This window comes from Cynocephalus volans, chromosome 10 (assembly GCF_027409185.1).
Source record: "Cynocephalus volans isolate mCynVol1 chromosome 10, mCynVol1.pri, whole genome shotgun sequence".
Lineage (NCBI taxonomy): Eukaryota > Metazoa > Chordata > Mammalia > Dermoptera > Cynocephalidae > Cynocephalus > Cynocephalus volans.
In genome coordinates this window covers 96,097,179-96,167,074 of record NC_084469.1, presented here as the reverse complement: position 1 = coordinate 96,167,074, position 69,896 = coordinate 96,097,179, and the positions used below count along the sequence as shown (strand labels likewise).

The following is a 69,896-nucleotide window of genomic DNA, read 5'->3' as shown; positions in this document are numbered from 1 at the left end:
CTCTAGCTGGGGGGGCCAATAAACTTCCCATAAAGGGCCCCTCATCACCAGGGGTCAGCTCCCGCCCCTCCCCCATCATCAGGGGTCAGCTCCCACCCCTTCCCCATCACCAGGGGTCAGTTCCCGCCCCTCCCCATCAGGGGTCAGCTCCCGCCGCTCCCCCATCATCAGGGGTCAGCTCCCGCCCCTCCCCCGCCTCCTCCCCATCATCAGGGGTCAGCTCCCGCCCCTCCCCCATCATCAGGGCTCAGCTCCCGCCCCCCGTCCAGCATCAGGGGTCAGTTCCCGCCCCTCCCCCATCAGGGGTCAGCTCGCGCCCCTCCCCCGCCTCCTCCCCATCATCAGGGGTCAGCTCGCGCCCCTCCCCCGCCCGGCCGGGCGCCCTCCCGTCTGTCTCCTGTCCCTGCTTCAGCTGGCGCCGGAGCCTCCTCGGGGCGGTCCCCTCAGGGACTGACTTCCACCCGCACGGTTCGGGCTCCATTCCCCCCACAGGCCCGGCGCCCGCTCCCACGTCAGGAGCCCCTTCTTGCCCCCCGTGACAGACACGAGTGCGCTCTGCGGCCATCGGAGCCGGTTCGCACAAGACGCCGCCCCGCCGGCTCCTCGCGGCGCGGCTCGGGGCGGAAGGAGGGCCGGGCCGGGCGCGGGCGGCGCTGCGGGGCCTTTACCTGAGTTAAGACCCGGCGCCCGCGCGAAGCTAAAATAACCGCCGGCCGCCATCTTCGCGAGTCCCCCGAGCGCCGCCGGCCCGTGACGTCACGGACACTCCCGGAGCTGCAGGCCCCGCCCCTTACCCGGAGTCCCTCCTCCTTCCCCAGTCAGACGCCCGCTCTCTCTTCAAGCCCCGCCCACGCCACAAGCTCCGCCCCGACTCGGAGACGGGACCTTCCTTTCAATGACTCTGCCTCCGGGGTCTCTGCCTCCCGCCCCGCCCTGCGTCGTGGCCCCGCCCCTTCCTCAGCCCGTCTTCCCGTTGACCTCTCGGAGGTGGGGTCGCTGCACCCCAGGCCGGCGGTGAAGGCGGTCTTTGAGGCTCCCCTCTCGGGAGCTGGTCCTTCGGTCCTGTGGGCTCACCTGCCCGTCCCCTTCTGCCTGCGGCCCCTCTTGGTAGAGGGTGGCTTTACCTTTTGCCCCGGTCGGGTGGGTTTGGGAGCCCTGCTCACCACCTCCTGGCTGGGTGAGGTTTTGCTGACACAGCCAAGGCCTGCATGTCCCTGCGGCGTCCCCCTGGGGGCCAGCCTTTACGTGGCGACTTCTAAAGTCCCACGCAGCACCCCAAATTCAAAACCTTGGTACCTCTAAATGGATGTTTCACAGCCATGGGCAATTTGCCCCCAGAGGACACTAGGCAATGTCGGGCGACATCTGTAGTTGTCAGGACCGACGAGGAGGGTGCTCCTGGCATGGAGTAGGTGGAGGCCAGGGACGCTGCTCAGCACGTGCAGGACAGCCAAACCACAGAGCGTGATCCAGCCACAAGGTCCGCAGTGCCAAGGGGGAGAGACCCTGGTATAAAAGTAGCTCGTTTTGAGAGATTTAATGAGCCACCTACTATGGGCTCGGCCTTTGGAGGATGCGGTACTGAGTAAAACTCACATTATACCAGACCTCCAGGAACTTAGAATCAGACAGACAGATCCTAACCAAACGTTTCATTGCAATTATGGTGCTTTTAAAATTAATAACAGCTTCCTGGAGCGATAGTTCATATACCATACAATTCACTCACTGAAAGCATGAAATTCAGTGGGTTTTAGTGGTTTTATATACACAGGGTTGTATAACCATCACCACTATCAGATTCCAGAACATCTTCATCACCCTACAAAGAAATCCCACATCCATTAAAAGTCACTCTCCCATCCCCTCCCCCAGCCCCTGGCAACCACGAACCCACTTTCGGTCTCGTGGACTGGCGCGTTCATATAAATGGAATCCTACACTGTGTGGCCTTTTGTGTCTGGCGTCTTTCACTGAGCGTGATGTGTTCAAGGTTTGCCCACGTGGTAGCGTGTGTCAGAGCCTTGATCCTTTTCATGGGTGGGTCATATTCCAGTGTGTCGATGCACCATATTTTATTTATTCATTCATCAACTGACAAGCATATGATATGTTTTTGGAAGTTGGGAACCTATAGAGTGCCAAGAGAGTATAAACCCACCAGGGCCCCAAACCAGATCAGCGGTATCATGGAAGGTGTTTAAGCTGAGAGTTACATAGGAGTTACGGAGGCTGGGGGCTTCTCGGCCCAGCCAGACATTTTAACTTGTAAGACTGCCATGGGTCACATTTGTCACCTGTGACCTTGGAAGACACCAGATATTTTTCTTCAGTGGGAAGCGGTCTCTGTACAGCCACTGAGGTGACAGATTAGGTGCCAAAAGTCAAGTCCAGTTACATTACAACTGGACACTTACATTCCAAGTCCGGTTATGGCAAGCCTGATCAGGGGGACCCTTAGCTGCAGGTGAGGCCATCGGTTCCCTTAGTGCCAGGCCAGGCCAACCCAGGCAGCAATAGGGGCAGGCCAAATAAGGGTCCCTTTGTCAAGTTTTATAATTTATACTTGGTCAGGAAGTTAACTTTTACTTTCAAATATCAAATTTATTTATGAAATGTTTATTTCTTAGGTATCCTTATTTTCATAGTTTCCTTGGGATCTGTAGGCACATCATTTTTTTTCACTCCCACATTTGTGTATTTTTATTTGAATCAAATTTATTTAATAAAAATAAACACTGACAGTGAGGGCATGTTTTTTGATGGATCTTTATGATTCAAATAACAAGCTTTCAGATTTATTAATCTGTCAATTCTACCATTTTCTCCTGATAATCTGATTTTTTTTTTTTATGTTTAGTATATCCATTCTCCTGTGAATCTTTGGTTTCTTATTATTTTCTTAATTTCTTATGATGAATAAATAGTTTTAGAATATTTTAATTTTTTTTGTTTAGTAATGACATATAAGGGAATGAATTTGCTTTAGAGAAGAAATTTGACTTTATCTAATTCCTTTTAGCAATTTAACTATAATGGACTTTAGTATGATTTTCTCCTCCTTTCTTTTTTAATCCTAGTTGGGGTTTGCCAATCTACTTGGAGTTTCTTGAGTCTGTGGATTGACGTATTGCACCCATTTCGGAAAATCCTCAGGCATTACACCTTCAGGGATGGCTTCTGCCGCCTTCTCTCTCCGCTCTCTCTACACACACGCACTTGTAATGAGGCTCGTCCAGCTCTGCTTCTTCTGTCTTCCTCAGGGAAGGCCCATCAGAGACTCGGATGGAAAGTCTAGTGGGTAGCTCTAGTCAAGCATGAAAGACTGTGGCAAATCCACTCGTGACCTTTGGAGGCTTCGGCTTGCTGCTTTAGCCCCCATGCCCTGCAGCTTTAAAATGATACCCGACACTGGGTAATTTATAAAGAACAGAGGTTTATTTGGCTTACGATTTTGGGACAGCTGCATCTGGCATGGGCCTCAGGCTGCTTCTACTCGTGGCGGAAAGTGGCGGCAGCTGACGAGCACAAGCAGATCACATGGTGAGAGGAAGCAAGAGAGAGAGGGGAGGTGCCAGGGTCCTTTAAACAATCAGCTCTCGCGAGAACTCATAGAGCGAGAACTCACGCATTAATCCCCCTCCCCCAGGGAGAGCATGAATCCATTCATGAGGGATCCGCTCTCATGACTCAATCACTTTCCACACTGCCACATTGGAGATGAGATTTCCACATGCGCTTTGGAGGGGACGACACATCCAAAGTCCATCAGGGACCAATCAGCAGCCCTGTCCCTCTGGGGAAACATTCTGTCCCAGGCACTTTGAGACTCAGGCAGATTTTACGCTGACTTGTAGGAACCCTTGGCGTGTCTCCTCATGCTCCATGTTCTTCTCCACAACACACAGAATGTCTTGTGGAAAACACCAGCCACACCGGGAGACAGGAGGTGCTCAGTTTCCCTGGGTCCGGGTTTCCAGACGTGCCTCTGGGTTTCCAACCACTCCCCAAAGTCTCAGGCCCCTCCTCAAGGCCTTCCCCGACAGGAAAGCTACTGCTGCCAGCTACACCTATTTTCAGCTCCCGGGATCAGTGAAGACCCCCTTGAGGAAGGGGGCGAGTGGAGAAGCATCTGGAGGACTGGACGGGGGTCTTTGGAGGCGGTTTCTGGGATGAGAAAGTCTGGGGCAGAGCTGTGAGGAGTCTGGAAAGGGACTGTGAAGTGACACACTTTTCCCTGCTGTCCATTCCTCGCCCACCTCCTGAGCCCTGGGTCCTGAGGCCCCAGGTCAGGGGTTGAACGGGAACAGGAGGGTCCAGGGCGGGGGCTGGAGAACGGCCTCTCTGCTCTGCCAGGTGCCTCAGATTCTGTGACGGCCACCGTGAAGGGTCACACAGAAGCTGCATGGGCACCGAGTGACAGCCCCGCCCCTTTCCCCCAGGGGCCCCTCCCTGGGGTGGGCGGGGCCGGCTTTCATTGTGACCCCACCCTTCCCTGGGTTCTGGCCACGCCCCCATTCCGTCCATCTTTCTCATCCACCAATGGGCTGTGAGCATTGAGGCCACGCCCACCTACCTGTTGCCTAGCACCGGCCGCTCCCAGCTGCTCTGGCTCAGTCGCTGGTCCGTGCCTTAGCTGGAGGGAGTGACTGTCCAGTGCTTAGCCATGATAAGGCGGAAGTACCCCTTTCCTTTTCCCTGCCCCGAAATGTCGGAGGAAATCCGACAGGAGAAATTGGCGAGGGCCAAGAAGAAGGTATAACATGCTGGGTCGCATCGCCAGAGCCAGCCCGAGGCCCCTCCTATGGTGGGACAGGGGCAGGACTCGGTGTCACTTCTGAGGCACACGGGGATTGCCCCTCTGTGCCTCTTGACTCCCCCCACCAAAGTCTTCTCAGCCATCCCTGCCCCCTCAGCTGCCCAGACCCTGCCCTTGCCGGCTGTCCCCGGGTGACTTTGGCCAGTAAGGTTACTTCCAGGGCTCCCCACCTGGACTCAGCCCTGGCCTCCTGCTACCCCAAACCAGACCTTCCTGGGCTCCCTGGGTCCCCTGCGTTCCCGTCTCCAAGGACCTCGGTCCTGGCTCTGTGCTCCACTTCCCCACAGTGTTGCAGTGACTCTGACATTGGTAGGAAGGAGTGGAATGTTGTCACCTCACAATCCCATTCCAAACTGTCCCAATCCCCCTGGGAGGTGTCACAATCCCTCGGGAACTGTCAGTACTGCCTGGGAGGTTTCTGGTTCCCCTTCCCCCCTTTACTTAGACGTTGCCTACCTAAAAAGCCTGCACTTCACCAGTGAGCTCAAAATGTTGACAGTATCTCTGGGTGACCATTGGGAGAACGGGTTCGGTTTGGTTTTTTCCTGGGTTTCTATTCTCTAGAGACACTTAACAATTGATTTCTGAGTCTGGATCTCACCTTAGAATTCCCTAGGATTCTGGGACCAGAGCACCTTTCAGTCACTACTCTCTGGAGGGAGATGTGCTTATCTTCTGTGGGATAAATCCTGGGCAACTGAACTTCACAGCTTGAATCTTGCCCAGATCCTGTCAATCTGGGGTGCCACAGGACTCAGGGGGCCTCTTTCTGAAGCATCAGATTTGCTTGATTCTTTTGAAAGAGAAAAATCCTCTTAATGTACTTAGGGGTGACATTCACCTGGATTTGTAAGCTCATAATGGATTTCTCTGAAATGATGCTTGGGTTGTCCTCTTTTTGTGAGGTCCCCAGATCCCTAGGGGTGTGCCCTCATGACTTCTGCCATTAGGGTACATTGACATAAACGTTTGAGAAGTACTGGGGTGCAGCTCTCAAAGCTCTGTGAGGGAGGGCCCCGATGTCTGATTTGTATTTGGCCCGCCAGCAGCTGCTGATTCATGACAAAGCCCCAGAAGACTGAAGTTCAATTCCATTATTGCCTTTTTCTAATCATGCTATCGGTCCATTTCTTCAGCCATTTGGTGATCATGACAACACCTTATAGGGTTGCTGGTGGCATTAAATCAGATGGTACAAGTAAGAATACTTTGTAAAAACTGTAAAGTAGGTGACAAACATAGGGGCTTCCACATCTCCTGAATATTACGGCTTTTCCTTTTCACAGTTAAGAGAGTTCCAACAAAAAAGGGGCCTAACTGGCAGTAGGCCCCAGCCCAGCACTTGTGGGAGGTGCCAGTCACCTCAGGAGGTGAGTGTTGGCTGGTCAGGCTCCTGGGAACGGGGGCCTCAAGGGGCAGTAGGGGGTAATGGTAACGACCATGGAAGAAGTGTCAGGGACTGGGTAAGAAGTCTGGGTTTGAATCCTATGTCTCCCTCTGCTCGGGATATGACATAGGACTCTTCTCTGAGCTTCTCCCTTGAAGCTGTGCACACAGATGGAGCACGAGCGTGGCTGTCTCATTGGATCCTGCTGCAGGAAGCACAGGATGATGTTGACAACACCAAGGCCCAGGGCTCAATCCCTGTACTGGCCTCCACCAAAAAAAAAAAAAAGTGCAGGATAAGAGCTGCTTGGGAGGGGAGGGATGATTGGGAAGTGAGACCTTGAGAAGTGGGCACAGAGGGGCTACAGGAAGAGGGCTGGTCAAGGTTAGGAAGAAAGGACAGCAGAGGGCTTAGCCATTGAGGGGCAGAGCATCTCCATGTGTGCTCTCATCTCTTCCAGCCCCCATCATCCATCACTGGGGAGGCCTTGAGGACTTCAACTGACATTAAGGAGCTGGAGGTAAGTGCCCTCAAGGCCAGCCCCCAACCACCTCCCATGCTGGGGGCTGGGGACCCCCTTGCCAACTGAGACAGCCGACACCCAGTGTTGACAACACCAAGGCCCAGGGCTCAATCCCTGTACTGGCCACCACCAAAAAAAAAAAAAGTGCAGGATGAGAGGTGCTCGGGAGCGGAGGGACGATGAGGAAGTGAGACCTTGAGAAGTGGGCACAGAGGGGCTACAGGAGGAGGGCCTGGTCCAGGTTAGGAAGAAAGGACAGCAGAGGGCTTAGCCATTGAGGGGCAGAGCATCTCCATGTGTGCTCTCATCTCTTCCAGCCCCCATCATCCATCACTGGGGAGGCCTTGAGGACTTCAACTTACATCAAGGAGCTGGAGGTAAGTGCCCTCCAGGCCAGCCCCCCGACCACCTCCCATGCTGGGGGCTGGGGGCCACGCTGCCAGCTGAAACAGCCAACACCCCCACCCCTAATGATCGCTCTCTCTACCTCTCTCCCAACCCTCCTCCAACTCCTCCTCTCTCCATGTGCCACAGAGCCGGTGCCTAGTTCTGCAGGCAGTCCTGGACTCCACCTATGCAGTAAAGAAATATATAGAGAGTGTGGTGCAGGAACTGGTAAGAGTCCGGTGGCGTCCCCTGGTTCCACGCTGCCAATCCTGGGCTCCAATTTCCCCTTGGGGCTTTGAAGAAAAGGGGCTGGGGGTTCCCGTGCCAAGGGAGAATGGGGTGCTCGGTGGCCTAGTTCTCAGCAGGAGGGACCCCAGACCATGCAGCATGGCTCTTCCTGTTGCTGACCTGCCTGCCCACTCTCTTTTCTCCAGACACCCCTGCTTGAGTCCTTGCCGCATGGGCTCTGGGCTGTTGCCCTGTTGGAAACACTAGGCTGACAGTTGTCAGGAGCCCTGTGTTCCCACCCTAACTTAGTTCCTGCTTTGCTTGGTCTTTGGTTTTGGACAAGCCACCTCTCCTGCCTGGGCTTGAGTGTCCTGAGATAGAATTAGAGGGTGTCAAAGGTCCCTTGCAGCTCTAAGAATGAAAGATTTCTAGGCACACACGAGACATCAGGGAGACAGGGATCTTGCCTGCCCTTTTCATTCCTGGATCCCTGCTATTAAGATCAGTCCCTGTCCTTAGTGTGTGGTTCATGGTGAATACATGCACCCTTGTGAATCACAAGCTGGGAGAAGGGTAGTCTTTCCTTTCTCAGCCTCCATTTCTAGAGGTTTCTGTGGTTGTCATGTAAAGAGAATCAGGATTCAGATGTTCAGCTCTGAATCCAACAAAGACCCCAATTCTCTTTCCTTGGGAGTTCAAGGACAGTTTGTCCATTTGCGTCCCCATAGGGTCTGAGAGCTTTTCCTTGAAAATCCATTCCTGGCCCCACCACTTCCCAGTCTGGGGAATGAACCTGAGGGGACAACCTCAGTCACCTTCCCGTGACTCTCCACATGGAAAACCTGGCACCAGGAAACTGGATGAAGTGGAAAGAGGGACATGATTTCTTTGTTCGCTCCTTCCATGTCTGACGGGTTTGGGGACAGACTGAGATGGAGAGGCTGCAGGCTCGTCCTGCCCACTCCCAACCTGGAGAAGGCTCCCCCCTGCACCCCACCCTCAGCACCACGGGGTCCCCGAGGATCTGGTCTCCCTGGTGGGCCTGTCCTGGGCCATTGGTGGCATTCCTGGGGCCCGTCCCTTGCTGTTCCATCTCTGCCTCCCTGGTAAGAGATGTTTCTTTCCTCTTCCTACAGAAGGAGAGTCCGTGTCAGCAGCTGGACTCCCTGCGGGAACAACTGCAGGTGAGTGGACTCTATGGCATCCCTCATGTGCCCTAGAGAACCTTCCTGTCCCTCTCTCACCACCTGTTTGGCTTTTGTCCCAAAGGCTCAGATTCGGACCAATGCCATCTTAAAGTCCGAAAAGGAAGAGATGGAGAGAGCCCTGGCCGATGCTCGTCAGGAAGCCCGGCAGAAAGCAGGTGTGGATCTGGGCAGCCTTCCTCCCTCAACCTGGTGCCTTGGCAGGCCTTCAGGGGAGTCCTTTGGGTTCCATCTTGACCTCTGTCATTCCAGGAGAATGTCAACATCTGCGGACCTGCCTGGACTCCCGGGAAAAAGAGATCCAACAGCTGCAGGGGAGTCTGACCGCCTTCTCCACAGGGCAGGAGGACGCCGAGAGGGTGAGTCCAGCCACCTGCCCTCACGCTTGCGCCTCCACCCCCAGGGGGAAAAATGGGCTTAGAGAATTAGATAGACCTGGATGTTCACATCCCGGCTGTACGTGATCTTAGCACTTAACCTCTAATACCTTGCATTTCATCTACAAAATGGAGCTAACGATAGTAACTCCCTCCTGTGGTGGTTGTGAGGATTCGATGGATTGTTAGCACGATGCCTGGTGCCGCACGCAATACAGAGTCAGACCATGGTGATGACAGTCCTAACAATGGCAACGTGACAGGCTATCCCTGGGCCTCCGTCGGCCAGCTGTCAATCAGATCTCTTTCCCTGCCTCTTCCACCCTTACTGAGGTCTTGGGAAAAGCAACTGAGAACATGGGCTTGGAAATGCCTTGAAAAAGGTGTCAAGTGTGATTCAGGGGGAGGAAAGGTCACCGCTGAACGGTTGCTGTAGGTGTCGGTGTTCGTGTGCCCCGACTCCATCTTCTCCCTGCCGAATCCTGACTTTGCCTTTCTGTATTTGCAGTCCTACCGCAACCTCAAGAGCGAGCGAGATGCCCTCTTCCTTCAGCTGGAGGACAACAAGTAGGAGGGGGACGGTGGGTGGCAGGTCTGGGGGGTCCTCGGCACGGGTGATGTGGTGGGAGGTGGGAGGGTAGAGGTGAGCACGATGAGGGGGACGCACAGCTTTGGACACGTGCAGAGCCTAGCTGTGGCCCCAGCTGTGCCAGTGACTCGTGTGTGGCCTCAGGCAATTCATGTCCTCTCTGTGGACAGGCACTTGAGAGTCCAGGTGTCCCCTTCCCATGCCATAGTCCTCTGGTTGTGTGGCAAAGTCAGTGCATTGATGGCAAAAGTCGTCCTTTCTGTTCCTCGTTCTTTACATTCTCCACCACCTCTGGCCACAGGAACAACTATGAAGTCCTCAAGGCCCAGCAGGCCCAGCTGAAGGGCAAGATTCGCGTCCTTGAAATGGAGAAGGCGGCCTTACAGGTCCAGGCGAAAACGCTCGCAACATCCAAGCTCCTGCCAAACCAAGTGAGTGGCTGCAGCCCAGGGGGTTGGTTTTATGGTTGTGGGGTAGAGAGGAAGGTGGCAGCCTGACCCTCCTGCAGCCACTCCTTACACGGCTTATGCCCCTGTGCTCTGGGCAGGTGCACACTTCAAGCTGAGCTGCAGGCTCGCGTCATCGGGCTGGCGTGTCACCCATTCTGCCTGCGTGTCCTCCGCACTCACCCCCTGGGCCTTTGTTCCCCCACCTCTAAAATGGGGTGCTGGAGACCTCACACGAAATGGTACAGGGAGGGCCCCCTGTGTGCCTGTGCCGTGCCCCTTCCCTGTGCCGTGGGTCTCCGGCTGCATCAGGTGGCCACCGACTGCTTCTCTCCATCCAGACCAATTAGAACATGGAGGTCCCCAGTGCACTGCATTCAGGGCAGCACGTGAAGATGGAGCTGGCTGAGAAGTTGGGCCAGCTTCGTGAGAAGCTGGGAGACCTAAAGGAGATGGGAATCGCTGCCCCATTCAGGAAGGGCTAGGAGACAGGCACCAGCCTCTGAGGGGGGTTCCAGAGCCAGCACAGAGGCAGCTCCAGCCGGGGGGACAGGTGACCCCAGTCATGCACTGCAGTCCTCTGACTATTCATTGCTCCCTTCCTTCTGACCACACAGCTGCCGCAGAACATACAGAAATGCCAGGAGAACCAAGGCTTCAGCAACAATCTCTGCTTTCCATTGTTTTATCGAGCAGAAAAGTATTGTGACAGTAACATCATGGACATCTGAGATGTGGGGCCCAGGGCTCTGCCCCCTCCCAGTTCCTGCTACCCTGTCCTTGCCACCATGTCTCTGCCACCCTCTTCCTTCCACCCTGTCCCTGCCACCCTGTCCCTGCCACTCCTTCCCAGTCACCCTTTTATCATGTTAAGACCCCTGTTCTTTAAAAAAAAAAACGAAAAATCCAAAAAAAACAAAAAAAGGAAAAAAGGAAAAAAAAAATTAAAAAAGGAAAAAAACAAAAAAAAGAAGACAGCACCCAGAAAACACTGAAAAGAAGAAGACAATGCCCTGAAAATACTCAAAAGAAGACAACATCCAGAGAACACCCAAAAAGAGACAACACCCGGAGAGCATCCTAAAGATGATAGCACCCAGAAAACCCCCAAAAGAAGAAAACACTGAGAAAACACCGAAAAGAAGAGAACACCCAAAAGACGATGACATGCAGAAAATACTCGAAAGAAGATATCCAGAAAACACCAAAAAGAAGAAAACACACAACCCAGAAAAAAAAACACACAGAAGAAAACACCCCCCAAAAAGGAAGAAAACCTTTACAAAAAGAATAAAACCCAAACATAAAGAAAAACTGCCCAAAAGAAGAAAAAAACAAAACCCAAAAGAAGACAACCCCAACAAAAAGAAGAGAACCCCAACAGAAAGAAGAAAAATCCCCCCAAAATAAGAAAACCCCAACAAAAAGCAGAAACCACCCCACATGAAGGAAACCCCAACAAAAATAAAACCCCACTGATAAGAAGATAACCTCTCAGAAAAGAAACCGCCCAAAAGAAAACTGGAAAAGTAGAACCCCCCCAGAAGAAGAAAACAGCAACAAAGCGAAAAAAACCCACAATAAAAGAAGAATCCCACAAGAAGAAAAACCCCAGTAAAAAGAAGAAAGTGCCAGCAATAGGAAGCCCCAAAGAAGAAATTCCCAATGAAAAGAACAAAACCCTAACAAAAAGAAGAAACACCCCCCACAAAAAAGAAAAGTCTCTACAAAGAAGAAAAACCTCTGAAAAGAAGAAAAACTTCCAGAAAAGAAAACCTCAACAAAAAGAAGAAACCATGCACCCCAAAAAGAGAACCCCCAAAGAAGGAAATCCTAACAAAAAGAAAAACCCCGTAAAAGAAAAAACACCCAAATAGAAAAAACTCCAATAGAAAGAAGAAAACCCCCCAGGAAAACAAGAAAACCCCCCAAAAAGCCCCAAAAGAAGAAACCCCCAAAGACGAAAACCCCAACAAAAGGAAAACTCCAAAAGAGAACCCCCCCAAAAAGAAAACCCCCCAAAAGAAGAAAACCAAAAACTCCCCGAGAAGTAAACTCCCACAAAAAGAAAAACCCTGCAAAAAAAAAATCCACACAGAAGAAAACCCCAACAATAAATAAATAAATAAATAAAAATCCAAAAGAAGAAACCCCCTAAAAAATGTACAAAAATGTACAGAAATATACAAAAATCAAAAAATGCAAAACAGACAAACAACAGCAACAACAACAACAAAAAAAAAAAAACAGGAAAAATACTAAAAGAGAGAAAAAGAAAGAAAAAAAAACCATAAAAGAAAAACCAAAAATAAATATGTAAGAAAACAAAAAGAAAAAAGAAAGAAAGAAAGAAAGCAGCAGGGTGCCCTCACCAGTAGTCCAGCGTCAGGGACCCATAGCGGAAGACCAGTAGAATTGGTCCCTTGGGCAGGCCAGTCAGGGGGCCCCTTAATGCTGGGGCAGGCCAAGGAAGCACTTGGGGCAGGCCTGGCAGGCCTTTAGCGGAAGGGGGCCCTTAGCAGTGGGGGGGTCCTGAATAGTAGGTCGGGCCATGGAGGCCCTGAGTGACAAGTAGGCTAGAACAGGGGCCCATAGTGCCAGGCCAGGGGGCCCCTAGGTGGCCAGACCAGGCCAAGGAAGCACTTGGGGCAGGCCTGGCAGGCTCTTAGCAGAAGGGGGCCGTTAGCACCAATCAAGCCAAGGGGGCCCTGAGGTAGGCCATTCGAGGGGAGTCCTTAGTGGAAAGGCAGTCCAGAGAGTTGGCTGGGGGGGCGGGGGAGGCACTTAGCAATGTTTTATCATTTATACTTGGCCAGAAAATTTTCTTTTTCATTCAAGTATCAAACTTATTCATAAAATATCTATTTTAATAATTATCCTTATTTTTGTAGTTTCTTCAGAATCTACTTTACGTTTTTCTCCACTCCCACATTTGTGTATTTTTATTTGAGTCATATTTATTTAATTAAAATAAAGACTGAAAGTGAATACATGGTTTTTGTTTGATTTTTATTTTTCAGATAAACAGCTTTCAGATTTATTAGTCTGTCAATTCTGTCATTTCCCCTCTCTGGATCATTTGATTTCATTTTTCTGTGTGTGTTCAGTATATCCATTCTCCTGTGAATCTTAGGTTTGTCGTGATTTTCTTATGATGAATAAGTAGTTCTAGAAGAGTTTGATATTTATTATGTAATCATGACATATACGGGTGGGAATTTGCTTTAGAAAAGAAATTTGACTTTATCTCCTTCGTTTTAGCAATTTAACTACGATGGACGTTAGTATGATTTTCTCTTTTCTTTTTTATTCCCAGTTGGGGTTTGGTTCTTCAATCTGTGGATTGACGTATTGTACCCATTTTGGAAACCCTCAGGCATCACACCTTCAGGGATGGCTTCTGCCCCTTCTCTCTCCCCTCTCTGTCCCCTACTGAGTCCAATTACACACACGCAGTTGTAATGAGGCTCGTCCATCTCTGCTTCTCCTGTCTTCCTCAGGGAAGGCCCATCAGGGATTTGGATGAACATTCCAGTAGGTCTCTGGTCAAGCATGAAAGACTGTGGCAAATCCACTCGTGACCTTTGGAGGTTTCAGCTTGCGGCTTCAGCGCCCACGCCCTGCAGCTTTCAAATGTGGCAAAAATCTTGAGGGACCAATCAGCAGGCCTGTCCCTATGGGGAAACATTATCTCCCAGGCGCTTTGAGACTCAGGCAGATTTTACTCTGACTTTTAAGAACCCTTTGCCCGGCTCCTCAATCCTCCATTCATCCCCAGAACACAGACGATGTCCTGTGGAAAACACCGACCGTGTCGGTGCTTCTCGATTTGTGTGATTTCTCAGCCCAGCACCAGTCCTGAGGGACCAATCAATACTTCCCCGGTTTCTCTGTCCCCTGCATGGGCCAAGTGTGATCATCTCTGTCCCCCACGTGGGCCAAGTGTGAACATCTCTGTCCCCCACTTGGGCCAAGTGTGATCATCTCTGTCCCCCACGTGGGCCAAGTGTGGTCATCAGTCCCTGCTGAGAATCAGCAAAAACCCTGCTCTAGGAGCGTCCCTTTATGAAATTCCAATTCATCTCTTTGTTGCTTCCACAAACTTGTCATGCCCTCAAAAGCAGGATTTTTGTAGTTTATCTGGCTCTTTCCTAGTCATTGTGTTGAGAGCTTCGAGCTGCCCCAACGACTATATCCTAATGAGAAGCTGAATTGTGGCACATTTGTTTTTTAGCAGTTTTATTGAGATATAATTTACATGCCATAAAATTGACCCATTTAAAGTGTGTGATTCGATGGACACATGCAAAAGAAATAAACCGGCCTCCTACCTCACATCATATGCAGAAATTACCTGCAAAGAATCCGAAGCCTAATGTAAGAATAAAACTACAAAACGCTGAGAAGAAAATTAGAGGTAAATTTTCATCACCTTCAGGGAGACAATAGTTTTTTAAATATGCCACCAAAAGCACAAACAAAAAAAGAAAAATAGGTGAATTGGACTTCACCCAAATAAGAAAAATAATGAAAAACAAAGCCTTGGAACGTCGAAGGACACCATCAAGAAAGCAAAGAGGCTATTGTGGCTTTGAAGACGGAGGACAGGGCCACGAGCCGAGGATCGTGGGGAGCCCCAGAAGCTGGAAAAGGAAGACAGGGTCCTCCCCTGGGGTCTCCAGGAAGGACCCCAGCTCTGCTCACACCCAGATTTGAGCACAGTGAGAACTCTAAGATAACAAACATGTTGTTTTAAGCTACTAAGTTTGTGGTCATTTGTTACAGCAACGAAAGGTAACTAACTCCTCAGGGAACGTGAGCTGTTCATTTGCTGATCTGACAGGTATTTACTGAGCACCTACTGTGCACAGGGCCCCACGCTGTACTGCTCTAGTCGTGCTTTCTCTCACCCCTTCTTAATTCCAGTGAGGTTTAAAAACAGACAAGTTATCCCCCCAAAATCACTGAAAGTTGGGTCTCAAAAAGACGTTTGTACACGTGTGTTCACAGCAGCATGATTCACGGCAGCCAAAAGGTGGAAACAGCCCAGTGTCCATCGATGGACGTATCAATGAACACGACGTGCTCCATCCACACAGTGGAATACGATTCAGCCTTAAAAAGGAAGGAAATCCTGGCACATGCTACAGTGTGGATGGACCCTGAGGACATTGTGCTCAGGGACATAAGCCAGTCACACAGCGACAAACACTGTGTGATCCACTCACAGGAGGTCCCTAGAGTTGTCAGATCCACAGAGACAGAAAGTAGAATGGGGGGTGCCAGGGGCTGGGGAGGGGCCGGGGGGGTGGGTGTTTAATGGGGGCAGAGTTTCAATTTGGGGAAATGAGAAAGTTCGGGAGATGATGGTGGTGACGGCTGCACGGCCACGTGAATGCGCTTCATGCCGCTGAGCTGTGCACTAAACATGGTTAAAATGGTGAATTTCATGGTGTGTATATTTTACTATAATTAAGAACAAAACAAAAGGAAAACAGACAGGGGTCCAAGCTTGGGTCGCGCACAGTAGCTCCTTGGCGGTGGCTGCAGCACCAGGGATGGCTCCCCAGGCCCCGTCACAGCAGGAGCAGCTGCCACCTGCACACGGCGGACCCCGGACCCAGGCAGGCCTGTCTGTCCAGGACGTCTTCTACTCCTCCTACACCCACCCAGCTCCTACTCACCCCCTGGGGCCTAACTCCTGCTCTCACGCCCCTGCCCCACACCAGGAAATCTTTCAAGGGCCCCCCCAAGGGTCACCGCTCAACAGTGTCTCTAAATCGGCCCAGTCAACCTAACGGGAGTTCGACGAGAGCAAAGCCTTGTCCACATCGTCTGCCCAGTGCCCAGCGCAGGGACCGGCTGGACCCACACAGTTTACACCAGGGGCTCTTCCGAGAGCTCCACCGCCTCAGACCTGTGCTGAAGGCTCTGGCTCCCGTCTTCCCTGGCAGGGCTTCCTGTCCCTGCCACAGGGCGGGGGCCTTCATGCCTCTGGCTTGGAGGGGACGGGCCCTGACGCCGTGTGAGTGTTGTCTCCTGTCCACGCAGGGAGCCCGCTTCCCTGCGGTCTCCCTGCATGTCCCAAACTTCCCAATGCCAGGGGCTGCCACTGTGTGCCAAGAACCTGTCAGTGGACAAGACTGTCTGAGTCTCTGGAAATTTATATTCTAATAAGGGGGCAGAACATAAATGAAGAAACAAGTAAATAATTTCAAACAATGGAAGTGCTGTGAAGAAAATCAGGTATCTCAGGAAGTGAACTACACAAGGACAGTGTGAGCCAGCAACGCCACTCCCACGATGTGCCCGAGAGAGTTGAAAACAGAGACTCAGACGAGGACTTGCGCACGAATGCTCAGGGCAGCGCGATTCCAGCAGCCGAAGGTGGAAACGACCCAGTGTCCGTCAACAGGTGAATGGACACACAGTGTGACCCCTCCACACTACGGAATGTTAGTCACCATGAACAGGAACGGGGCTCTGACACATGCTACAACGCAGATGAACCTTGAACACATGACGCTCAGTGACAGATGCCAGGCACAAAAGGCCACATAACGTGTGGTTCTGTTTATATGAAACGTCCAGAACAGGCCAATCCAGAGAGACAGAAAGTGGATTCGTGGTTGCCAGGGGCTGGGAGAGCGGGGTGGGGAGTGACTGCTGATGGGGGTGGGGTTTCTATTTAGGGTGGCAAGAAAGTTCTGGAGCTGGGGGCTTGCTGGTTACCTCAGTTGATTAGAGCACCGTCTTGTAATACTAAAGTCAAGTGTTTGGATCCTACCAGCCAGCTGCCAAAAAAACCCCCCAGGAAACATTATACTCAACAAAAAGAAAGAATCAGACTGGGCTATGGGATGGAGGGTGATGGGTGGGAGGCAGGTAGGAGGTGACCGGGGAAGGCTCCGCTGAGGAGGGACCTTCTGAACTGACACCTGAGTTAAATGAAGATCTGGGTGAGAGCATTCCTGGCAGAACAAGCAGCACGTGCAAAGGCCCTGTGGTAGGAATGGACTTGACGTGTTCACAGAACAGAGGAAACCAGCACAGGAATTAGGAGTAATTAAGAGGGTCAGGAGGGAGTGAGAAGCCTCCATTCCCACTGGGGGTCATGTGCTCCTTTCCTGGGGCTGCTGTAACAAAGTATCACAAACTGGCTGACTTGAAACAATAAAAATGTGTTTCCTCACACTCCCGGAGGCCAGAAGTCCAAGATCCAGGTCTCAGCAGGGGCGGTTCCTCCCGGAGTCGCTGAGGGAGAATCCCTCCCGGACCTCTGTCCTGGCTTCCGGGGGCTGCGTCCCTTGACTTGAAGACGCGTCACCCCCACCTCTGCCTCCGTCTTTCGCGAGACTTCCCCTCTCGGGTTTCTTCCCCCTTCCCGTTTCTTCTAAGGATACCTCTGATTGGATTCACGGCCACCCTAATCCAGGATGACCTCTGCTCCACATCCGTAACTTAATTCCATCTGCAAAGAGCCTTTTCCAAGTAAGTTCACACTCACATGTTGTGGGGTTGGGACATGACTATGTCTTGTGGGGGGCACCATCCAGCCCGCTCTAGGGCCTCAAAATCTAAACAGGAGCAATAGCAGGAAACATTCATGGAGCCTTTCCTATGCTCCAGCCCCGTGCTTAGCACTCTCTGCACTATCTCAGGAAGTCCTGAAAGGTCAGTGCCGCAACGTGTCCATTTCACAGATGAGGAAACTGAGGCCCGGCAGACAAGGTCCCTCATCCCGTGAGTCCCCCAGCTAGTGAGTGGCTGGGCTAATGGGTCCCGACCCACTGCCAGTCTCGCCGCAGAGGCTGACTCTCACCCCTGCACCATTCCACGGTCGTCTCCAACCCCTCCAGGTCGGGCCACGGCAGCGCACACCTCCAGGGGGCGCCCTTCCCACCGAGGCGCACAGAGAGTGTGTCCGAGACGCTCCCGCCTCCCCGGCATCCAGCCCGGGTCAGGGCACATTCCCTGTCAATGGCGAGTGGCCGTCGACTGCCCCCATAAGACGGGGTCCTGAGGACATTTCTTTGCCTGCGAGGACCGCGTAGGGGACACCCCCTCCCCCGCTCTCTGAAAGCAGCGCCGGGAAGACCTTCCCCGCCCCCCACCCCCGTCCTCTAAGGAACGAGCCCGTCGCCGCCGTGTGTTTACACATTTGTCCCTTGCTCTGTCTTTAAAGCTGCGCTGCGCCGTCACGAAGTCGTCTCTGCACCTGCCCCTGGCGTGGCTCGTGCAGCTCGTCTCTCTCAGCCAATGGGCAGGAGCGGATTCTGCAGGGGGTTGTCCCTTTCGCTGAGGCGGGTCCCCACCCACCCCTGCACACAAAAGCCCCATCACTAACTGTCCGCAGGAAGCCGAGCCTGTGCCAGCTGCGCGCAGCAGCGAGGACCGGGGACGCAGCCGCAGCCGGGCCCGGGACCCAGCGCCACCCGGAGGGCTGGACCGGAGACCCGTGCGCGCTGCCGCGGCGCCGGCGACCTTCCTCGGATGCAGAGCCCGCCGCCGCCGGCGTCCTCCTCCGGGGCTCTGCAGGCCTGGGGACCGCCGGGGATGCCCGGCTGCACCCGGGCAGGGCTCGCCTGTGTTCGCCGGTGACGAGGACAGGCCTCCGCGGAGGTGAGTGGCCGCCCTCTGTCCCAGCCCTCGGGGGTTTGCCGGAGGCATCGCAGCTCGCAGACCCCTTTCCTGTCCGGCACACGGGCGGTGGGAGTGGAGAAGCACCGTCTGGGGACTCCCGCCGCCGTGTCGCCGATGCCGAGGACAAGCACCCGTGCGCCCCCGCGCCGTCCCCCGGGAAGGCGGAGATTTGCACCGTTTTCTGGGCGCGCTTAGAGCTCAGGAGGCTCCAAACCTCAGCCTCCCCCTGGGACGCTTCCTGGGAGGCTGCGGGAGCCCCGCGCCGCCTCTGGGCTCTGCCGATTTGTGACACCCGGAGGGACGGGGAAGCCACCAGCAGGGATGGGAAGGAAGGTCGTGGAGACGTGTGGATGAGGCGGGCCCGTGGGGTGGGGAGCAAGGGAGGAGGCGACGACACGGATCCCTCCTGCTCGTCTGAGCTCCTCTGCGTGTGCGGACAAGGCCACACCATGCCTCAGAGGAGCACTTGTCAGCTGTCCCTCGCGGTCACTCTCTGCCGTCTTTGCCGTCCCCAAATGTGCAGCCAGGATCTGAGTGCGGGAGTGGACCGGGCCCACTGGGCACCCGCCACACCCCACAGTTGGAGGATCGGGGGGTCAGCACATGCGGGGGCTCCAGCATCTCGGCTATGGGTCCCCCCACCCCAGGGCGGGGGAGAGTGTTCCTGGGGGCTGAGGCCACACCCAACTCAGGATAAAGACGACAGAGGCAAAGACCACTCCCTCCAGAGGGAAATGGATTCCACACTGAGAGCTGTCCCTGGCAGCGAAGGTCTGGGGCGTTGCGTGGCCCTTGACATCAGGAAGGATTTCTTTTTCCATCCTGTCTCACTGTCCCTCCGCCATGAATGAATGACGACATTCAGAAACGCCCTGAGCAGGGGAGGGTCTAGTTTCTGCGTCCCCCTCCCTTCCGGCCTGGCTACCTGGTTCAGGCTTCCTCTGGGTCCTCCCTGCCTCCAGAGCCACAATCCCAAATGCAGACCCTCCATCTACGGGGCTGTGGTCAAGGGCGGGCTTTGTCATGGGAAGGGTGTGGGGCTGGGGGTCGGGAGGCCTAAGATGCTGAAAAGTGGGGACAACCACACAGGAGCTACTGGGAGGACAGAAGCGTTAAGTACATGAGGCTCCATAGTGACTGCTGAGCAGGGGCCTGAAATCCTTTCACAGACGTGTGAATGTCCAGGGAACCGGCTGTTTCATCTGAAACAGGGTTTCTCAACCTTGGATCTGTGGACGTTTGGGGCACGATCATTCTTCATTGGGGAGGGGGCCGTCCTGGGCATTGGGGGGTGCTGAGCAGCATCCCTGCCCCCACCCAGGAGACTCCCTGTCCCCTCCCCCATTGTGACAACTAAAAATGCTTCCAGAGTTGACAAATGTCTGTTGGCAGAACGGCCCCCAGTTGCAAACCATGGGTTTCAAAGCACAAAACAAGTGGTTTTGGTTAAGTCATCAGATCCTAGAACTTTATGCTCGGAAGGTATGGTAGAGGTCATCTCTAATTCAACTCTCATTTACAGACAGGGAAACTGAGACCCGGACAGGGGAAGGGTCTGGGCGTCCGCCCTGCCCTAGGGTAGACACAAATTCAGTCTCACTTCGCAGCTCTGGGCCTTGCCCCACATACCCCAGCCCCACTGCAGAGCGCTGCTCCCTAGCCTGCCCTGCCTCTTTTGGGCTCCTCAGAACAATAAAAAACAAGACTGGAATTTTGTGGTTCTTAATATTTGTGATCTGACTTCAGACCCCAGTCTCTGTCCACACTGCCTTTGTTAGCCCTGGGGTCAGCAGGTTGCCAAAACTTGCTGCTTTGTATGACAGAGGGGCAGGGCAGGTGGCCTGGAGGAGATAGAGGTGGGTTGGATTGCCCAGGTCCTCTTTGAACGTGTCGAGCTGAAGTATATCCGTCACTCACACTTTAGTATGAATCACTTTGGCTTTATTGCTTCCCAGTCGAGGTCCAAAGGAAGGAAGGGAGGAGGAGTCGTGGCTCTTCCAGGAGAGGGTGGGTTTCAGAGCTTTCAAGGGAGGGGGGCTCAGAGCTAGAGGCTCAGCCCCTCACCTGGGTTCCAGCTCGACTCACCTGGTGTCTTCAGCTCTCTACGCCTCTGTTTCCTCATGTCAAATGGGGAAGCTTCCCGGGGCTGGGCTGTCGTATTGAATCCCCTAAGACAGTGGACGTGAGAGCTCTTTGCAGATGGATCTCTGAAGTGCTGCACGTGCGCGTGCACGCGTGTGGGGGGCTGTCATGATTACTGTCCAGTAAAACCCATTCCTCCGTCTGCGGCTCCTCTTCAGGGCTCATCCCTGCCTCAAGCCGGTGCCTCTTCCCAGCTCCCATGGGGACCACTGAAGCCACGCTCCGGATGGAAAACGTGGATGTGAAGGAAGAATGGCAGGACGAGGATCTTCCCAGGTAGGACTTCCCCGGTTCCCAAGGCAGCCGTGGAGGGAGCTGCCCGGAGTCACTCTCGGGGGGAGCCCAGGAGATGCTGCCAGTCGGTGTCCCTAAGTGGAACTTGTCAGGGGCGCTTTGCGGGCTGAGACCGTCCGTGTCGGTGCGTCTGTCCTCTCTGTGACCTCATAGCGGATAAGTCCAGGCCAGACACGTGCTGAGTATTTGCTATATTATTTAAGATAAATTCATGCCCCGCCCCCGAGCTCCAAAAGAGCCCCACCCCACACTCTTCTAAGAATTCTGCACCTTCTTCTAAAACCGTCTCCCTGACATCACCGTATTCTTACCTGGGTTCCTATGAATCCAGGTGGATCTTGTGTTTTTACCTGCAGCAGACAGAGGAACCATGTGCTACCCCTGCTCAAAACCCCTCGGACAAATGCTCATCCCATGGAAAACCCGGGGTCCAGCCTCCCCCTGCATCCTCATCCTGGTCTGCATTACTCTCTGTCCCGGTCACACCCCTCTAGCTACAGTGGATCCTTCCTGTTTCTTCTCCTTGACTGGCTGACTCTCACCTTCAGAACTCGCCCTGGCTGTTCCCTTGGCCTAGAATGCCATTCCCAGCTGCTCCGCTTTCCTCACCTCCTTCAGGTCTCTGCCCCCAGGCCACCTCCTCAGGGACAGCCTCCCCACCTCTGTCATTACCCTGATTTCCTAAATTGCTTCCTTCCTCAGTAATGGCTGAATCATGCACCCCCCCAAAGATATCCACGTCCTAACACCTGGAACCTGCAACTGTTATGTTACGTGGCAAAAGGCACCTTGAAAATATGATTAAGGGTCTTGAAGTGAAGAGATTATCCTGGACGATCCTGGTGGGTCCTAAATGTCATCCCAAGGGTCCTCATAAGAGGGGGCAGGAGAGTCAGAGGCAGAGAGAGACTGGAAGACACTGCACTGCAGGCTTTGTAGATGGAGGAAGGGGCCACAAGCCAAGGTATGTGGGCACCTCTAGAAGCTGGGAAAGGAGGACACGGGTCCTCCCCTGGATCCTCCAGGAGGGACCAGCCCTGCCCATGCCTTGATTTTAGTCCAGTGAAACTGACTTCAGACTTAAACTTCTGGCCTCTAGTTTATAAGAAAATAAACGTGTGTTGTTTTAAGGTGCTAAGTTCATGGTGATTTGTTTCAGCAGCCACAGGAGACTCGTACGCCATCAAATATGAGGGGACTTCACAAAATTCATGGAAAAATAAAACTGAAAGATAATATAAAACTTTCCACGTAGATTTTTTGTGTTTGTTTTTGTTTTTTGTTTTTTTTTTGGCTGGCCAGTACGGGGACTGAACCCTTGACCTTGGTATTATCAGCACCATGCCCTAACCAACTGTATACTACAAATTTAACATGGTTCATTTCATTTCTATGTCATTTGGTATTTTTCATCCCTGCTTTCCAGATGGAGAAACTGAGGCAGAAGGGTAGCAGCGGTGCTGAAACCAAGGAGGGTCTGACTCCATTTGCCCCAGAGTTTCTCCTGACCTGAGCCATGATGGGGACATGTTCATCTGTTGTGGGTCTGCTCAGCACTAGGGGAAATGCCAGGCAGGATTCCACCCATCCATCTGTGAGCCGGCTTTCTCAGGCTGACTGGGAATTGGTCAGAAATGCAGAATCTCAGCCCCGTCAAGACCAGAGGCATCGGAATCTGCATAGGGTTCTGTGCATTAGTTTGAGAAGCACCTCTCTGAACTGTGATTGGACTCTGAAGGTTCTGGGTTCAAGTCCTGCCTTTGCAAAGTGTGGGTATCTCGACAAGTCTGTCTGGAATGCTGCGACCTTGCCTGCAAACTAGGGAGAGATATCAGCACTTATTTCCTCAGGTCATTTGGCCTAGGGGTTGTATTCATTTCCTGTGGCCACTCTAACAAATGGTCATAAACTTGGTGTCTTAAAACAATGCAAATGTATTCTTCCCATTCCAGATGTCAGAAGTCCAAAATAGGTCTCACCGGGCTAAAATCAAGGTGTTCAGCAGTGCTGGTCCCTCCTGGAGGCTCCAGGGGAGGACCCGTGTCCTCCTTTCCCAGCTTCTAGAGGTGTCCGCTGCCCTCGCCGTGTGGCCCCTTCCTCCGTCTGCAAAGCCAGCAGCGCAGTGTCATCCAGGACGATCTCCCATCTCAAGATCCTTAATCCCATCTGCAACATCTCTTTTGCCATGAATGGTACCTGCTATGGATTAAATGTGTCCCCCATACATTCATCTATTGGAAACTTGACCTCATGGTAATAGTGTTAAAATGGTGGGGAATCAAATTATGGTATCTGTAAGGTAGGACCTTTAAGAGGTCATTAGGCTGTAAGAACTTTGCCCTCATGAATGGCTTGGTCATTCATGGAGTAATGGACATGGTTCTGGTGACTTTATAAGGAGAGCGAGTGAGAAGGTTAGTTCTCTTGCTCAGCCTGTTCTTGCCGTGTGACAACCTGGTCCACTTGGGACCAACCCTGTAGAGAGTTCTCACAAAGAACAAGGTCCTCACCAGACACACCCCCTGAACCGTGGATTTCCCAGCTTCCAGAACTGTAAGAAATAAATTTTCTTTTTTCATAAATTACCCAGTTTCAGGTATTCTCTTATAAGCAACAGAAAACAGACAGATGCAGTCTGCAAAGCCAGCAGCACAGCATCTTCCAGTCTCTCTCGGACTCTGATGCTATTTAATTTTTTTTCTATCCCCTGTGTTTGCCATAAAGTAGGCCTAAAGGCTTAGTGAAGTTGTCTTTTGCTTTTAAATGTTCTTTTTTGTGCCCGGCTGGTACAGGGATCCGAACCCTTGACCTTGGTGTTATAATACCTCCTTCTAACCAATTGAGCTAACCTACCAGCACTAAATATTATTTTCTATTGTAAAAGTCAGATAGCCCCATTAGAGAAAATTTGGAAGCTAGGAAATAAAAAAGGGGGCTGGGGAATGCTCCATAACACTCCAACCTAAATAACCAATGTTAGAATTTTGCTCTTTATCCCAAGCTTATTTTTGGTTTGTGTTGCTTATAACAAAATACTTGAAACTGGGTGATTTATAAGAAAACAAAATGTATTGCTTATGGTTTCAGAGGCTAGGAAGTCCCAAGGTGAAGAACACATCTGGTGAAGGCTTTCTTTGGTGGTGACTTCAGTGATGGCCAATTATCACATTGCAAAATGGCGGAGCAGAGGGAGAGACAGACTCCCTCCTCTTTTAAGGCCCTCAGAACCACGCCCCTGAGCACCACTTTTAATTGGTTCACTACTGCGAGGTCCTACAATCAAATCACCTCTTTAGGGCTCCACCTTTTAATGACTATAATAGGATCTCCCACCCTCTTAACAGTCACAGTGGGGGCCAAGTTTTTAATACCTAAAACATAGGGAACACAACTCAAGCTTCAGTGAGTTTTGGGGGGGACATAATTCAATCCGCTGCAGTTAGGCTTTCTACACACCGTAAACTAACAGGCAGACAGCATCGTGTACTGCAGTTTTACTTAATGCTCTACTGTGGTAAGCAACAGCCAACATGGTCCCCAACGATCTCGGCCTCCTAGTAATCACATAATTGTGTAGTCCCCTTCCTCTTGTACCAGGGTTGGCTATGTGACCAATAGCAAATAGCAGAAGTGATGGTATGCCACTTCTGATATTAGGTTTGATAAAGAAATTAGCATTCTATAACACCAAGGTCAAGGGTTCAGATCCCCTTATGGATCAGCTGCCAGAAAAAGAAAGAATATAGCATTGGTCTAGTTAAGGTACCTGAGAGGGGGCTGAGAAGCCACCTCAGCTTGAGCATCAGGCGCCTCTTAGCTGGGAAGACTTTGAACTTTTGCTGAACTTGTGCACTCAGCTACATCCTCTTGCACTCAGCCAATCACAGCAGCCAAGCTTCAGCCAATTGCAGGCTGCCAATGGATCACACCATGCCCAAATAAGGCAAATGCCTATCTGTAACCAATCAGGTTGTTCCTGTATGTCACTTCCTTCCTTTGGCTATAAATATGACCTGCACATACAAATGCCTATCTGTAACCAATCAGGTTGTTCCTGTATGTCACTTCCTTCCTTTGGCTATAAATATGACCTGCACATATGGTGGGGTGAGGTATTCTGAGCCAGTTTTGGTCTGGACTGCTACCTGACTCTAGAATCATTATTGAGTTCTCAGATAAACTTTCCTTGTTTTATACCTCAACCAGGTGGCCATTTACTTTGGTTGACAGGCTATGAAAAGACTGTGGCTTCCTTCTTGGACACTTCTCTCTTTCTCTGAGATCACTCACTCTGGAGAAATCCAGCTGCCATACCACAAGGATACTCAAGCAGCCTGTCTTAGTTCATTTTCTGCTGCTATAACAGAATACCATGAATTGGATAATTTATAAAGAGCAGAAGTTTATTTGGTGCATGTTTCTGGAGGCTGGGAAGTCCAAGAGCATAGCACTTGCATCTGGCGAGGGTCAGCCCATGGAGGAAGAGTGGAAGGCAGAATCAAACACAGAAGACAGAGAGCAGAAATCAGGCTGAACTCACTTTTATATAAAGCTAGTCTCAAGATAACTAATCCACTCCCAGCACAATGTCATTAATCCATTTATAAAGGCGAAGCTCTCATGACCTAATCACCTCCTCAAGGCCCCACCTCTCAACACTGTTGCAATGCTGAATGTTACATTTCAATATGAATATGGTAGGGACACTCAAAACATAGCACATGGGAAAGTCCATGTAGGAAGAACCCGAGGCCTCCAGCCAACAGCCAGCAAGGAATTGAGGCCCACGAACAACCGTCTGAGTGAGCTGGGAAGCAAATCCTCCCTCAGTCAAGCCTTCGGATGAGAACGTATCCCCAGCTGACAGTTTGACTGCAACATCATGAGAGATCTTGAGGCAGAACCATCGATCCAGCTAAGTCACTCCTGATTCCTGATGCACAGAAACTATTTGTTATTTGGAGCTGCTTAGTTTGGGGATTATTTGTTATGCAGCAATTGCTAACAAATACATCTCAAGGAATTTCCCTTACTGCTATCTCATTCCTATAACCACACTTCCTTGTAGCTATGGAATTTTCCACTGAGGGGATGATCAGACCACACATTACTTGCTCTTGGCAGAGAATCAACTCTCATCTTCACTCACCCCACTACAGGCACAATGTTTTGTGAATAAGTTCCCACCTCTGGGCCTTTGAGCTTTTCTGTTGTTCCATCTGCCTGGAATGCTGTTCTCCCAGATACCCCCATGTTTGGTCCCTCATTGCCTTCAGAGGTCTCTACTTGAATGTCTGATCTGATGAGCCTGTTTAAAAGAGAGGCCCTATCATGCTTTATTCCCTTCTTCTCCTTTACCTGTCTTCATAGAAGTTATCATTAAACACCTATTTCCTAGTTGTGTCCCTACTTGTTTGTGAGCCCTATGAGGGCAGCAGACCCTGTCTGTTTTCGTCCCCAATGTGACTCTACCGGCCTGACCTAATAGATGCTCAGTAGCTGTTTGAAAAATGACTGCTCAGCTGCTCCAGTTTATTCCATGGAGAAAATATAGCCACAAGAAATCTTACCTAAATATGTGTGTGTGTGTGTGTGTGTGTGTGTGTGTGTGTGTGTGTGTATTTTTCTGGGGTATTTTAAAGCACATCTCAGATGTTTCTTCATCCGTAAATACTTCAGAACGCATCTATAACTGATAAAAACGTATCATCAAACATAACTAACATGACATTATCACCCCTAACAAAATTAATAGCTCCGTTATATTATCTAATGCCCCAAAGTATTCAAATTTCCCTGGTGGTTCAAAAATGCCTTTTTTGTTTTGTTTTGTTTTGTTTTGTTTTGTTTTGTTTTGTTTTGTTTTCAAAAATGCCTTTTTACAATTCCTGATCCCTTATTTGATGAGACAAACTGCCCCAGCCTGATCTGTCCTTCAACATCACCTTCTCTATTACAGATTTTATTTTTTTCTTTCAGTGAACATATCACACAGAACACAGATTTTATGTATTTATTGTAAGGTCTGTCTTCCTTCCCCACCTCTCTCCAACAAATCGGCAGCTCCTTCCATGAGGTCAGAGAATTTTGTCTGCTTTCTTCACTCCTGGTACAGAACAGACTCTCAATAAATATTAAAGGGATAAATCATTATACCGTCTGACATTTAGTGAGGATTTCTAATTGCAAGATCATCCCCACCCTCCTGGAGGAGGCTGATGCTATTCTTATCCCTGTTTCGTAGATAGGAAACTGAAGATCAGGAAGATTTTTCCTTAAATCCCTTTAACACCCTCAGGACAACCTCAGATCTCCATGGTTTCAGCCCCTTAGGGGTCAGAGCCGTCCACAATTCTTTCTCATCGCCATCTTTCTCCTCTCCTCTGCCCTTCCCCCAGCCATGGGACTCTTTCATTTCCTAGAGAAAGCCCGTGATATTTCACTTGCAGTCTCGGGGCAGAGTGTTTCTTGCCTGAAAGGCTCCCTGGAAGGCTCCCGTCCCTCCTTCTCTGCCCATGTCACTCCAACTCATGAGGTTTATTTTAGCTGTCACTTTTGGGTGTCTCCTTTGCCGCCAGAACAGCCCAACACATATGCCACCGTTAGCTTGTCTCTGTCTTATCTGCCCAAGTGGGGTGCACCCTCTGCAACGCCTCCCACCTAGGGCACGTGGGTGGGGGGCTACTGGGGTCCAAACGGGGCTGGGTGGTGGGGGCCTTGAATGCCCCCACATTGAATTGGGACTTTGTTACGTAAGCGCCGGGGATTCAGGGAAATATCTCGAGCAGGGAAAAGGACACGGCCAGAGATTTCTCCATGAGGCTCATTCGGCCTGTCCCTGCCTGCCTGTCAACCGTCGGAGAACGCGGCGGAAGGTGCACAGCCTCCAGGGAGAAGCTCGCTCGTCGCCCTGGCAACGGAGTCCGGAAATGCCAACGAGACGCGATCCCAGAGTGCAGAGCGGTCGCCACGGGTCAGAGAGGCGCAGGGAACCGATTGTCACGTGGGCGACCGCGCGGAGGCGGGACTTCCGGCGGCGCGCTATTTTTTTTCCGGTTGCTGATTCCTCCCGGCCCCTCCCTGCCTGGGCCCTGCGCCCCCTGCGGGGCCCTCGCCGCCGGGCCAGCCGCCACCATGAAGAAATTCTTCCAGGATGTCAAGGCCGACATCAAGTTCAAGAGCGCGGGGCCCGGTCAGAAGCTCACAGAGTCCGTGAGGTGCGAGACGAGCGCAGAGGCCTGAGGCCCTGGGGGGCGGGGGCGGGGACTGGGGGGCGGGGGTCTGAGGCCGCAGCGGCGGAGAAGGCCTGGGAGGGCGAGAGGCGGGGAGGGGCGGCCGAGGGTCACGGGTTCGGGGAGAGACCTCGGGGGGGCGGGGCAGGGGGCAGGGAGTGGGGCGAGGCGAGCCCTGGGGGGCGGGGCTAGAGGGGAGCGGTGGGAGTCGGGGGAGGGGGAGGCCTGGGGGCGGGGCTGGGGGGAGCAGTGGGAGTCGGGGGAGGGGGAGGTCTGAGGGCGAGGTTGGGGCTGAGCCTAGAGGAGCAAGTACACGTGGACCCTGGCACGTCCTTGTGAATAGGGGTTCTAAGTCTCATGGGAGGGCGGGATGAGAGACCAGGAGAGTCTGGAAGGCCAGGGAGCCTGAGGCGGTTGTTGGGAGGGTTGTCAGTGAGTTGGGGTGCTGGGAGGGGCTGAAGGTCTGGGAGAAAGTGGAGGACAGACAGATGGAGAAGGGATCCCCTGTGGGTGACGGGCAGGTCAGACTGGAGAGCGAGGAGGTTAGCAGCTTCCAGGCTTCCTGGATTGTCTGGGGAGGCCTGGGAGAGAAGGGCCAGGGGCAGAGTGGAGATTCAGCCAGGAGGTGGGCAGAAGGCTGCTGGGTGGGAAAGGGAGTCTGGAGAGGTTTGGGCTGCAGCAAGGGAGGGGGACGGGCAAGGGAGGGAGCTGCAGGGAGCCCCGGGGGGTGGGTACTGGCGGGTGATCCAGGAAAGAGGTCAGCCTGGGCAGGGGTCTGTGAGGAATAATGGAAGGGATTGTGAAGAGGTGGGGGCTGGGAGGGGCTAGGAGGAGAGGGAGGGAGGGGGTGGGGGGCACTGTGAGGACATCAGGGTGTCTGGCACAGGACAGAGTGTCGTGGGTTCTTGGGAGGGGTGCGCTGAGTGGGAGAAGGAAGGCCATGAGGGCCAGGTCCGTGAGAAATGTTACAAAGTCAGGTTCCCAGAGCCCAGGGGGGAGAGGAGGGCAGCTTAAAACGGGCCGGGGGCTGGACGCGGTGTTGTAACACCAAGGTCAAGAGTTCAGATCCCCATATCGGGCAGCTGCCAAAAACAACAACGTAAAAAGAGGGGGCCAGGAGCGGGGTGGGTCCCTTCCTGAGTTAACAAATAGTGGGTGGAGGTGGGGGGCTGAGGCCACTACAACTGTGTGACAGGAAGGCTGTAGGAACCGTGTGGGTGACAGCTGTGTCAGAGCGGAGGCCTGGGCAGAGAGGAAGAGGTGCGGAGGTCCAGGCATCCAGCAAGGCTGGGGACTCGGGCTGTGTCCAGCACAGGTTTAGGCTGTAGCGGGGAACGGGACAAGCCGCTGCTATGTCAGGGCTCCCCTTCTCGCAGTGGCAGATGAACAGAGAAACCAAGGGATATGTGTGGAGAGACCAGGTGGTGCTCAGGGCCATGAAGAAGAATGAGCAGTGTCAGCGGTAGTGGGCCATGGAGGGGACACATGGGGGGTCTGGGCAGACCTCTCTGAGAGGGTCACATTTGAGCTGGGACCTGCACAAGGTGAAACTCAGCTGGGAGGAAATCAGCCCCCTCCCCCTCTCCCTCCAAGACCCCCTTTCCTCATCCCACCCCCAGGCAGAACACTGTGAGCGGAGGAGCAAAGGCTGTGCGGTGGGGACCAGCCGGCTGTGTGGGCAGAACAGCGGAGAGCCCAGTGTAGACAGAGAGAAGCTGGAGAGGGGCCTCGAGGCCATAGGAGGCTTCAGGTCTTTGCTGTGTGCCACGGGAGGGCTTCATGCAGAAGGGGACAAGCGCTGGCTTAGGATCCCCTGGCTGCCCAGTGGGGGAGAGTCCGTGACAGGTTGGGGTGAGGTGTGTTGGGAAGGGCCATTTTTATGGAAAGATCTATTTTTAAAATTAATTTTATTATTTTTTTTGGCAGCTGGCTGGTACAGGGATTGAACCTTGGACCTTGGTGTAGTCAGCACCACGCTCCAACCAACTAAGCTAACTTTATGGAAAGATCTAGACATCCGATGGGGCCAGGGTGGGTCTCCATGAGTCATCTGCTCTTCACCCCAGAGTTCCTGGCTGTGCAAAGGGCTAGAGGGAGGCAGGGATGGGCAGGAAGGGAGGGCTGAGTGGAGCTGGAGGACTGAAGGGCCTGAATAAGAGCCTGGGCTCCTAGAAGATTCTATAGACATAGCAGAGATGATTCGATCTGCTGGGGTCAGAGGAGGGTCCTGAGGATAGAAGGAGGACTGGACAGAGAAGACAGGGCAGGCTGGGAGAAAGGACTGCTCTGTGGAAACGTCACCGCCAGGCTGCTCTGTGCCAAGCAGATTCTGGTACTGTCCCTCCTGTTGGGGAATTTGAGCTGGGTGGAAAGGAGGTTAAAGGAGCTCTTTGTAACGTGCACAGCCCAGGGCCTGGCATGGAGTGAAGCAGCCTGGGTAATGGCAGTTCCATTGTCGGCTGACCCTGAGGTCCTGACACAGGTGCTGTGGCGTGAGGCATGGTGCCTGAACTTCTGTGAGCCTCTTGGGTTGGGGAAATGGGGATCTTAAGACCTCCCTGAGAGCTCGTGATGAGAAGTGAACAGTCTGAACCGTGCCGGGCTCACAGCTGGGCGTCCAGCACGCAGGAGGCGCTCAACAGACAGTTGTGATGTTACTGCGGCAGACAGTGTGGTCAAGGCTTTTATGGGAGAAAGGGAGAGGTGGACATGAAGCCCTGTGAGTCTCCCCAGTTCTTGAGGATGTCAGGATGTCTTCACACGTGGGGGGGGGCGCTATTATCCCATTTTACACATGTAGACATGGAGGCCCAGTTGCGGGGCAGGACTTGCCTAAAGGGGAAAGCTCAGAGCAGTACTGGCATGTCCTGCCTACAGGGGCTGCTCCGCCTGGATCAGAACTGTCTGGTGGACAGGGGTGGCCCCAGGAAAGAGGTGTCCCAGCCCACATAGGCAGGGCTGTGTCTGGCTACTGGGGCAGGTGGCAGGAGTGGGGGAAGGGCCAAAGCTCCTTTGTCTGACCCCATGTCAGCCTCACTGGCTGCATCGTGAGGATGCTCGTTTTCCCTCGGTGTCTCCCCAGGGAGAAGGCCCCCAAAGAAAAGCCCAGCCAGCCTGCCCTCGGGCAGCCCCGGCAGGGACCCACCGATGAGGCGCAGATGGCTGCTGCAGCAGCCCTGGCCCGGCTGGAGCAGAAGCAGCCCAGGGCTCGGGGCCCCACGTCGCAGGACTCCATCCGGAACCAGGGTGAGCAGCGGCCATCCTTGGGCTGAGGCCAGGAGGCTGTTCTTGAGTCCCAGACCTGGTGCTCTGCTCTGGATGAATATAGTTATACGAACAATGCGTGGGGTGGGTGTGGGATTAAAGTCACAGCTGGGACTGTGTCCCCAGAGGGGAAATGCAGGGTGAAAAAGCCAAAGCAGGCCTGATGTGGTCAGGGGGGCAGATGGGAGCAGAGGCTTCAAGGAGGAAGAGCGGGGGTCAGACGGAGGCTGTGGGTGGGGATGGTTCAGGCAGAGGTTTGGGCATAGACCGAGCCCTGCAGGAAGGACTAGAACTTAACCATAGCAGGAGGACCAGGGCCCAGGGAGAACATGCCTAACTCAGGCCCAGCACGGACACAAGGGGCTCTGGGCGGCCTGCACATGTCTCATCTCTGCCTCTCCCATCACTCTCTCCCTCCCAGTGAGAAAGGAGCTGCAGGCTGAAGCGACTGTCAGCGGAAGCCCGGATGTCCCCAGCATCAACATGGTAAAGGCACCTTTGGGTGGAAGCATCACACCCTGAGGGCGGCCTGCAGTGGGGGCAGCTTGGACCCCATAAAGGGCCCACCATGAGAGGGGGACACACATAAGAGGTATCATTCCTGCCCTCGGGGCTGCAGGCACCTGAGAAAGCCTGCCTTGAACGCAGAGGCAGCTGAGGTTGAGCCTGGCAGTGTCTGTGCTGGGACCTTCTGGGCACAGCACTTGAGGATGCCCAGCTCGGGGGCTGAGGAATGGACTTGACCCACATTAGCTCCTTGGTTCCTCCTGTAACCCCTCAGGGTGGGCGCTGTTGTCATTCCCACCTTTTGGAAGAGAAAGCAGATTCAAAGCAGCAAAGCCAGCTGTCCTCTAGCCTACACCTCAAAACCAGCCAGGGTAGGGCTGGAAGCACAGCCTGTGTGCCACCAAAGCCCTCTCCTGGCTGCCTCGGGTGTTGGAGGGCTCCATGGAGACTGGTACAGTCAAGGAGGACTTGCTGTAGGAGACGGGCCTCAAAGGAGAGCTCTGCCGGAAGGGTGTTCCAAGCTCCTCATCCCACGAGGACTCACTGAGTTTTAGCATGGAAGAGACCCTAGAGATTGCCTAACAATGGAGGACCAGAGAGATGCTAGGACTTGTCCAGGGAACTGTACCTTCTGACCCCAGCACAAAGCTCCTTCCTCACCAGGTAGGGAGGACAGTCTAGTAGGAGCCCAGGTGGCCATTACTGTGTATCAGAAGCTGCCATGTGCTTTCCATTCCTGCCCTTGTTTAATTCTGAGGTGGCCCCGCAGGGACATTTTACAGACCAGAAAACCGGCCAGGGTGTCTCCCACAGCTGACAAGCAGAGGGGGAGACAGTGTTGGAGCAGGGTTGTCTGGCTCTAAGGGCCATGCTCTTAGGATTGGCAGTTGGTGGCTCGGGGGTGGGCTCTGTCCACAGTCCAGGCTCAGACACTGTCACCTTCCCCTCCCCCCACAGGTAACTGAGCCCAAAGAGGAAGGCTCAACCCACCTGGCTGTACCCGGCGTGTATTTCACTTGCCCACTCACAGGGGCCACTCTGAGGAAGGACCAACGGGATGCCTGCATCAAAGAGGCCATTCTCTCGGTGAGTGGTGGCCCTTTGTGTCCCGTCCCCCCAACCAAAAGTTTCCAGTGCAGGAGTCACCTCCAGGAATCCCAGGTGGCACAGATGCCTCATGAAGTCTTGCAGCTGCTTTATTGTATGATTTTATTTGCTGTAAAGGATTAAATACTTACATGACGGACAGAATTCAAAAGGTACAAAAGAGTCGATGAAGAAAGGTTTGCCTCCTATTGTCGGCCATGCCTCCTCCCCTGAGGCCACTGCAAGTAGTTTAGGTCCCTTTTCCAGGATCTCCCACCTGTGTATAAACTTGCCATTGTCTTGCCTCACTTGTTGTGTGGATGTTTTACATAAAAGTTCACGTGCTGCTCACTCTTAACATGTAAACTTCAGGGCAACGTATCAGTACACAGAGAAGTTCTATAGCATTGTTTCTCCTTGTAACTCTTTGGAAATAATTTCCCACTTAAAGAAAAATTGCAAGAATAACACAAAGAACCCTAAATACCCTTTACCAGGGGTATGAATTTCTGGTGGCTTTTATGACAAATTATTGTAAACTTGGTGGATTAAGACAATCCACATTTATATTCTTACAGTTCTGGAGGTCAGAAATCCAACATGGCCTTACTGGGCTAAAGTCAAGGTGTGGGCAGGGCTGGTCCCTCCTGGAGGCTCCAGGGGAGGATCCGTGTCCTCCTTTCCCAGCTTCTAGAGGTGCCCACAGCTCTCAGCTCATGGCTTCTTCCTCTGACTTCAAAGCCAGCAATGCCAGGTCAAATCTTTCTCAAGCTGCCGTCTCTCTGGTTCACTCCCTTCCCTTTTTGAGAACTCTTGTGATCACAGTGGGCCCACCTGGAGAATCCAAGATAATCTCCCTATTTTAAGGTCATCTGATTAGCAGCCTTAATTCCATCTGCCCCTTTAATTCCCCCTTGCCATGTAACTTAGTATATTCACAGGTTCCAGGGATAAGGACATGAATCTTTGGGGGAGGGGCATTAGTCTGCCTGCCATACCCACATTTACCATGTTAACAGATTTTGCCCATTTGCTTTACCAGCTCTCTATTTTTTTCTGAACCATTTGAAAGTTCTGCAGTCTCTTGAACTGCATAATGCTGTAACTTATTTGAGCAGCCCCTGTCGACGAGCATGTAGGATGTTTCCAACTTTTGCTAGTAAGAGCAGTTATGCAACAACTGACACTTTGCTGCATGTCACTTCATGCTGTAGGCTCAGTTCCAGAAGAGTTGTTGTTGGAACAGAGGACACTGTGTAGTGGTAGTTTGGTTGGTTGTAACCAGATGATCTCCATAGGGGTCATCCCAATTCATGCTCCCCCCAGCAGCGTGTGGGAAAGCACCCTTTCCCCATCCCCTCACTGTCACTGTGTGCTACCATACTTTCTGATTTTTACCCAAATTCACAGGTGAAAATACTTCAGGATAGATTTACTTTCCATTTCCCTTATTTGGGGTTAGGTTGGCTATGTTTTCATATGAGAATGCATCCTATGCCCATTTTTCTGTTGAGTAGTTGGTCTTTTTTTTCTTGTTGATTTGTAGGCACTGTTTACATATTAGGGAAAGTAGGCTTTGGCCTATAAGTTGCAAATGTTTTTGCCCAGTTGTTTATTTTTTTATTCTGCTTATGGTCACTGCGATGTAGAAATTCTTGATTTCTGTATAATTAAATGCATCAGTCTTATGGTATCTGGGGTTTGGGTCCTATTTAGAAAGGCTTTTCCCACTTCAATATTAAAGTAATTTTGCTTTTCTATTTTGTTTATTTTGTTTTAGTGTTTAAAGCTTTGATCTAACTAGGATTTATCCTTGCATAAAGTATGAGGTGTCAAGCCAATGTTATTTTCCAGATAGCTGATCTAGTTTTTTCTTAACCACATATACTGATAGCACCTGTCTTTTGCTCACATATGTGAAATCCTCCCTTTATCACAGAGGAAATTGTTGCGTGGATTCCTTCCTGGACATCTGTTCTTTTGTCCCTTGTCTGTTCAGGTACCTTGGTCCTGACTTAAACATGGTGGCAGGTCACCTAGAAACACCTGAGAGCAGCAGCACTTCCCTTGGGGTGGGAGTGCTGGTCCCCAGGCGCTTCGGTCCTGAGGAAATTTGTTTCATGAGGACGCTGTACCCGTCTTGCTGCTACTCTCTGCCTTTCTCTGCAGACCTGCCTTCTCCCCCATGTGCAGTGGTTCCCGAGCAGGGACAGATTTGTTCCTCCCTTAGGTGACCCATTCTCAGCCTCACCCCACTGGGATGCTGTTTGTAGAGTCCCGGAGGCTGGCTCTGTGAAATCTCTGAGTTCTAGCTGTGACTCCTCCCCTCCCCCATGGAAACAGGTGGGACCCCAGGGAGGGACGGGAGCTATCAGTATTCCAGTTTTTCTGCCTCCCCTGGCTAGGTGCCAGACATCAAGGGATCACAGGCCTCCTTTGCATCTTCTCTGTGCCATCTCACACATGTAGCCCTGATGAGGGACTTGGCACCTTTCAGTCTGTTTCTTCATCTGAAACCTGGGAGTCAGTACAGAACGTTCCTGGTAGGGCTGTGAGGGGATCAGGAGGGCTGGTGTGGCCATGGTGGCTGGTGGAGCCCAGGGGCTCAGTAAGCAGCAAAGGCCTCTGTGGGGTTCAGTCCTGGAGTTGGGCTCTGAAGCCAGAGTGTAAGGCAAAGGTCTTTTGAGTCCAATTCACCCCAGAAGTCCTGTCAGTCTGGGCCTTTAGAAGGCAAAAGGATAGACCTTCCTCCTCTTCTGTTTTGGTTGTAGGCGCCCTTTACCCTAGAGCAGGAGGCAAAGTTGGGGACTCCGAGAGGATCTTTCTCCTTTTCCTGCTGAGCACAGACACTTGGGTTTGCTTTAATTAAATGCTACTGCTCTGCTGCAAGGCGGTCATGGTGACTAGACCTGGGACTCCTCCCGTCATCCAGCAGCGAGTAGGCCAGTGGATACTCCTCTGGGCCACACGTGTACACACATCCACACGCTTCCTCTTCCCCCAGCACTTTTCCACGGACCCAGTGGCCGCCTCCATCATGAAGATCCACACGTTCAACAAAGACCGGGACAGGGTGAAGCTGGGCGTGGACACCATCGCCAAGTGAGTGGGTTGCCCCTGCTGGGCCCGCAGCAGCCACTCACCCCAGCCCCCTCGCCCACTGGGGCTGTCACCAGCTCAGGCCTTCATCACAACCTGCCGAGGTGGGCCTGAAGGAGCATGAATTGAGAGTGAAACCAGCTCCACCCTCCACGCCCTCCCCCTCCCACGAGCCCCTGGGGAAAGGCTGGGCCGCTCCAGGCCTCAGTTTACCTGTTTGTAAAACAAAGGGGTTTAAGGAATTGGGGGTTCCGAACCTTGGCTCCCCTTGGTGATCATCTGGAGAACAGGAGGAGGAGGCAGGGTCTGAGCCCAGTCCCCACATCTGATTGAGCAGGTCAGGTGCCTGGAGGTCCTTGTGTTCTCCAGCCCCCAAGCACCTGAACTGCTGTCCCCCTGGGGGCAGGAGATCAGAGGAGCCAGGTGGCCAGCCTGGGACTGTGCCCTGTGCACCCCTCCGCCTACCACCAGGTACCTGGACAACATCCACCTGCATCCCGAGGAAGAGAAGTACCGGAAGATCAAGCTGCAGAACAAGGTGTTCCAGGTGAGGGCTGCCTTCCGGGGTGGTTTAACCCAGTGCAGGCACCGTGGCCTGGACTGCACCATCATGCAGGACCCAGTCTGGGGTGGGGGGCAGCTGCCCGCTCACAGCCAGTGGCAGCCCAGGATGCACCTGGGGGCCTCCCTGGAGGAGCTGGCGTGTGAGTTCAGCCCTGAGCAGTGAAGGGTCGTGGCTGGCAGAAGGTAGCAGGGCGGGGAGCAATGGCTTTAGGAACAGAAATCACACAGACATGAATTTTGTCTGCTCCTCCTCCTCCCCCAACATATTTTGATTCTTGCTCATTTTATTTGGGGAGATTTTTCATGCAAACACAGACTTACGGCTTCTCCAGAGAAATGGTATAGACTAGCTGCCTGCCTTTGTGACCTGCTCAGTCAGTGTCTGATGCTGATGGCCACAGAGACCCTCTGCCTACAATCCCAGCACAGCACACTCAGCCCACTTCCTTGTTTGTGGGACCACCCCAGCAGTCCTCTGGCTCTTCGGCCTTATTCTTCACCCCTGGCTGTTGACCCTTGGGGTCCCACACCCTCTGTGAGCAGCTGATGGAAACTGCCCAGCTGAGACAGCTTCTGGGAGTCAGTACCCACCTGGGGTCAGCAGCATTCCCAAAAGGGGGATGCTGGGCCAGGCGTGGTGTGGCCAGGGCAGAGGCAGCTGGGGCCCCACTGACCTCCAGGTCCACTCCCAGGAGCGCATTAACTGCCTGGAAGGCACCCACGAGTTTTTTGAGGCCATTGGGTTCCAGAAAATGATGCTTCCAGTTCCTGATCAGGGTAAGAGGAGAAAAGGGCCTTGGCTGGACCGGGAGGTGGGGACGAGGGGCATCAAGGTAGGGGGCACCTCGCTGCGGCAGAGTGACTTCTGTGCTGTGCTGCAGAGGGTGCTGAGGAGTTCTACGTGCTGAGCGAGGCCATCCTGGCCCAGCCCCAGAGCCTGGAGAGGCACAAGGAGCAGCTACTCAGCGCCGAGCCTGTGCGGGCCAAGCTGGACAGGCAGCGCCGGGTCTTTAGGCCCTCGCCCCTGGCCTCACAGTTCGATCTGCCCGTGGACTTCTTCAGCCTCACGGCGGAGGAGATCAAGCGGGAGCAGAGGCTCAGGTGGGCAGCGGGCCTGGGGGGACGGGTGGGGCAGCCGGGGGCCAGCCGGCCTGAGCCTAGCTCTGGCGGTGCCCAGGTCTGACGCCGTGGAGCGGCTGAGCGTGCTGCGCACCAAGGCCATGCGAGAAAAGGAGGAGCAGAGGGAGCTGCGCAAGTACACCTACACGCTGCTGCGTGTGCGCCTCCCCAACGGCTGCCTGCTGCAGGGTACGCCCAAGGGGCTCAGCTCGGGGAGTGGGCGGTGGCTGTCCTGCAGGGAGCCCGTGGCTTCACAGGTCTGAGCTACAGTCCTGGAGGCAGTGCCCCCAGCTCCATTTACAGATGATGCTACAGCCAGGGAGGGAAGCTGGGGTGGGCCCCGGCCCTGGCCTGACTGTCCCACTGTCCAGGGACCTTCTATGCACGGGAGCGGCTGGCGGCACTCTATGGGTTCGTCCGGGAGGCTTTGGAGAACGATTGGCTGCCTTTTGAGCTTCTGGCTTCCGGAGGGCAGAAGTTGTCGGAGGACGAGAACCTGGCCTTGAACGAGTGCGGGCTGGTGAGTGTTCCTGCCGGTGTGTCCGCAGTGGTCATTTCACTTGAATCTGCTCAAATTCTGGAGGATGGAGGTGTTCTTGAACAGTGGGCAGCACTTAGTGGTGGGGGCCCTGGGCCAGGTTCACCTGCGTTTAAATCCCACCTTCCCACTCAGTGGCAGTGTGACCTGGAACAAGTTCATAACTTCTGTGTGCCTCAGTTTCCCACCTGTAAATTGAGAGCAGTGGCAAGTGTGCTAGTTCAAGTCCCTGAGGAACAGAACCGAGGTGTGATTAGTCATGTGGGCATTTATTGAGCAGGAAACAAGAGGGGGCCTGATGCAGGTTCGACCCTGTGAAGGGAGGTGGGGAAGGCAGGAGGCCTGTGCTCAACATGTCCTCCTGCTGTACTGTCACCAAGAGACAGGGTAGCTGTCTGACCACCCCACTGCAGGTGCCCTCAGCCCTCCTGACTTTCTCGTGGGACATAGCCGTGCTAGAGGACATCAAGGCTGCAGGGGCTGAGCCAGACTCGTCAATCCTGAAACCCGAGCTCCTGTCAGCCATTGAGATGCTCTCGTGAAATAAAAGCAGGGTTGGCTTCAGCCCTGTGGGTCTGTTTTATGCTCTCCCCTCCCTGTCCCCCACCTCTGGAGCCTCCGAGGCACCTGGAAACACTCACCTATCTTCTGGGGCCCCGAGGGGCACTAGCTGGCTGAGGACACTGTGGAGCTGGGCCTGTGCCCACCCTGGGAGAGCCCAGGGGCAGCACCAACCCAAGCCCTCTGCAGCTGCTCTTAACCATTTTCACAAAGCCCCTGGGGCAGACAGATGTGGGTGGCTCCCTGGGCAGGAGAGCTGGTCTGTAGCGTGGGCCTAGCTCCGGCAGGCTCTGGACAGAGGTGGCCACGTCCAGTGCTGTGAGGCTGCTTAGGGGGGAGCTGGTGACATTGGCAGGTGGGGGAGATGCTTGCCTGTCAGCACATGTATCTGCAATGATTTAAGTTATGACCCAAATAAATAGGATATTTGAATGTGGTTTCCTGGTGCTGAATTCACACCGTGCAACACAGGGCAAGGTCAGCAGGCTTTGGGCAGGCCAGCGCCACTTGGGGGGAAGTCCTGCAAATTAGACAAGGGCTGTGCCAAGCATATGAAGCCACAGTCACTCTTGGGCCTCCCCCAGCTCTGGGGGGCAGGTGCTTCCACAGGCCTGGTTTTACTGTGACCAGGACAATCTTCCCCAGAGACGGCCATGTCCTGTTCCTGGGACCTGTGGATATGTCACTTTCCATGGCAAAGGGATTCTGCAGATGAGATGAAGTTCAAGACCTTGAAATGGAAAATCATCCTGGGTTATCCAAGAGCCCAGTATCCTCATGTGGTCCTCCTAAAAAAGGGAGCAGGAGGGTCAAGAGTCAGAGAGACTGGGAGATGCTGCGCTGATGGCTTTGCAGACTGTATGTAGTGTTTGTTGCTTATAACAAAATACCTGGAACTGTGATATATAAAGAAAACGAAATGTACTGCTTACAGTTTCGGAGGCTAGGAATTCCAAGGTCCAGGGAACACATCTGGTGAGGGTCTTGGTGGTGGCGACAGTGGCAGCAGGGTTATCACATTGCAAAACAGCAGAGCAGAGACTAACCTCTCATGTGCTCTCCTTTAAAGCCCTCAGAACGACACCCCTGACCACCATGACTAATCCATTCACTACAGAGTGGTCCTACAATCTAATCCCCTCTCGAAGGCCCCACCTTTCAATTACCATAATAGGATTTCCCACCCTCAAGTTACAGTGGGGATTTAAGCTTCAGTGAGGTTGGGGTGGGTATCCAGTCTATAGCACAGAGGAAGTGGTCACGTGCCAAGGGCTGCAGGCGCCTCTAGAAGCTAGGAAAGGAGGACACGGATCCTCCCGTGCAGACTCCAGGAGGGACCAGCCCTGCCCACACCTTGACTCTAGCTCAGTGAGAACCATTTCAGACTCCTGATCTCTAGAACTGTAAAATAATAAATGTGTTGTTTTAAACCACTGTTTGTGGTCATGTTACAGCAGCCCCAGGACACTCACAGGGAAGCTGAGGCCTGGAGTGTTGAGGGCACATGCCCCAGCCCCACTGCTGAGGCTGCAAATGTGATTTATTTTTTCTCCCAAATGTGATTTAAAAGTCTTTTATAGAGGGCTGGCCCCATGGCTCACTCGGGAGAGTGCAGCACTGGTAGTGCCAAGGCTGCGGGTTTGGATCCCATATAGGGATGGCCGGTGCGCTCACTGGCTGAGCGTGGTGCGGACCACACCATGCCAAGCGTTGTGATCCCCTTACTGGTGAAGGAAAAAAAAAAAAAGTCTTTTATAAAGAATTCAGTAGCGAAAGCAACGTCCCTTGCAGTCCCGCCAGCCAGGAGCCCCCAGCATGTGCCACACTTGGGTCACCCCCTGAGCCGCCAGCTGCTGGGGCAGAAACTGGGCATGTTGTTCACTGCCCCACCTCAGGAAGCCAGCACTGCCGAGGGTGCTCTGTGTGGAGAACCGAAGATGTCATTCTGGTCCCACATTGCCTGCCTGCCCCAGCTGCGACTAGGACTTGACCCCAAGTTTTGGGGCCCAGTACAGCGAGTCTCGGGCCACTGCCCATCCCTGAGCCAGGGGGGACGGACTAGGCTGACCAGCACCCTCCCCCTGTGACTGGGGTACTTGCCAGCTCATCCAGATGGGGTTAGGGAGTGGGGTCCTCAAAGAAAAGTCAGGGTGTGGTCAGGAGAAGCAAGTCTGGGTGAGCGTGGGGCCAGGGCCACCCCATCTCGGCTGTGTCCCGCCAACGCTGAACTGCTCTACGTGGACACGGCCACTTTCCTCCCTTGGGAGAGGTGGGGAGGATGAGAGTCCTGTCCCAGGAATGGAGTCCATGAAGTCTGGATCTAGATTCAATGAAGGACACGCCCAGACTCAGCTCTCCCAGGCATGCCTCTGTCAGGGCCCATCACAGCCTGAACATAGGGAGGGATGCTCTGGAAGTCACCTCTTCTTCAGACCCAGCATGCCCTGAGAGTTGCTTGACCTAGAGCTCCGTCTCATCAAGCCTCAGACTCGAAGCCAGGCCTCAGGCTCCCGGAGGCCGTTGGCTGAGGAACCAGCAGATCTCCCGGGAACCCATCCTCCTCACCCATCTGGCGGGCCAGAAACATGAACTGGCTGAAGCATGTGCTGAGAAATCTTCACCCTGAACTGGGTCCACCAGGGAGGACGAGGACTTGGCAACACACAGATGGGACGGCACCTGTGCAGCGCACAAAGCTTTACACAAATATCACGCATAGGGCTGGGCCACAGGCAAACAGACACCCACACTCAAAGAAGACAGACAGACTGGCTCAGGGCTGGAGAATAAGTTTATACACTTCACAGGGGGCCCGATGCCGCGTCACATGTGCCCACGGTGGGCGGGCGTCTCGGGAGCTTCAATTCATTTACAAGTGTCAATCCCAGCACTGGTCACGCACCTACTGGGCGTGAGCAGGCTTCCCCTATAACTCATTATGTTTCAATAATGCTTTATTAAAGGGCAGGTTAATATGCAGCTTTTTGGGGAAGTTTTTTACAAAGGTCAAGAACTAATCAAGCATCCTATATAAAACTTTCCAAACCTCCAGGAGGTCTGTGAAGCAGTACAAAGTGCTCTTTACACAGGAATCGGGAGAATGTTCAAGTATCTGATCCGCATTCGAGGGGGCCCTAACCATTCTACATACATGCACCAGCTTGGCCTGGTGGGGACGCTCTCAGGAGATGCTCAGAGGGCTCACAGGCAGGGGGCTGTCACTGGTGTCCATTCCCATGGCACTCCCAGCTCCGGAAGCGGCTCCACATGAGGCCTGGACCTCTGGAAGGCAAGTGGGGGAGGGGTCTTCAGGCACTGTCCCCACTGGGCTCCTCCATCTGACAGTGGAAAGAGGTGGAGGAACTGCAACCCCCAGACTAAGCAGAGGGAGCTCTGGTCACTGGGCCCCCTTCTAGAGAACTGTACCTGCCCACCTGCCCTTAGGCAGATCCTGTCCCCTCCTCAGCACAAGGCCCTGCCCTGGCTCCAGCCTCACTCAGAGCAGGAGCCAAATCTCAGCCCCTCCTGCCACCCACCTCCTGCTCGGCTGTGCTCACCACAGGACCTTTGCAGCTCCCTCTGCCTGGATCACTCTTCCCCAGAAATAAACCTGCACCCCCCTACCTCAGCAAGGCCTTCCCTGAACCCCCCACCTAAAGCTAAAACCCCCAAGACTCCCATCACATTCCTTCATAGCACTGGCTTTTGAAAGGAGCTTCAGAAACAGCACCTGGGACGTGGTCAGCACCCACATAGGTCCTCTCATCCCCACGTGGACACAGAGCAAACTCTGGGCCCTGCTGGTAGCTGTCGCTGCAGCATGCGTGCTTGCTGTGGGCCAGCCCCTTCCCTTCCTCACTGAGGTTTTAGTGCTTCCTGGTGGCACTTCTCAGTGAGCCTGACCCTTTAGGGAGGGAGGTCCCGTGGCAAGGGTGAGGACGTTGAGGCAGCACCAGGGCCAAGGGGCTGTGGAGCTCACACTGTCATGGAGTACCAGGACTCAGGCCTGTCCTGGGGCTCCCATGTGATGCCATGAGCTGCAAGGGGCTCCCAGAGCCACAGGCACAGCTGCCCCGACACCCTCCCCTGACAGGGCCCACTCCCTGTCTGCCCAGCAGCCACCACCCACATCCAATCCTTTGGTCTCTGAAGTATGGTTCTTCAGACAGAGAAGGATCTCACAGGGCTGGAACTGGAGCCCATGGCCCAGATGCAGCGTGAGCCCAGCCCAGCCCACTCCTGCCAAGCCTTTTTAACTAGCCCTTTACAGAGCTAGCGAGCTGGTAAGCAAGAGCAGGAGCTTCCCTTCCTGCCAGCATGAATGGCAGGGGAGGTGGGGTATGGAGCCCTCCTCACCCCCAACGTCTGGGATGTCCACGATCATACAGTCACCCTCCTCTTCCTCCTCCTCCTCCGTGTCTGCCTGGAAGCCGTCCATGTCCTCGGCTCCAACCTGGATAGACAAGGTGCATGGCCATCAGCAGGGCAGGCAACAGGGGAGGCCCCTGCACTGGGCCTGGGCAGCGACTGCGTCACAGGACTCTGCAGAGTGAGACCCCTCCTTTCCTCCCTCCCCACACTGAGGTGCTTCCGACCAACCTCCTCGACCCAATGTGGCAACAAATTCTCCAGGCTTGAGAAGTCTGACATCCTATGACCAGAGGAAAACGTCGGGGGTTCTCTAGAATGAACTGAACTCACATCTCCAAAAGCTACTGCTATTACTACCTACCTTATTACAGAAGTGACCTGTAAGTTAGTTTTGAATTATAAAGGGATTCTGGGGCTGGCCAGTTAGCCCAGTTGGTTAGAGCTTGGTGTTATGACACCAAGGTCAAGGGTTCAGATTCCCATACCGGCCAGTCACCAAAAAAAAAGAAAAGGGGATTCTGGGTTTCTGGTTTGGTAAAAGAGAAATTGATAAAGCACATATTTTTATCTGAATTTATTATTTTAAATAAATGGCTAATAACTCAGCCAGTATTTTCCTCTGTGCACACCTCCCCTCTGCCCGGCACCTGGTTTTTTTTTTTTTTTTTTTTTCTTCTTTAAAAGATGACCGGTAAGGGGATCTTAATCCTTGACGTGGTGTTGTCAGCACCATACTCACCCAGTGAGCGAACTGGCCATCCCTATATAGGGATCCGAACCCAGCGCCTTGGTGTTATCAGCACCACACTCTCCCAAGTGAGCCACAGGCTGGCCCCACCTGGCATTTTTTCCATCTGATTTATGCTCAGTGAGAACACTGTCTGGGCAACTCTGGGCAGGGGTCAGGAGCACAAACTATTCAGTTTAGCAACAACCATCCCTCCCTGAGGGTGTGGTTAGTGGCCTCATCAAATGCCCGGGGAACGTCCCATTCCTGCACAGCCGCACTCTGTGTCCCTCTCTGCGCAAGCTCTGGGCAGCGGCAGGCCCTGATCCCTGCATGCCCCAAGGCTGTTCTCCCACCTCCACCTCTTACAAACAGGACTGGGATATTGCTAGAAGAGGGGGGGTGGGTCTCATTTCCCTGACTCTTTTGCAGCTCCGGGTGGCTGAGCCCCAGCACTTTGGCCAGTGAGGGCTTCTCCTTCCTGCTCAACAGGAAGCTCCCCCAGGGAGGGCTCTGGCTACCCTGGTCCTGCAACCACAGGACAGAGGCCATACTACAGGAGGAGGGGAGATGGGCAGAGCCTGACCCAGATGATGGTGTTGTCACAGCAGCCTGGGACTTGTTGTTGCTGGAAACGGGGGGCACTCTGTTACTTGCAGCCTAATGCAATCCCAACAGATCCAAGTGCTGCTGAGGAGGGTTGTCGCACCTTCAGCATGGAGGACCTGCTCCCAGGATGTCCCAAGAAGACAGGTCCTTCCCTGAAGTGCCCACTGTACCCACCCAAACTCCCCCAAAGTGTGGTTCTGGGACACTTTGCATCAGATTCCCTTAGGTGAGTCGTAAAGATGCAGACTTCAGCCCACCCCACCCCTCCAGACGTACTAGATCAGAATTGCCAGGGGGCATGCACACCTAGGAATTCGAGTTTTCAGCCTGAACCACTGCAGGCTTCCGGGTGTGGTGGTTAAGTACTGAGCCAGGCCTGTGCCTCTCGACTCATTCACCAAGTAGCCTTTGGTGAGTCCCTCTGGTCACTGGGCCTCCACAGTCCCTCACCCGTGGAAGAGGAGGGGAGACCACCACCCACACATGGCCACGTCCACCCTTGTTAGCAGGTGAGATGCTGCCTTTTACTGACTCCGAGGCCCATGCTTTCCCTTGTCAGCCTCTCTCACCTGCCCTAGTTTATTTGGGAGCATTTTCTAGGTCCTGGTGATTTAGATGAGATGAAGAGGCGTCCCATCACCCATGAAGTGTAGGAATTCACACACAATGCTCAGCACAGTGCCTGGCATGCAGGGTTCAAAACTACTGTTTCCCACATGGAAACATGGATTACATGCACTAATGATGATGCCACCATGAGGGAGAAGAAAAACGGAGCAGTGCTCGGGAAACGCGGGACAAGATGCCACATATTATGACAGGAGACAGAGCAACCACAGCACGCAAGACTGGAGTGGGAAGATGAGGAGACCCTGACGGAACACACAAGGGGTAAAGCGGTTCCCCAGGGAGGGCTGATGGGGACCAAGGCCCATGAACACCATGTGGATGATACAAAGGTTGTCTTCCAGCCTGGTCATTTTCAAACTGGGGAGCTCCAGTGTCCCAGCTTGTTTCAACCCAGGCGGCCAGAGCTGGGCTCCTCCTAAGACTGTTTAAGTAACAACAGTAACAACAATGAAAAGGTTCTGCTGCTCAAACGGCCTGAGCAAATAACGGATCTAACAGAGCTCATCTGGGGCAAGTGTGTGTGACTCTAATCCGGGGGCTCCCACCATGCTGAGGGGAACCCAGAAAACAGGAACAGCTGCAGCGACAACACGGACCCTTGGGATGCTTAAGAAGGTTTCAGTGCATCAAAGACCTCATCTATAGCTGCTGGCATCACCCCAGCAGCAATATCTCTTGCCTCCCTGTCCTGATGACCAATTTAATGTCAGAGAAGTAGATGGAGCTGGAGCCAGAGAGGCAAATGCTGGCTTCCTTCTCCTCCTACATCACCATCTAACCTCCAGCATACGACTCCCCAGGTGGCATCACCCTCGTGGACAGGGCAGCAAGAATGAGTCGGGGACCCTGAGATGGCTTCATCTCGCGCTGTATAAAATCGAGTCTCTGAAGACCTGCAACTCCCCCAGACACTGGTCCCACATGAGGACCTGATGCTCACACGGCAAGGTGGGTTTCCACAAGAGTAGATATAGGAAAAGAAGCTCATTTGCGTTCAGAGCTCAGTAAGGACACAAAGCACACAGCAAACATTAACAAAGCCTATCTCTGGCCATGGTGGAGGACCTGCGGGAAGTCCTTCCAAAGCGAGGCAGGTCCTCCCGCTGTATGCGCCCGTGGCTTGTGCACTCTGCCTCCCTGGGGCACCCATCAGTCTGTGACCACAGCCATTCACTGCACAGGCGCCTGTCTGTGTCTCCCACCAGAGGGTCTTTTGCTGCTCTCTGTGTTTATGAGACCTAGCCGCACACCTGGTGCAGAATAGGTGCTTAATCTGTGAGGCACGAAAGCAAAAGCAAAAACAAAAACATGAAAGCCACGGCATGAAACATTATTCACTGCAACCAGAAACGGGCTCTCAAGCCATGAAGAAACATGGCAGAACCGTCAGTGCTTATTGCTAAGTGCCAAACTGAAAAGGCTATATGCTGCAAGACGTTCTGGAAAAGGCAAAACTATAGAGACAGTGAAAACATCAGCATTTGCCAGGAGGAGGAACAGATGGAGCACAGGTGACTCTCAGGGCAGAGAAGATTCTCTGTACGGTCCTGTATTGGTGGATACATGTCATTACACATTGGTCCAAACCCATACAAGGTTCAATACCCAGAGTGAACCCCAGTGTAGACCATGAGCTCTGGGTGGTGATGATGTCAGTGGAAGGTCATCCACTGTGGGGATGCACCACTGTGGGGCATGGATGGGGGAGGCTGTGTGTGTTGGGGGGCGAGGGCTATCTGGGGACTCTATACTTTCCGCTGAGTTTTGCTGTGAACCTAAAATTGCTTTAAAAAATAAAGTTTAGGGCCGGCCTGTGGCTCACTCGGGAGAGTGCGGTGCTGAGAACACCAAGGCCCCGGGTTCGGATCCCATATACGGATGGCCGGTTCGCTCACTGGCTGAGCGTGGTGCTGACAACACCAAGTCAAGGGTTAAGATCCCCTTACCGGTCATTAAAAAAAATAAATAAATAAAAAATAAAGTTTATCAGGAAAAAAAAAAAAGCCCCCGCAGGGGATGTCCCTGGGCCCACACTCACCTGCCCATCGTGCCTGCGCTTCTTCATGAACTGGGTGATGCACATGCTGCCTGCTGACTTCCTCTTCAGAGACACAGGCGTGCCCTGGCTGGGCCCCGAGGCAGGGACACCAACACTGTCCTCTCTGGGGGCTGAGGGCACCATGGTGACATAGTTCCACTGGCATGGTACAGGCAGGTGCTCCTGGTCGAAGTTCTTCAGCACCTGCGGGTGGACGTACCAGCACATCCTGAAGTCAGGCCTCTTCTCGTACACAGAGTTCTCGGAAATGATCCGCTTGAGCCTGGCCTTGGAGGGGACGGCAGCCTCCTCGCCAGTGGTGGGCGTCTGCGGGCGGGAAGACGAGGGGCTTGTGGCGCTGCTGGTGTCCTTGCTGAGCAGGCCTCGGCGGCAGCGCTCCTGAAACTCCCGGATGATCACCTTGCTCCCGTTCACATTGCCGTGCAGCAGCGGAAGCAGCTGGGCCAGGACTGGCGGGGAGAAGGAGGGACAAAGTGGGCTCAGGGTGCGCAGGGCATGGCCAGCTTTATGGGTGGCCTTGGAAGGGTGGACTTTAGCCTAGAAGCGATTCCGTGGCTCCCAAGCCTCCCAAGGAGAGTTCAGGTCAGGTAAGTTCCCACAGCTACCTTTATGCTCCTATTCTTCCTTTGTAAATGATCATCACGCTCTGATTTTGAGAAGCTATCGCTCCCCTGGCTTCTGTAAAGCAGGCAGACACAGTAGCAAGAAAGCATTGTCCCAGGTCACCCTGTGCCTGTCCTAGTTGGTAAAATGGATAAATTAAAGGACCTGCCTCGTACTGCTACTGCAAATAGCAGTAAATGAATGGACCAGCTCAGTAAGCGTTGGCCTCTGCTATTTCCGCAAAGACCCTTATCAATCCACTCAGCTCTGGAACTATCAGGAACTACCTGGAGCAGTTGGGAGCTCGCCCCCCACCCCCGCACTCACTTTGCTGGTCCCTCTTCTCCCTCTTGGAGGCCTTGGGCATCTGCTCCTCCTCAGGGGGCACCGTCTCCAGGAGGCATGCTGTGAACTGCTGCAGCACCTTCAGGTCGGCACTGGTGCAGCTGTCCCTGTTGGCCACCCACACGCAACCGATCTTCACGGGCTGGAGGACACGGAACCTCTTCCCCTTGGCTAAAAACTCATCCCACTCCTTGGCCTTCAGTTTCTGGCGAACCTTGTGGTTCTCTGGGTCAACGCATTCCTTGCAGGTTAGAAAGCACAAGTTTATTTAGTGTCCAACCCATTAGAAGAGATGAAACGGGCAGAGAGCAGTTCTGGATACTGAATGAGGATTCACACTGACTCCTTTTGGCAAGTCACAGGTTTTTATTTATTTATTTTTTTCTTTCTTGGTGGCTGGCTGGTACAGAGATGGAACCCTGGACCTTGGTGTTATCAGCACCATACTCTAACCGAGAAAACCGGCCTACTTGAGTCACAGATATTTCTACGACCTCATCTGCTAAGCCTCTTGAGCCACTCTGAATTTTCTGGTTGGTGTGTGATCACAGAGCTGTCAAATGACCAACCCGAAATCACATACCCCATTCAGCAACAGGGCTGGGCCTCTGCCCAGGTGGTCACAAACACAGAAGCCAGCCAAGACCCAACAGACACAGAAGCCAGCCGAGACCACTGTCTGAGACAGGCAGGTCTAAGTCTAAAGGTGTGACGAGACGCCAGTTTGCTGTGTTGGTCAGAGATGTATGAGGAATGCACCCACTTTGAGTGTGACTGAGACAGTCCTCTTGTACCTTTCACAGCTTCCCCACCTCCCAGACACTGCAACCTGGCAGGCCTTTAGAGCCCTAAAAACTGCTTCTTCAAAAGTTCCACAATCTCACAGAATTACTAGTGGTGGCAGGAGGGTTCACGTGCAGGGACATGGGGGAACCATCTGGGGAGATGGGAAAGTTCTGCATTTTGCTTTGGACAGTTTCACAAACATGCTGTTGTTAGAGCCTAAGACTAAAGACCTGCAGTCAAGCTGCACGTCAGTTACGCATCAGTTACACATCCTCCTAACCCCCACACTGCACCACACTCTCTCTCCCGGCTTCCCTGGCTTGGCATTTCCTCCTCTCTGGGCAAGTTCTGCCACTCTCCCAGCCAAAACCAAGTTGGGGTTCAACCACTCCCACAAATGAACCCTCCGAGGCTGTAGCAGGGACTGGGGTGTGAGCTGAATTGGCCGTGTGTGGGCTGAGACCCACCATCACCATCCTGGGTCTGGAGCCACCCAGCGCTGGCCCCCTGAATGAGCTCCTCCTGAACCAGGCACTCCCCTCTACCCCCTCACCTCAGTCACGCCTTCGTCCTCAGACAGGTACCCATGGGGCACAAAAAAGCCATCGTCCTCGTCTTCATCTTCTCCCACTTCATCATCATCATCCTCAAAAAGAGAAAAAAATAAGCGCATCATATGCGGAAACAGAGCAGGTGCTTCATAGAAACGCACATCTGTGAACATCTGCTGCTGGGAGGGTGGCTCCCATGGACGCTGTGAGGGTCAGAGGAATCCCGAAGCCAGGCAGGAACAAACACGTGTGCAGCAGGCCAGAGGTAAGGCAAAGGGAGGGGTGGGGACCATGGCGAACCAGGGCGCAGATGCCAAGCAGGTGCGTGTCACCAGATAAGGTTTTCCAAGAGAAGCTGGAAATCCAGACGTAAAGCATGGGCTTAAATTTTCAGACCACTCTGCAAGTCAAATGCCAGCTGTCTGTGAGTGAATTCAGCCTGGGGCCTGCCACGGGCACTGGTGAAAAGTGGGGACCATCCCAGGTCTGTCCTTACCCCTTCGCTGTGGGACAGGGATTCCCCGGGCTCCTCCTCTTCCCACTCCTCATCACTGTCCACCTCATAGTCAAGGAGTTTCTGAAAAAAGAAAGACGTAGGGTGTGACTATTGTCCCCGGGCCTGGAAGACGAGGACAGAGCATAAAGGCTTGAATACTTATGGAATCCAAGAGCCCAGTGTCAGAAAGCCACAATGAGAAGGAAATACAAGAAGACAAGTGCACCTTGGCCAGGACACCCCCGCAACGTGCTTACTCGGTCTTGGGCCCAGGGGTCCCTCGGATGGACGACCATCGTCTTCTTATTCCACGTCCCCCAGTAAGCAGGTCGGTGGTTCTCGGAAAACTGCAGGAGCTTCATCCTGCCGAACTTCTTCCTGTCGGGAACACTGTCCCCTTTACTGCTCTCCACGATCACGACATCGCTGTGGGGCAAGACACCGTGCTCAGGACCACATTTCCTTTGCCTGGCCCTGCACTCACATGCCACCCAGGGTCTTCCCAAGGAAGTCAGCCACGAAGGTTCCAAAAAGACTGGTAATCGTTAAACAACAAACCGCACCACTGTTCCCAAAGAAAGGCGAGGCAGCTACTCAAGGGACACAAACTGAGGAAAAAATAGGGGAACAAAGAGGAGGGGAAACAAGATGGGGCCATGGGACCGTGCTGCCGTCCTGTGGCACTGTTAGCAGGTGGGGTGTGCGGAATCAGTGAGTCAACAGGGACAGGGAGCTGCCCTTCCACAGAGGGAAGAGCAAGCCCTCTCGGGAGAGTCAGGGAAGACCAGCAGAGATTCCAGGGACTCCCAGGAAGCCGGCAACAGCCCAGAACCTAGCACTCTCTACCCTGGGTCCCTCAGAGCTGACCACTGCCCTCAGGCTTCATCAGTGGGCAAGGCTATTCTCCTCAGTCTCTCACCTGTTAAAAATGTCCACGTTCCGGCTGGAAAACCTGGTGGGTCCGGACCTGAGAGGCTGCCGGCCTTTGAGATCTTTCAAGTAGGAGAACTCGCCACTCTGTTGCTGGAGGAGCTGGTCTAACTGATCACAGAGGTCTTGATCGAAGGTAGTCCGACACCAAGGGGCGAGAACCATGTGCTCTTTAATTTCAAAGGGGGCAAACTTCCCACAGGAGCCAGCCAGGGTCTGAAATCAAGAACAGACCCTGTGGGACACCCAAACAATGCAATGCCACTTAATGAGGGAGAGGATTAACCGCTGACACGCACAGCAGGCTGCTTTTGAGATTCATCCAGGCTAAGTCACAGGAGCAGACCTAAAAGCCTATATGCCATGTGAGTCCATTTCTGGAAACGGCAAAGCTACAGGGGCAGAAATCAGATCAGCAGTTGCAGGGGCTGGCAGTGGGGAGGGAGAGACTGACTATAAGAGAGCTGTTTGCAGCAACGGAAATATTCTACATCTTGATTATAGGGATGGTTATGTGGCCCTATAACATTCATCAAAACTCACTGAAAGTCCTCCAGTGTGAATTTTACTGTATGTAAATATCACCTCAATAAACCTGGCTCAAAAACAAAACAAAAGATGACACCAGCACCCAAAATTGAAGCAGAAGCACCGACAGGCCGCACCATTCCTCAAACAAGAGCCCCAAGCCAGGACCAGATACCAGCTTCTTCTTCTTGCACTGTGCCCAGGTGAGGAACCCGGGAGAACGACCAGCTCACCTGGAGCCACGGCATGAAAACACAAGATGATTTACGACACAAAGCCAATTTCACTACCACAGCGTGGTGTGAACCTGAACATGAGTCTGGTCCCATGGTCAATTCCAGTAGATTTTATTTCCTTTCTCCCCAACTTCCTTCAGTGTCTTTAGCACCTATCCCAGTGGATCCCAAAGCTGGCAGCACTGAGGCCGGCTGAGGCTGGCAGCCCTCAATGTGGGAGCCATGCGGGAACTGTCAAAAACCTAAACACCTAAACCACGCCTGTCAGAGTCTCTGGGAGGGATCCAGGCTCCAGTACTTTATAAAGCTCCCTGGAGAGTCCAACATGCAGCCAGGGACAAGAAGCAGTGGCTGTTATCCTCATGAAATGGATCTGGGAACATCCATTACCCACATGGTAAAAAAGTGAGGGCCACACCCTACACCATGAACTCAAAGGACTCCAGCCAAGCTAAGGAGCTGAACATAAAAACAAAACTTAAGCTCAAAAAAAAGGGGGGGGGGGGAGGAACTGGAAAAAATTAGGACAGTGTGTTTATAACCATAAGATACATAAGGCTTTCCAACCAAAACCCAACTGCTATAAAAGAATAAAAATGTTGACATTAAAAAAATTCTGGCCACCTGTCAAAAAAACCCACACAATTCTGTGTAACAAAAGACACCATAAACAAAATTGAGAGGTGAGTAAAGACTATGAAGGATTATTTGCAAAATATATTACAATGGATGAAAATCCCAACTATATGAAAAAGAAATTCTTACAGATCAGGCAAAGAAAGCCGATCCTGTAGAAAAATGGGTAAAAAAATAGGAATTGGCAAGTCACAGAAGAAGAGATAATATGGGACACAACCATGAAAAGATTTCAACTAAATCAATTTTAGTTGATTTCAACTAAAAATCCAATAGAAATGGAAAGTAAAACAAGGATATCCATCTTTTTACCCACCAGGTTCACAAAGTTAAAAGAAAATTTGTGTCAACCAGTGACAGCAGCAGGTGGGGAAGAGCGTATTTTCACATGCTGCTGGGGACATACTTCACTAGTGCTTCCTGTCTGGTGGGCACTCTGGCCATGACTAATTCGGTCACTGTGGCTGTCCTTTACCCCAGCAGCAGGCACAATTCTGCAGGAATGCACAAGTGCGGAGAGGCGTGCTTGGGGACATTCATTGCACCCCTGATGGGCATAAAAACTGTGACACCATTGCCTTATAAGATGTTACATGGCAACGAGAAGGAATGAGGCAGATCCATGGTCATCACACCATGTATGCGTACTTCAGGTCATCATGCTGTACACCTTAAATCACACCTTGAACATGTTCAATCTTTGTTAATATTTTAAAATAGGGCCGGCCAGTTAGCTCAGTTGGTTAGAGCACAGCCTTGTAACACCAAGGTAAAGGGTTAAGATCCCCTTACCGGCCAGCTGCCAAATAAATAAATAAATATTTTAAAACAAAATAAAAGATGGATCTGTTAAAAAACACAATAATAGAATGTGCTGACATGGCAAGAATCCAAGACATGGTTAAGGAGATGAAATAGCCACATACATTCAGAACAATCCTGAATTACACATGTATTTAAATACACAAATGTGGGTGTGGGGGGGTGTAAATACACATAAAAGGGTCTGGAAGGACACCCTTCCATTGCAGGAGATGGGCTACCTCTGGAAAATGGGGGTTGGGGGTATGTGTGTGTATGTGAGGGGGAAGGAAGGGATCTCCCAATGCATATGCTGGTTCAGAAGTTCTGAGCTGCTAGGTGATACCAGATAGAGAAAATAAAAATTTGAGCTGAATTCTATACTTTTTTCTTTTTTGGCAGCTTAGCCAGTACAGGAATCAAACACTGGATGTTGGTGTTATCAGCACCTCACTCTAACCAAGTGAGCTACCTGGCCAGCCCTTATACTTTTGTTTTACAGCTAAGCTTGCCTCCCCTGCCCTCACAGGTCAAGCATAAATCTCCTGAGGGTAAGGAGCAGGTTGTCTTCCCTTACACCTAAACCCAAATGATTCATGAAGCAACCTCTGAAAACTCAGCACATTTATCAAACGTGCAGCCTCTTTGCCTTCTGGGGACAAAGTGAATGACAAAACATTGAACTTCCACACTTCACCATAAATAAAAGCTCCCTGGGTCACTGTAGGCTCCCTTGTAACAAAAGGGAAGCTGGCTGGTTGGAAGATACCCTTTCAGTGTTAAAAAAGAAAAGCCTCCCAAAGCACCAAAAGTTGAGCCAAAGGAAGCCAGCTGCTCACCTTCGGGGCCTGTGGGGTCTTTGGTTTCTGAAAGAACCTCGTGATTTCAGCCTTCTCTGCCTTAATGCGCTGCAATGTAAGAGAAGATGAAGACAAACTGTGCTGTAAAACATGCAAAGGCCTCCAGAATTGAACCCCAAGCATTTTTATGTTGAAGGCATTATTTTGATTTTAGCTCTCAAAACTCATGGGCCAGCAACAGGGCACCAGCCAATCTCAAAATGCCAGAGTTTTCCTTGTGGCAGAAGCACCAGCACGCTGAGCCAGCAGGCATGTGACAAGCCAGCGCTGAGAACAAGAACAGACTGAAATGGACTCATCAGTCCCCATGGGTACCATTTGGTTTCCCAAGACCAAGAGAACATTAGGCAGCAATTTAGGCAAAAATCCCATTTACAACATCTGCCTCCCAAATAGGCTGGAATACTGAGGCTCTGTGAGCATGCTCTCTACCTTTTCCTCTTCTCTTAACCGTTTCTCCTCTTCCTTTTTCCTTTTCTCCTCGAGTTTCGCCCTGTGAGACATCAAATGAAGTTTCAGCCAACATTTTGGCTTTGGTTCTGGAAATGACCACAGTTAGCACTCAACGGCTAGTATGTGGTACGTATTTTATTTTGCATCAAATGACTGTAAGATACTCTTATGTTTACTATATGACTATTACGTAGATATTAACAAATAAAAATGGAAAATAATAAAATCCTTCATGTAACTACAGTATAAAAAAGTAAAGACATTTCGGCCAGCTGGTGCATTATTCGGCCAGACAAAACCCACATTCATGTGATGACAACCTGTGAGTTGGTTACAAGGGGGAAGAAGGGTCCCAGGAGGACAGAGACAGGGGCTGGGCACAAGGAGGAGTGACAGGGCACAGAAGTGCTTCTCATCCCTCGCCCCAAGAGCTTGATTTAGAGCCCGTGTATGGGAAACTGAAGGGAACGACTGGGAGCTGTTGCCTTCCCTCCAAACGCTGCAGCCAGGCCTGCATCAGAGTGGCTGTACCAGGAGCCGGCAGAGGGGAGGCCTCGGTCCCCAAAGGTCCCCAGACCAGCCCGCAGGCACTCACTCCAGCGCCTCCCGCCGCTCCTTGCGCCTCTCTTCCTTGATTCGCTGCTTTTCCGCCTTCTCCTTCTCGTCCTTCTCCCGTTTCTCTCGCCTCTCCTTTTCTTTCAGCTCCTTCTCCTCCTCCTTCTTCTTTCTGGCCTCCTCCTTGGCTCGTTTGGCCTCTTGTCTCAGCTTCTCCTTTTCCTCCTTTACTGCGCGTAACTTGAGCCGCCTGCCCAGCTGCTCAAGATCCTGCAAGACAACAGGTGACCCACTGTGGACCTCTCCCAGGAAGGGTCCGGTCAGGATTGTGAGGACAACGGTGGATGGAAGGGAAAGAGTCACGGAGCCAGCGCCAGAAGACTCCAGGCAACACCCTTGTACAGAAGTGACTTTCTAAAATCCATGACATTTCCTGTGTCATGAGAAAAATGACGGATTAGCTATTTGTCACAGCACTTTGTGGGAAATTCAATAGGAGATTCATTTAAAACACCATCTTGGGGCTGGCCAGTTAGCTCGGTTGGTTAGAGCACAGTGTTATAACACCAAGGTCAAGAGTTTGAATCCCCTTACCACCCAGCCACAAATAAATAAATAAATAAATAAAATACTAATAAATAAATAAAATAAATAAAATCTTTTAAGGTCAAGGGTTCAGATCGCCTCAGCAGCCAGCCGCAAAAAACAAAACAAAACAAAAAAACCCAAACTGAAACAAATAAAAAATACCATCTTTACACATGGGTGAAATTTATCTATTTTTCTACTTAATTACAAAACAAATTATGGGGCCAGCCCACGGCTCACTCAGGAGAGTGTGGTGCTGATGACACCAAGGCCATGGGTTCGGATCCTATATAGGGATGGCCAGTTAGCTCACTCGGGAGAGTGTGGTGCTGATGACACCAAGGCCATGGGTTCAGATCCTATATAGGGATGGCCAGTTAGCTCACTTGGGAGAGCGTGGTGCTGACAACACCAAGCCAAGGGTTAAGATCCCCTTACCGGTCATCTTTTTAAAAAACAAGAACAAAAACAAAAACAAATTAAGAGGAGGCAGCCCTCTCTCAGGTTTGAACTGTGTGTATTTAACGAGGCAGCTATGGTAAAAGAAACAAAAACACCTGCACACTTTGCCTTCCTATTTTAGAAACAAAAGCACAGTTCTCCCCCAACCCGCAAACCATACCACATTACAAGGATGATTTGAGTTCTTTTGAAATGAACGGAATGAGGCAAGGACAGGGAATCTACTGGGTAAGCCTCAAAATAGTGGGGTTTCAGTAGGAATTTGGGGAGAGAAACAAACAAAAAAGGTGGAGAATGAATGAGAACATATTAAATATAAAAGCAAAAAACCAAAACACTGCACACCCAAAAGAAAAATTCTCTTTAGAACCATTTCTCAGGATCTGAAAAAAAGGTTAAATGTTAAGGGAGGATGAAGAGTCGTCTTTATGGCTATGGTAGTATTCATTACTTTTTTTTCCCCTATGTATTTTCTTCCTTTTTAATTAATTTATTTTTTATTGGTAGTATTTCATGATTGTCAGGGGAAAAAACTTTAAGGTATGAACACTTCATTTGATGACATCAGTTCCTCATTCCAAAGAAATGGTATGTGGCCTGGGATTCTGAGCAATTATATAATCTTAAAATTAATGGTAAACAAGCTCCCTTTCCTGAATGAAGGGGCGGTTACCTCCTAACCTCGCACTAGGTGATTTTCATAGGACCATTACTCATAAAGACGGGCTTCTCCACTGTCAGGAGCCGGACAACTCACTTTTGGGTTTGGGCATAAGACTATATATGCCCTGGTCTCTAAAGAAACATTCTAAATGCCCTGACAAACCTCTGGCTGCTTTAACAAAAGCCATGGAGACACACGAGAGACATGAGTGTTTTTTCTCACGGGGTCTCCTGCACATGTTCATGTGACACACAGGATACCTGGAATCGGTGACTGGTCTGGACTGAACAACAAGACCCCCCACAGAACTGCAGGGTGGGGAGGAGGAGTCTCCTCCCCTGTTGCTAAATAAGGAAACAGAAGGCTTCTAGAAATCATAGGTACACCAGATCTCTTTATACTTGAGGGTTCCCACCCGCCATATGTACCTAACTCTGAAATTCTAATAAAGAATGAGATAAACTGCAAAAAAAAAATAAAGTCCAAAATCTGACCCACAAAAACTGAGTGCAGCCATAAGGAACCACCCACGAACACAGAGCCAGCTGGCAGGGGCAGGGATGCCCAATGGTCTTCACCACAATAAGAAAGTGATGACCTCCCAGGTAACAGATTTGGAGACTGGGCAGGGAGCACCTGAGAAATCACCGCCCACCTAGTGCAGGGGCAATTAAGAAGTTACAGCACCTGGGAGTGAGTGAACTTAAATCCCTTCAAGGGAGACAGGGGTGTTGGGAAAGGAAGGAGGTGCTTTCGAAGGCAATTTTTAGCTACAATGGAATGCTCAACTATAAAGACAGTAGTGATATTACTACTACTTTGAAAAGCTTAGAAAATGCTACATGCAAAACCTTAGGATTTAGCAAAGCTAAAAATCCACAAGCCATGAAGCCCAGGTATGTAAAATGAAGAATCAAAATAATGGTCAGAAAAAGCAGGGGGAGAAGTAAACACTGGACCAAAGGAAGTGCAAAGGGCTTTGCTTACTATTTAATGCAAAAAGCACAGCAGGTTAATTTTCTATTTCAGGGAAAATGTCTTACTCTTTGCAGTCTCATCTTGTTCTTCTCCGTAGAACCTGTGACGCATTTCTTAGTTTTCTGAAACAAAAGACATTTATCTGTAAACAGGGATCGCTTCCATCACTTTAACATGTTCACTATATTGCACTGTCCCTAGGATAAGAGGATGAGGGACTGAGTGATCCACACAATTAAGAACTTCTTGGCAGAACAAGAAAAATAAAAACTTTTCCAGCTGACCGTTTTTTTACCAACAGATCCAAAACATCACAGTGGGGTCACAAACCCAAATGAACGTGCACATACATCTATGTTCTGAATTTAAATTAAAAGGGAGACTAGAGAGGCAGATTAAAAAACAAAACAAAACAAAAAAACCTAAGGAAGTGGGCCACCCACGAAACAAGGCAAGCGTGGAAATAAAAGCCACAGACGGTGGCCTTGGTGACAGGGAAACGAAAGAGTGTGGCAGGATTTGTAGCAAGTTAGAGAGGACGTGCCTGCCCAAAGGGGATGGAGATCTTCCAGGTACGTAGGCCATGAAGTGATGACCCTTCCAGTTGTTCCAACAGAAGCTGACACCAGGAATTTTATATGAATTTTTTAGTTAATGCTTGAAAACTGGCACTATGTGAATTAAATAAAATGTGTCTGGGCTGGATTCCTGTGGGCCACCGATTTGTACTGTCTGCCTAGAGCAACTCCACTCTTCAGAACACTTATAAAAAGCGATCAACTTGCCAGGGGTGGAAATCTGGACCAGAACCAGGGCATGACACTCTCTATCACCTGGCTTCAAACTGAGCAGGTGCTAGAAGGAGTGACCAAGGCACACGTCTTGACTCTCTCACCATTCTGGCTCAGTGGTCCAAGGAAGAAATGTGAACAGGGAGTTTAGACTACGGGCCTAAGCCACCTCCCAGCAGAGCAGAGGGTGCTGAATGCAAACCACTGAAGTGCACATCAATGGGAAGAGAGGGTTATGGCTGGAAGGAAATAACTCTCCAACTTCATTTTACACTTGGAGAAGCAGCTAAAAAGGAAGCTGCGGTTAAGTTGAAAAACCAAAGGCCCACATCCCTTGAAATTGTCTGACAGTTCGACAAAACTATGCAACCATGATTTATTTACCTGGGAAAGCAGAATCCCTAATCAGGACCCCTCACAGAATAAAAGTTTCAGATTAATAAACTGGAGAAGACAGCCTTCTCACTTAGGTCCCACTGAGTTCTTTCTGGACTAAACCTTTCCTTTAGGGAAGGGCCAAGCACAGACATGAGAAGGCCTCCATGCTGGCAGAGCTCAGTGACCACCACGAGTGGGCCAGAGTTCTCAATCTCTGCTGAGCCCATGGCAAAAGAACACGCCAGTCCAAAGCAGTCTTAGCAACTGCTTAAGAAAAAGCATCTGTCTCTCCAGAATCCACTTTGCCTGCCAAGTCTGTGGACTTCACCCCCATACTAAAGGATTTAACAGCAGAATTTGTTAAATTGCTATTTCTCTATATTGCTGTCCTTTGTGTTCAAAGATTACAGTATGGAACGTGTTTGCCAGACCCCTACATAAGAGTATCTGTGGTGAGGAGAAAGCGCATTTTAGCTTTGCCCATACTTGCTAAATTTCAGCTGTAGAATCTAGTGCCTTTTACTATTCTTCCCCTTTGCTACAAGTCCAGGAATAACAGTTGACTTGCCTAGCAGGAGCCAGGCTAATAATACTCAGCTAGTAATATCCAATGACCTGAGCAATTGCTCTTAATTTAAAGCCAGCATCTCTAATGCTTTACTGAACATTCTGATGGGCCTTGTTGAAACTTTATCTTCTTGAAATTTGATCCAAGTGCTCAAAATTTTTAGAGCGGGCTCTCAAAATTACACACCATGCCGCTACACTTTACCCATTTAGAGCTCAGCCAAACAGCACCCTCATCTGCCAAAAAGTACAATCAGGGATCCCAGGAGGAAGCTAAAACACAACAAGCAACTACCTGACATAGTCAAGACAGATTTCACTGGGTCTGGGCATTAAAATTTCTGCACTTTTTTCAGGAGACTCTGATTTTATACATAAGGCTATCTAATTCCGAATCCCAGGGCAGATGAGCAGCAGGGAATGGGGCGAGGGAGAGGCTGCTATGCGCGGGCCCAGCAGCAGCAGCTAAAATCCTAACAGCAGGGGAGAGCAGGCAGAGAGGAAAAGAGAAAAAACCCAAAACTGGTCCAACCATAACAGAGTGCAAGTTGGCAAGAAGTAATGTGTACATTCCTATGAGCTGGCGAGAACTGAACCTACTTAAAGCCCAAGGCAGCATGCAGAAAGAAGCAAATTACGACTGTTTTGTCAAGGCCAAGCATAGAAACAACAGAAATATGTATCAGACGATATAAATCACAGTATATCCACACCATAGGAGTATAATACAGCAGTTGAAGAGAGATCTTTCCATCCCAATATAAAAAATATCTAAGACATCTGTAAGTGACAAAGAAACATATTTACAGTATAAGGAAACAAAGTGATACTGTGCATTTCTAAAGGATCTCTCTTGCATATACACAACACAGAAAAATATAACAAGCTGATAATGGCAACCTTGGGTAAAAAAAAGGGGTCTGTAATGTTTCCATGATTTTTTAAGCGGCTGGCTGGTACCAGCATCCAAACCCTTCACCTTGATGTTATCAGCACCACGCTCTCCTAAGTGAGTTAACCAGCCGGCCCCGTGGTTTTTTTTAAACATGGAGAATTTAATATTTGTATGATTTCAATTATATGGGAGAAAGTTCCAGCAGTTTGGGCTCATTCGGTACAGAAGCATGCCAAAGATTCCAGTAATGCAACTGCATCATTATCATTTATGAAAGAATAATCTCAAATCATCAATAAAAAAGGCTAAATTACAAGTCTAATTGCACACAAACTTGAGAAATGATTCCTTCCCACATGGTAAAAAGCTCTAATACTAAAAAGGAACTCTTCTTGGGCCGGCCTGTGGCTCACTTGGGAGAGTGTGGTGCTGATAACACCAAGGCCACGGGTTCGGATCCCATATAGGGATGGCTGGTTTGCTCACTGGGTGAGCGTGGTGCTGACAACACCAAGTCAAGGGTTAAGATCCCCTTACTGGTCATCTTTAAAAATAAATAAATAAATAAATAAATAAATAATAAAAAGGAACTCTTCAGCTATTTAAAGCACCCTAGGATTACCTAAAAAAAAAAAAAAAAAAAAAAAAAACGGTATCCTGAATCATTGTTTTTCAAAGTGAGCTCCTCCAGATCCTGGAGTACTCTAAAAAGAAAAAAAAGAAAGCTCCCTGGGAAAGGACAGCAGGATCTATATTTTAACAAGCTCCCATTTTCTTGTATTTTTAACAAGAAAAAGAAAAAAACCAGAAAGCACACAAAATAGAGGATCAATGAATTCCTAGAGGTTCCAAACACAGAGATTTTACAGTACAAACTCAAGGATGAACAGACTTCAGTAAAAACCACACACATTACATGGTAACATGCTTTCAACAAGTTTCCACCTACCATCTGGGAAGAAGGGCTGGTGGGGAAGGAAAGGAGGAAAACAAAAATATTCCCCAAAGTAACCCCCAGGCCCCATGGCAGGAAAAGGTGTTAGTAACCCCCAGGCTGGCTGGTTAGCTCAGTTGATTAGAGTGTGGTGCTGAGAACACCAAGGTCAGGAGTTTGGATCTCCATACCAGCCAGCTGCCAAAAAAAAGAAACTCAGTATTCCTAAAAGGCACGGAGATAAACTGGAAAGGTGTGTGCGTGAGTGGTTAGAGATGGCATGTCTCAGGGAGTCATAGCACACAGAGGCCTCCTGACAATGATGTCATTTCCTCTCACACCTTTGATGTCACATAACCTTGGGGGGGGGTGTCTACTTTCAAGTCTGAAGCCTTCACTAATATAGTGTCAATTATTTGAAAAGTTGTAATAATACTGCCTTCTAGAGCATTCCAAAACTTTGAGCCTATGTTCAGAATAAGACCCAGCACTTTATTTTTTTTTTTATTTATTTTTTTTTTTAAAAGATGACCGGTAAGGGGATCTTAACCCTTGACTTGGTGTTGTCAGCACCACACTCAGCCAGTGAGCGAACCGGCCATCCGTATATGGGATCCGAACCCGGGGCCTTGGTGTTATCAACACGGCACTCTCCCGAGTGAGCCACGGGCCGGCCCATGACCCAGCACTTTAAATGCAGGACTTCCTAAATTTAGCACAGTTGGTTTATGCGCTCAGCTGTTTGCGACGTTTGGGCAGCGGATAAAAGAAAAACAGTTTCATGAAAATGCCCAACTATGCCACTTTCCGGTTTGCAGACTTAGCTATGGACGTGAAAACAAACTTAATGGAAACCTGTGCCGAGTCCTGTTGTCCATGTTAACTGGCTGCAACGCATCACATGACAAAGTAGTTCTGCAAAGCAAAAGCAGCAGCCTGGAAAAAATTCAAGCCATCGGATGCATAGAACAAGAGGCTGACAGTAAAAGAGATTTAAACTCAGATTTTGGGAGTTGGAGTCATGGCTTAGTTAGAAGTTTAAAAACGTATATCCCAGTCTGCCACACTTAGAAACTTAGAAGAACAGATTTGCTTCATTCTTGACTGATAGTTTGTGAACTTAAAGAAAAAGCCATTTTTTCCTTTTACCTGTATACCCCAGCAGGTGAAAGAAATGGAGTAACTTAAAAAATAAAGTCCCTTAGAGATCACAACTCAGGAAGTCATCAAGACTGGGGATTTATGGTCCAAATTAAGCAGGTACAGGAGAGATTAAATGACCCATCCCAGGATTCAATCTTATATTATAAAAAGACCTAACATGAAGTAACAAAGGTGGTACAAAGCCAAGAACACCAGTTAAACCAACTCAGATTCGTGACTCATTTGATCAGCATTACCCATAATGCCCTAAGGACAGGTGAGAACGGAGACATTCCACTGTGCTGATCAGAAATCAAAAACAGAAACAGACATCTCCAAAGTCAGTGTCCTCATTCTTTCGTTCTCGTCACTCCAGGTGGGGTTTTTAAGGTGGGTGGCCATGAAAAGAGCTGACTCTAAACAAGTTCCTGTTATATCCTTCCTGGTATCCTGCTGTCACTTCAACGCCTAGTGACTCCTTCCTACCAATGCCCCTACAGAGCTATGCTGGAACAGGACGAAGGAACGAAGGAACAAAGGACACGGAAGCTGAACTCTGAAGCGAGACTCCAGCGTTATTCACTGAAGTATCTAAGTTGACTCTAACCATGAATTAGGTGTGAATGATGAAGACTAACTATCAAGACGTCTGGGCACTGTTCTCCTAAGACACTCGACACTCTGATGAGTCCCTGGCACATCACAACGTGTACATCTGAATACTCTGGTTTTTGGTATCAGAAAGAATTCAGCATCAGAACAGCCTAGTTTGGGGCCCCACTTGCTTGGCCACTAACCACCTGGGCGACATGTCGGGATGTGGCAGCCCTCCTGTGCTGGGATTCCGTGGGAGATACTCACTCTGTGGATAGGCATGGAGGTAGGGACGGGACTGCTACTGCTGTGCAGTTTCTCGGGAACACAGCGCCCCTCAGGTGAGCTGGTAGGAGAGGAAGAGCTCAGGGATGAATGACTAAGGGCAGAGTCTTCCTCAGGACAAGACTGCACCTCGCTCTCCTCCGAGGTCATGCTCTTGTCCAGAGGTGTTGTCGGAGGAGACTTGGCTCGGGGAGATTTCACAGCCAGGATATCCTGTAAGACCACCACGGGCACTTTGCCTTTGAACAGGATGCCCCCGGCTTCACTCCAGCCATCCTGTTCCTTCCCAGAGCACGATCTCAGACCAACTGCCAGCTCGGGGCAGCTTTGCCGTGAGCACTCCTGTGAGGTGCTGTTCCTCTCTATACCTCCAGAGTCAACATCCTCCTCCTCAGTCTTGCAAGGAAGCTCTGAAAGGGTCTCTCCAGGAAATGCCAACTTGCTGTTCTGAATGGTCTTCAGCAGCCCCTGCTGATCTCCACCTTCTTCTCTGGCCCTGCTGACAGCCTCCCTGGAGGGAGAGACTTGGGGACTTAGGTTATCATGGTCCGAGGAACTGTCTGGTTGGTCACTCGAGTCTTCAGTCAAATCAATTATGACTGTGTTCTGGCCAATACTGGTTTCTATTCTACTTCTTAAAAAGTTATCTAAGGGACCCTTCCCATTGACAAGTTTTGCTCCAAAGTCTATGTCAGAAACCACAGAACAGTCATTCTCCAAGTTGTCCAAAGAGTTTTCTAAATTAGGGTGTTTACTTTGCACAGAAGCACTGGGAGAGCTTCTCATGTCGAATGACCCGTCATCGGCTTTCTCCTTTGAGACAAGATTCAGGCGCTTGAATGGAAGACGGGCTGAAACGAAAAGAGGAGGCCATCTTTTTAGTGAAAGTGTAGACTGACAATCAATTAATACTTTAATATTCCACATGCTGAAAAATGATCGACTCTGCTGGGCTTTGGGGGGGAACACTTTGAAGTTTAAAAAAGGGCTATCTTTTCATTTTGTACTTTTCCAACATCCTCATTTTAAAAAGACAAAAAGTGACAAGCTTTCAGCAAGGATGTTGCCAGAATTTCCAGAGATTTTTTTTCTGACCAGTTCTACTTCAATTTCCAAATTTATTTAATAATGAGTGAAGATTCCATTTGAAGATAACTGCATTTGGTGGGGTTTTTTTGTTTGTTTTTTGATTTTTGGTTTTTTTTGTTGTTGTTGTTAGCTGGCCAGTATGGGGATCTGAACCTTGGCATTATCAGCACCATGCTCTAACCAACTGAGCCCACCAGCCAGCCCTGCATTTGAAGAGCAAAATACATAGGCCCATTTCTGGAAAGATTTCTCTTTCTGACCCCAGCATCCTGGGCCCTATTAGCTTTTCTCAACAATCAAAGAACTATCTGCCCAGTGCCTGCCAGGCTTCCAGCTGGTTATAAGGGACACATAGGAACAACGTAGAAGAGTGAGGAAATTTTTAGATGAGTGAAATTCCCAAGGAGCCCACATGCACTTAAATGCCTAAGCACCTTTTAGTAACTATTTCAAAATGTAACCAACACATAAACCTGATCTTGATCATTCATACTTTCTCACTTTATAAAATATGGATATCCTTGGGTTCCACGGCTTGTCCTTAGGTCTTTACGCACTGGACACTGCTGCCCTTGACACGATTCCCACCAACACCAAACTTCCTACCAGTTGTCACAGTAGGAGGCAAATCACATTAATAACCAAGTGTTAAAAACCAGAAACCATAGTTTAATACAATCCATCCACTAATCTGGCCTAAGAGTAAATGCACTCCCTGTTTTGCACAAAAGGATTTGGGGACATTTATCTTCCTGTAGAACAGCAGTTCTCAACTGGGGCAGTTCTGCACCCACCACCCCCACCCTCAGGGCATCTAGTAATGTCTGGAGACATTTTGGGTTGTCATGACTTGGAGGCAGCGGCTACTGGCATTTAGCTGGAAGAGGCCAGCAATGCTGCTCCACTCCCAGCAAAATACAGGACTGTCCCCCAGGCGAAAAAAATTACAAAACAGCAAATGCAAGAAACCCTACCGCAGAGGTGATGACCTCTGCATTTGCTGCTGGAAACCCATGGGAACATCAGTGGAGCAAAATGGGCTTCCCAGCTTCCTAGTCTAGGGAGCAAGTGCTTTTTCCCATCTTCTCCACCAGCCCAATGCTTTCACTGAGGACCTCAGCAGGAGACAATGAAGGATATAAATTAGAAACAACTATTGAACCCATTCCCAGAGAGTTACCTTGTATTAACTTCTTAACTGGAAAAGCTGGTCTGTCTTTGCAATCCATGGCTGGGAATAAAAGTGTCAGGATGAGTTATTAAATGTTGGAAATAATTAAGTCAGAAAATACACATGCAGAGCCAATTATGTACAAGGTGGGTCTCCAGTGGGGGTGATTTTTCCCCCCGCCCCAGGGGGACATTTGATCATGTCTTGAAACATTTTTATTGTCACAACAGCAGGAGGGCTCAAGGGGCTGCTACTCACGTCCAGCAGGCAAAGGCCAGCAATACTGCTAAATAGCCTACAGCCCCCCATGACAAAGAATTACTTGACCTAAAATGTTAATAGTTTGAGAAATTCTGCCCTAGGCATTGTTACATCTTATTTTATTTTCTGTGGCACTTACTCTGAAACTTTTGTGTTTGTTATGTCTCCCCATCAAACAGAATGCCAGCACAGAAACTGGCTTCCTACTGCACCTAGCTCAGAGTCTGGAACATACTGGGAAGCAAATGAATATGGTAATAGGGACAACGAAAAGTGGAATGAATAAAAAGAGAGTTGAGAGAAAACACTCTATTACCTGTTTCACCATTAACATGACCCCAAAACAAAATGGTTCATTTTCTTTTTAAAGAGGGTTTATGAAGACGATACAATTTAAAGTATTTGGGGCTTGTCAGGCAGGAGCTGAAGTGTTGTCAAGGAATGATTATGATTAGGAGAATATTTTCCTGTACCAACAACAAAAAAAAAAAACTTAGGAAAAGAATTTAATAATATCAAAGCTGATGGAGAAATGACCATAAACAGGTCTTTGGATAAATATCTTTAAATAACTAGAATAAGTTTGGAAGTTCACATCTGCTAGGAGATCTGACTTGGAAAAATCTAGTTGTTATTTTTGGTAATCTATGCATGTTTTGTAAAAGCTACATAGAAGTGAGTATTTTTAATTAATTAATTTATTTATTATTATTATTATTATTTTTAAAGATGACTGGTAAGGGGATCTGAACCCATGGCCTTGGTGTTATCAGCACCACTCTCTCCCACGTGAGCCACGGGCCGGCCCTAAAGTATTTTTTAAAAGCAGATTAGAGCTTTCTAAAAAACTCAGCTGTCCACAGATGAAACGGACCCCTCCTCCCAAGCTTACAGAATAAGAAAAGGTACTCCAAAGGTTCACACTTCCTTTGTACCCATTTCAAGGGACTGAAGACAATAAAATTCTCAAGTTTTCAGTTACCAAAACACATAGATATCCCCCCCTCAACTGAAGGACATATAATTTTTAGCCAGTTACATTTATCTTGAGAACAACCACAAGGATTTATTTGTATGACCCTGAATCACTACCTTTGATGTAAGTGGAACAAAAGTGACCTGAGCCCAGAAACAACTTCAGGTCTACATAAAAAAGGCACCCCATTCAGAGATCCAGACTGTTCAAAGGTACACATACAATTAACAAACACGCATGCATAAAGTTACCAACTACTCTTTATTCTGAGATTACAACCTTTCTAATTTTATTTGGCATTAAAATATCCTTTCCTTTCATGATAGTATGGTCACAGCAAGTGATGCTTTTTTATTTTTTAATTAAACATCCTGAATGGGTTAAATAAAAAGATCACAGTTCCATGACAGTCAGTCCCAACTTTATTTATAATGTATTAACTTTACATCTCTGTGAAATAGCAGTCTAGAAGCAACTAGAGTAATGGGGAGTCTGTCCCCTAGAGGACACTTGGCAATGAGATTTCTGGTTGTCACGACTTGGGAGGAGGGGTTGCTACTGGCATGGAGTGAGTGGAGGCCAGAGACGCTGCTCAGCATCCTACAGTGCACAGGACAGCCCCAAATATCAATAGTGTAGAGGTTGGGAAACCCTGGACTAGACTGGTTGATGTCCACTCTAGCCCTTAATTCATTCAATCAACACATTTACTGTGCACCTAACATTGTGCCAAGTACTGCGGATACAATGGGGAGTCAAGCAAGGCAGACAGTCTGCTCTTGCTTGGTTCACAGCCCCATGTTTTGGAAGGCCTGCTGGGTGCTAGAAAGACCACTTCCAAGACAGAGGAAGGAGAAAGACACCTTGCGTATGAGGCAGGATGAAGAACTCGGGAGTCCCAGCTCCCTGACAATCCTCACCATCCAGGCCTCTTACCTGGGCTTGCCCTGACCCGCAGAGTGGTACCCGAGTCCGTATGACCTCGGGCCTCAGTTTCCCCACCCGCTGCAAAGTCCAACTTGGTCAGGAGACACAAACGCACTCGGTAATCTGCACGAGTCGACTCTTTCGCCTCCCCGGGCCTCAGTTTCCCTCTTGGCCCACCGACTCCTAACCCCAGAGCGCCCTGGAAGGACGAACTGACGCAAAAGTGCCGGAAAAAAATATGGTCACGGTTTCAACAATAACGTCAAAGAAGGCGCCCTCCGGGTCGTAGGACCCTTGTTCGGGATTATAAAACCCCAGGGACCGAACACCCGGCCCGGAGGAGGAGGCCCGGGACCGGGAGGCCTGTCCGCCCCCGACCACCGCCTCGGCCCGCACAGGCCGCGCGCCGCGTCGCCCCTTCCCCTCGGCGCTGGCCCGAACTGACCTGCGGCCGCTCCCCTGGCGCCCGGCGCCCCGCACTCCGGCTCCTCCAGCATCTCCCCGGCGGCGGTTCGAGCTCCCCTCAGGCGGCGGAGGCGCGGGCTCCGCTCAGGCGGCCGCTGCTGCTCGCCCTCCCGCCCGCGCCGCTGCTGCCGCGGCCGCCGCGCTCGTATTTGGCGGGAACCGCGGCGACCCCCGCAGCCCGCGCGACGATTGGGCGAGACCGCGTCACGTGACAGCCCGCCTCGGGAAGAGAGGAGCGCCGGGAGTATCCTCGCGAGAACGGTGGCTTCCATTCCTCTCAGGGCTCCCCATGGAGATTACCGCGGTGGGGCGGGGCTTCCCCTCGGAGGTCTGTCATTGGCTGGGAGGAGATGTCCTGCGATTGGGGGAAGGAAGCGTCAAGTACGATTGGCTGAGCGCGTGGGATATGTCGGTAGGAGGAGGGAGGGCCAGGATAAGTCGGTAGGAGGAGGGAGGGCCAGGCTCTTACGTCATGAGAACGTTTTACGTAGGAAGCCGGTGACAACCTGAAACTGCGATTTAGATGAGGACTCTGAGGTTCTGAATTTATCCTAATTGAACATCGGCTCATAGCAACAGCAACTAAAATTACAAATTACTTTTTTTTTTTAAACGATGACCGGTAAGGGGATCCGAACCCGTGGCCTTAGTGTTGTCAGCACCACGTTCTCCCAAGGGAGCCACGGGCCGGTCCTGAATTACTTTTTATGTGAACAATAAAGTAAAATCTGGGAAGCGCTTCAGAAGCATTTGACGTGCAGTACAGTAAATACTCGTATGTTCAGAGTGAATGAGTAACATGAATCGTTTCTGGTTTAATCCTCAGGAAATTTGCACATGTTGTTTTCTCTGCCCAGAACAATCTTCCCGCAGCTCTTTTTCTGGCTAATTTCAACCTAATTTTCAGATCTTGGATCGACACCTCAAGAAGCCTTTCTTCCCCCAACTCCAACAATCAAATGCCTACAATATCGTTCTTTTCCTTAAGGCAATTTCAGCTGCGTCTATTTGACTAATCAATTATTCTCTGTTTTCTGTATTAGCTCAATGAGGGCAGAATATTCGTCACTATCCCCAGGACCTGTCAGTTAACTGATAACATAGTAGGTGCTCAATAAATATTTTGAGTGCATGCATAAATATCATTTGATAGAACTGTGTAGATCATGCAGGTTAAAGCTTCAAACAAAACAGAAACATTCGATGTCACCCTGTGAGTCCAGAAATAAATTTTCTTCACCACCAATTTAATCTCTTAGAACCGGAGGTGTTGGTTAGAGAGCAGTCTTATTACACTAAGGTCAAGGGTTCGGATCCCCATACTGGCCAGCTGCCAGAAAAAGAAAGAAAAAAAAGTGGAGGTGCTGAGAGAAGACTGAAACTTAGCCCAAGTTTGTAATTCTATTGAGGTAGATTGGATGATTAAATTGGGGAAAGTGTAGCAAAATAGGAAACTTGGGGACATCGTTTTGGACAAGTCATGTCATTACTCAAGGCCTCAGTTTCCCTGTCTGAGCCATGAGGATTTTTCTGTCCCTTCTC

At 51.0% G+C, this 69,896-nt stretch overlaps 2 protein-coding genes across 6 annotated transcripts; one reads left to right on the top strand and one right to left on the bottom strand.

Annotated features, from left to right (window-relative positions):
• The first annotated feature begins 28,080 nt into the window (after positions 1–28,080).
• Positions 28,081–39,442, top strand: UBXN6 (UBX domain protein 6). 3 transcript variants are annotated; one of them, XM_063111045.1, is made up of 12 exons: positions 28,190–28,257; positions 30,199–30,303; positions 31,355–31,518; positions 31,958–32,022; positions 33,001–33,129; positions 36,134–36,231; positions 36,700–36,775; positions 37,485–37,569; positions 37,674–37,893; positions 37,970–38,100; positions 38,283–38,431; positions 38,863–39,442. In XM_063111045.1, exons 2-12 carry the CDS (start codon positions 30,272–30,274, stop codon positions 38,989–38,991), a joined length of 1,278 nt encoding a protein of 425 aa, XP_062967115.1. In that variant the 5' UTR covers positions 28,190–28,257; positions 30,199–30,271; the 3' UTR covers positions 38,992–39,442. The 3 variants fall into 3 exon arrangements, with proteins under 3 accessions (XP_062967114.1, XP_062967115.1, XP_062967116.1); XM_063111046.1 differs by lacking the exon at positions 28,190–28,257 and adding an exon at positions 29,958–30,022; XM_063111044.1 differs by lacking the exon at positions 30,199–30,303 and having other exon boundaries at positions 28,081–28,257.
• Positions 39,443–41,811: 2,369 nt separating this feature from the next.
• Positions 41,812–68,447, bottom strand: CHAF1A (chromatin assembly factor 1 subunit A). 3 transcript variants are annotated; one of them, XM_063111655.1, is made up of 15 exons: positions 68,335–68,447; positions 65,735–65,785; positions 63,448–64,316; positions 57,944–58,000; positions 55,227–55,456; positions 54,611–54,671; positions 54,158–54,226; positions 51,107–51,333; positions 50,445–50,613; positions 50,188–50,268; positions 49,694–49,786; positions 48,337–48,595; positions 47,386–47,855; positions 43,367–43,463; positions 41,812–42,292 (listed from the first exon to the last, which is right to left on the bottom strand). In XM_063111655.1, exons 1-15 carry the CDS (start codon positions 68,384–68,386, stop codon positions 42,192–42,194), a joined length of 2,886 nt encoding a protein of 961 aa, XP_062967725.1. In that variant the 5' UTR covers positions 68,387–68,447; the 3' UTR covers positions 41,812–42,191. The 3 variants fall into 3 exon arrangements, with proteins under 3 accessions (XP_062967725.1, XP_062967727.1, XP_062967726.1); XM_063111657.1 differs by lacking the exon at positions 57,944–58,000; XM_063111656.1 differs by lacking the exon at positions 65,735–65,785.
• Positions 68,448–69,896: the final 1,449 nt, after the last annotated feature.

Bases quoted from the DNA above. Each gene is read 5' to 3' on its own strand.
- CHAF1A (XM_063111655.1), bottom strand. From the start codon at position 68,386: ATGCTGGAGGAGCCGGAGTGCGGGGCGCCGGGCGCCAGGGGAGCGGCC. The intron at 64,317-65,734 runs GTAACTCTCTGG...TTTTCGTTTCAG, and splicing joins AGTTAAGAAGTTAATACAAG to CCCGTCTTCCATTCAAGCGC. The intron at 43,464-47,385 runs GTGAGTGTGGGC...TTGTCTATCCAG, and splicing joins AGCGCAGGCACGATGGGCAG to GTTGGAGCCGAGGACATGGA.
- UBXN6 (XM_063111044.1), top strand. From the start codon at position 28,175: ATGAAGAAATTCTTCCAGGATGTCAAGGCCGACATCAAGTTCAAGAGC. The intron at 28,258-31,354 runs GTGCGAGACGAG...GTGTCTCCCCAG, and splicing joins AAGCTCACAGAGTCCGTGAG to GGAGAAGGCCCCCAAAGAAA. The intron at 38,432-38,862 runs GTGAGTGTTCCT...ACCCCACTGCAG, and splicing joins CCTTGAACGAGTGCGGGCTG to GTGCCCTCAGCCCTCCTGAC.